The sequence below is a fragment of the Lolium rigidum genome, chromosome 1, assembly GCF_022539505.1.
Source record: "Lolium rigidum isolate FL_2022 chromosome 1, APGP_CSIRO_Lrig_0.1, whole genome shotgun sequence".
Taxonomy (NCBI): Eukaryota; Viridiplantae; Streptophyta; class Magnoliopsida; order Poales; family Poaceae; genus Lolium; species Lolium rigidum.
Window position 1 is genome coordinate 350,635,888 of NC_061508.1, and position 71,249 is coordinate 350,707,136.

At 45.3% G+C, this 71,249-nt stretch overlaps 3 protein-coding genes across 3 annotated transcripts; all 3 read right to left on the reverse strand.

The window, feature by feature from the left end:
• Positions 1 to 32,870: 32,870 nt before the first annotated feature.
• On the reverse strand, positions 32,871 to 37,876 carry LOC124684599 (E3 ubiquitin-protein ligase ORTHRUS 2-like). Its single transcript, XM_047218876.1, has 9 exons — positions 37,403 to 37,876; positions 35,638 to 36,170; positions 35,418 to 35,543; positions 34,848 to 34,950; positions 34,681 to 34,745; positions 34,471 to 34,573; positions 34,205 to 34,343; positions 33,903 to 34,117; positions 32,871 to 33,812 (listed from the first exon to the last, which is right to left on the reverse strand). Exons 1-9 carry the CDS (start codon positions 37,874 to 37,876, stop codon positions 33,126 to 33,128), a joined length of 2,445 nt encoding a protein of 814 aa, XP_047074832.1. The 3' UTR covers positions 32,871 to 33,125.
• Positions 37,877 to 43,119: 5,243 nt separating this feature from the next.
• LOC124701722 (T-complex protein 1 subunit alpha) lies at positions 43,120 to 49,455 on the reverse strand. The gene is made up of 17 exons (XM_047233816.1): positions 49,350 to 49,455; positions 48,899 to 48,963; positions 48,687 to 48,776; positions 48,506 to 48,592; positions 48,361 to 48,420; positions 48,200 to 48,250; positions 47,983 to 48,078; positions 47,616 to 47,681; positions 46,939 to 47,156; positions 46,518 to 46,614; positions 46,089 to 46,175; positions 45,547 to 45,681; positions 45,344 to 45,448; positions 44,330 to 44,458; positions 44,128 to 44,231; positions 43,652 to 43,742; positions 43,120 to 43,553 (listed from the first exon to the last, which is right to left on the reverse strand). Exons 1-17 carry the CDS (start codon positions 49,420 to 49,422, stop codon positions 43,470 to 43,472), a joined length of 1,638 nt encoding a protein of 545 aa, XP_047089772.1. The 5' UTR covers positions 49,423 to 49,455; the 3' UTR covers positions 43,120 to 43,469.
• A 704-nt stretch (positions 49,456 to 50,159) lies between these two features.
• LOC124701733 (protein EARLY-RESPONSIVE TO DEHYDRATION 7, chloroplastic-like) lies at positions 50,160 to 53,478 on the reverse strand. Its single transcript, XM_047233828.1, has 4 exons — positions 52,724 to 53,478; positions 52,023 to 52,189; positions 50,853 to 50,937; positions 50,160 to 50,755 (listed from the first exon to the last, which is right to left on the reverse strand). The coding sequence occupies exons 1-4, from the start codon at positions 53,461 to 53,463 to the stop codon at positions 50,551 to 50,553; spliced, it is 1,197 nt and encodes a 398-aa protein (XP_047089784.1). The 5' UTR covers positions 53,464 to 53,478; the 3' UTR covers positions 50,160 to 50,550.
• Positions 53,479 to 71,249: the final 17,771 nt, after the last annotated feature.

Consider the following 71,249-nt stretch of genomic DNA (forward strand, 5'->3'; position numbering starts at 1 on the left):
CTCTAAAGGCATGAGGACTTTACAAACCCTAACCCTAACCCTAAGTTTTCTCAACTTTCCTCAACATGTGGCAATGGGAGAGGGAAATCAAGAAGGAGAGGGAATAGAAGGGAAATTTACCCGATGACATTGTCCTTGTTGCCCAAGTGAGCAAGAAGAACACGTGGAGAGGGCTTGAGGGCCAAATCCCCAAGATCTTCCAAGCAAACTCGAGAAGGACCAAATCCCTTGGTGAAGAAGCTTGAGAGACCCCGATCTACGGTTGGGTGAAGTTTGGGGAGGAACTAGTGGTGGGAAGAACCTAGGGTGTGGTGGAGATGGTCAGGGCGCCGGCCATGGAGGTTGAAGATTGGGGAACAATGGGGAAGATGACCCCAAGGGGTATCCCTTCCCCAATATATAGGTGGCTGCGCGACCGGTCGTGGGTCCGGTCGGACCGGGCGGTGACCGAGCTGACCCGGCCTGGACTCCGGTTTCCGACCGGTCAACCGGACCATCCGGTCAGGGACCCGGTCCAACCGGGCCAGGGACCGGCCAGCCCAGAATTTCCTAATTTTGCCTCGTTTTTGCCCCTATGCTTTGTGTAAATGTGTGTGAGTGCTCAAATGATGACATGTACATATAGATAGATAGATGATGATGAGATGAGCATAGACATGGGGTTGGAAACACAAAGTTCTCTAGGCATACCCATTGGAGAGAAAATCCAAACAAGATGTGAATAGCAACAATGGGCATGATTCGAAGTGTATATCAAGAATCATAAGTCATTTTGGAATGATTTTTGCAATAAGATCATTTGGCCTTATATAGTCAAATCAATTTGTAATGAAGGCTCAATGAGGGGCGGTGGATTACTCCCCCTATGTGAAAGCGCAAATGTCATGAGACCTCGAAGAGACATGCTTGGGTCCATATAATGACATTGATGCGATGATCCTTGGGTCTCTCAACTAGAGACCATACTTCATTACGAGTGAAACACTCCAATTCTTCTTGCATGGCAATTACCCAATCCGGATCGACCAAGGCTTCATGTACCTTGAGTGGTTCAAAACTAGACACAAAAGCATGATGTTGACAATAAGTGATAAGTAATGCATGGTGTCTACGAGTTACCACTCCTCTTGAGATGCTACCAAGGACTTGATCCACTTTCATGTCACTTGCCCTTGTAGCGGCCTTGATCTTCCGAATGGTTCCTTCATGATCAATGAATTCATCTCTTGCTAGTACTTGATCATGAGGGACCACTTGAGCTCGATCATGAGTTGAGGATGTTTCTTGATCGTCATCATGATCTTGCTCCATGGAATGAGGATCTTCTTCTTGTTCTTCGGATTGAGACTCATCTTGAGTAGAGGATGGTTCTTGAGTTGCACTTGATGGTTCGGCTTGAGTTGAGCTAGGCTCCACTTGTGGCGTGCTTGAAACATCTACTCCATCATCTTGATCATCATTATGAACCTCCATGGGCCGGATGTGTCCAATGCCCATATGCTTGATGGCACTAGATGGATCATCATCATTACCCGCAACACATGGAACAACTTGCTCCACTTGGGAGCCATTATCCTCCAAGAACACCACGTCACAAGATACTTCAATAGTCCCGGAGGACCGGTTGTAGTATCTATAGGCGTGAGAGTTCTCCGCATATCCAACAAATATACCCTCTATGGTTCTAGTTTCAAATTTACCGAGCTTTCCTTTGTTGTTCTTGTTGCGGTCAGAAACCCACCGGCGGGCAGCGACTGGCAACACCGTAGAGCCGGGAACAACTAGGGCTGCGGCTGGCCCCAGTCCCTCAGAGCGACGGCCCGCAAAGCCTTCTGGTCACACGTCCGATGTTGTCGCAAGGGCGTGCCACCTGACCTATACCGGTCGGGAAGGTGTTGGATGATGCCTCGCTTAGTTTCCTGCATGGCATACACGTAAACGTTAAATACGAGCCTCGATCGGCTCTCGGGTTGTCTCGTGAATCGGCTCAAAGAGCCGATCCACCCATGATTCGTACGAGGTGCACGAATATATGGTGGTCCTGCTTGATCAAGATAAAGCTAAAGCGATCTACGACGATTTAGGGTTTTCACCGCATAATCGGATCATCCTACTCACGATTGGGCCTCGCGCTCGCGTACGGTGATCGTAAGCCGATCCTAGACGAGGCCTAAAAACCAACACGAGGTTGATCCCCGGAACATCCTGTCTAGGGCTAGCAAACTACACCCTATACGCCGCCGGATCCTCCAACCCTTTGTAAGGCCTAACTATTGCGGATATTAAACTAATCCTTGAAGAACAAGGAGCAACCGTAACGGATCGGATCTACTAAACAATGATCAAGCGGGGTGCCGCCCCTACACCTAAGATAGGTGTAAGGGCGGCTAGATGTATAAGGGTTGCACTACGACAAAGATATGATACAAAGAACAATGCTAACCCTAACACATCTAAGATAACTACGTTGCTCGCCATCAAAAAGGCTTCGATACGAGCAACGCATGAACAACGCAATAAGCTTGTGCTGCCTAGATCGCAAGATGCGATCTAGGCAGCATGGTGCTTACCAGGAGAAACCCTCGAGACGAAGGAGTTGGCGATGCGCCGAGATTGATTGTGTTGAACGTTGGTTGTTGTCTATTCCATAAACCCTAGATACATATTTATAGTCCAAGGGACTTTCTAATTCAGGCGTGCACCTAACCGTGCACGGGTAAAACTCTAACTCCTAACCGACACGTAATCTAATATGTTACAGATACAAGGGCAAACTAGCCCAAACTTTGCATGTAAGGCCGATTCACGTATTTCTTCTATATATATTCTTCAAGACCATCTTGATCACGGCCCACCTCTGATCCGGTCAAATTCTGGTGATAACACATGCCCCCCTGGTTTTGGAAATGACATTTCCAAAATCATTACGCTTTCTTTCGTCGGGTCATCTCGTGGCAGAGCAGAACCCGCCGCAGAATCCTTCATCATGATGCCTTGCCCTTTCCACTTCTCCACGTGGCCTGCGAAATTTTTCTGTTGGGCACCATCTCCTCGGAAACTGTTGTGGCATTGAATCTCCCTCATATCCATTTTATTTAACCGTTCTAAACAGCTTGCTCCTCCTTCGTCCTCCCCGCATTAGCACCCAAAAACCCTCCTGTGCCACCATGTCTTCTTCCTCCTCCTCCTCCTCCGATCTTTCCTACGGGTCTTCCTCCTGCCGCGAGACGCCGGAGGACATCCGTGCCCCAGAAGAATGGGACCAGGAAGACCACGCCTCCTCCATCTGGTCCGAAGATGACCAGTCCCTGACCAGCGGGGATGAAGATCTTCAGTTCCTCGCCGACGGGGAACTGGAGCCGGAAAGCGAGGACAACCGGTTCCCCTGGGACGGCTGCCCCACCTCTGAAGAAGAGGAAGAGGAAGAGGAAGACGACGACGACGACGACTCCCTCGAGGGCTACCCGCCAGCGAAACGCCTCCGCATGTGGTGGGACGACGACAGCAGCGACGATGAAGACGAGGATGAAGCTCCCGTAGAGGGCTACGGGAGTAGCGACGAGGAGCCCATCGGCAGCAGTGCCGATGAGAGTTCCGAGGATGACGACGAGGGCAGTGATGGCCCATAGATTAGGATCCACTAGTGTAGGCCTAGTAGTAGTAGATTGGTCAATAGACCCTTCTTTTGTTCTTCCTTCTTTGAGCAATCGGCTCTTCCTTTGTAAGAAATCCTGTTCATTAATGAAGAAGTTTCCCCAATTTGATTTTGCCGATTTCTTTTCAACCGATTCTCAATGAGCCGATGTCAGCGCATCAAGCCTTCATGAACTATCCTTCATCCTTTCGAACAATGAATTTGAGTTCCGCCGGATCACCACCCTTGACGAAAATCGCGGCGCAGGACTAGCCGATGGCCACCCAATCGGCTTTCAAAAACAGAGCATCCACCAGGCCAGCTGCCCCCCGAGTCTCAGTCAAGGCGAAACAGAGACGAGGGTACGCCACTCAAACAAATGGACCTGGGCTAGATCATGTCTGAGAGAACTATCATGCAGAGCCAGCCAGAGCCGATCACCCCTCCGATGCTGCAGATGATCACACAACGGCTCAGAAGTAGAACTCCTCTGACACAGAGCTGGAGGTCCTTGTGTTTTGCACATGCGACTGGTAGATTTTTTTTTTTACGGGCCGATTTTTCTATCGGCACCCAATATCTCACTGCACATGTCTCGCACATGCTCATCTGATTATGTGCCCCCCGAGCCGATTCTGCCAGGTAACTGCTGAAATCGGCTTCTGTGATTAGCCAAGGTTTTACTGCACATGTTCATCCGATTAGGTGCCCCCCGAGCCGATTCTTTCAAGGGACTTGATGGTATCGGCTCTTCAGGTATTCCCTGTTGGATTAAATGTTGAACCCAGGCAGAATGGATGGTGAGGATAATTTTGGCCGATTGCTGGAATCGGCCTCCACGTTGCTTGCTCAATGAAGGTTTTGTAATGTTCCTCCATAAATCCTTGGGGCCGATCTCCTGGATCGGCATCGCCACGTTTGTCCATTGATGTTTGCTTTTGTTACACGGTCAGGCCGGTGGATAAAACCAGCCTAACCCCATTCTTTGTCACGTCGATGCGCTCGCAGTCGTCCAAATTGATGCCTGAGAGTGGCTCTTGGCCCGATGTCTCCCAGACGTCCATGCCGGCCGTTGAAATCTCGGCTGAATCATCTGCGTGGACGACTTCTACTTCATCTCCATCCCATTGTATCAGGCACTGGTGCATCGTGGATGGAATGCAACAGGTTGGCGTGGATCCAATCTCTCCCTAGTAGGACAGCATAGGTGCTCTTACTGTCGACAATAAAGAACGTCGTAGGGATGGTTTTCCTTCCTATAGTCAGATCCACATTCAGAACACCTTGTGCGTCAGATGCTTGGCCGTTGAAATCGCTCAGTGTCACATTGGTCTTGATCAGATCCGAGCTAGAGCGTCCCAACCGACGTAGCATGGAGTATGGCATAATGTTAACTGCCGCTCCGGTGTCCACCAACATCTTGTTAACAGGCTGCCCATTGATGTATCCTCGCAAGTACGGGGCCTTCGGATGCCTGTAACTTCTTTCTCGTGGCTTCTCAAGATGACCGGCCGTGGGCCGCGATCCGATTGTGCCACCGGTGCTTCGTATAATCCTGGAGCGCTAAACTCCGTTGGAAGGATGAAGACCATGTTTGTGCCAGCCGATGTCTCATCATCGGCTTTCCTTTGTCTGGGGCGCCACTCTTTTCTTTGTGGCCGACCTTCTTCGTCCAGGGTTCGCTGAATTTTGGCGGCCAGATCAGGCCGTGCCTTCCTCAACGTGTGCAGGTATAACCTTTCGGCTTCTTCCAACCCACGTAGACGCTGAACCCTTCGCTTCTGGGAACGGCTGAGCCCATCAGGGCACCACCTTGGCCGATGATACTTGTCTTCTTCATCATCGTCCTCTAGTTCCTCGAGATCTTCCACCCGAGCGGACTCAGCATGCTTGTTCCGAGGCGGGAGAGGCCCTAGACGTTTGAACACAGACACGTTAGCTGCATCCTTCTTCCTTTGTTTGCATTACGGGCAGTTGCCGATTGTTGGCAATCGGCTCATTCCTGAATCCCAGCAGTGTCTGAAGAAGGGGCGGTCCCAGTGCCTATCCACGTCGTCTTGCTCCCTCGACTTTTCCTTGGCGTGGCGCTCGTATCGCTCCTCGTCGTGATCATGCCGACGACGTCTCCTGTCGTCCCTAGCCAGACGATCTTCTTCATCATCATCGTTGTATCGCCGGCGTTGGTCATACTGACTCACATACTTGTTGAGGAGGTGATCAGAGAGAGGTCGCTGATATCTTATGTTCTTCACTTCTCCCTCTGTGACGTAGCGCTTGCCGTCGTGGCGGAGCCGATCGCGTGGAGCGGCTTCCTCTGTGTCTTTGCTATGAGAGCAGCTGCCCTCATCTCCGTCCTTACCGAGTGGTGCCCAGGTCCCACCATGTTGATATTGCACGAGAAATCTGGCTGGCACCCTCCATGGTAAGTATACTCCACCATGTTAACGGCGGGGAAGGGGTGTGTGTCGACCTTCATGGCGTACTTGGTTGAAAATTAGTCGCCCTTTTTCTATCGCCATTTGGATCTCGCCGACGCCACACCCTGCGGTCGTTAGTGGTGTGGGTGAACGTGTTATGCCACTTGCAGTATGGCTTTCCGTTCAGCTCCTGCACCGTAGGGATCTTGTGGCCTTCGGGTACCTTTATATGCTTCTCCGTGAGTAAGAGATCGAAAATCTGCTCGGTTTTGGTCACGTCGAAGTCGAACCCTTTTGGAGGGCCTTGTGGCTTAACCCATTTGCGGGACACGGGGCTCGCCGCCGAGTCCATTCAGCCACTGCTACCTCTCGATCTCCCGCGAGCACCTTCATCCTCGTCTGCCTCAACCAGGACCACCGCACGCTTGAATTTGTCTCGGTAAACATCCGGGTGGCGCTGTTCATATGCCGACGGCTACGCACCATGTGCGCCAATGAAGGGTAGTATCGCTTGGGAGGCCACGTCCTTGATCGATGATGAGAGACCCACCACCGCCAACTCGATTGCTTCTTTTTCACTTACGTGAACCGAATAGCATCGGTTCCTAATGGTCCTGAAGCGCTGGATGTATTCGACACTCGTTTCCCGCGCTTCGTCGTACTTGTGCTAGATCGGCAATACCAGCCTCGGAAGCCTCTGAGTGATACTGCTCATGGAACTGCTCTTCCAACTGCTTCCAAGTCCGGATTGAGTTCGGTGGCAGCGATGTGTACCATCCGAAAGCCGATCCTGTGAGGGACTGTGCGAAGAACCTCACACGCAGCTCGTCTGATGCTGAGATCGTGCCCAGCTGTGCCAAATATCGGCTCACATGCTCGATGGAGCTGGAACCATCCGATCCACTAAACTTTGTGAAGTCCGGGAGCCGATATTTGGGTGGTAGCGGGATCAATTCGTACTCGTTGGGGTACGGCTTGGTATAGCCGAACGTCTTCCTTTTCGGCATCATGCCGAGCCGATCTTTCGAATTGTACAAATCTGATCCGCGGTGATGGCTGAAGGTGTCGAACCACGAAGATTCGCCGGGGTGGCATACTTAGCCAGCCATGCTTGCTTTTCCGGTTCTGAGCCAACTTCAGGAGCTGGGCTCTGGAGGTTTGTCGGAGTGGCGTACTTAGCTAACCACGTTTGCTTCTCAAGATCCGCTCCCGACGTTCCTCCTGCTGTTCCAGAGGCCCCTGCTGCTGCAGCCTGGTTCGAGAGTGCCCGGTACTGCTGTCTGGCACGTATGCGCACGTGTATCCGTGCGGGATCTCCTTGGGCGCCTCGGGTAGGAATTGGTAGTCACTAGGGTCACCACCAATCTTGTAGACGACGTATGCCGAGTGAGTTCGGCACTTCCGGTGCTGCCAACGCGAACGGCGGCGGTGGATGGGGCTGGAGTGGCATCTCTCCTTTGTAAGTCCCCGAGCTGGTCCCGACGGAGAATACCGATGGCTCATGATTTCTGGATCACGCGCGGAGCGACACGCTCCAAAGTGTTCACCGAGGCTCTCGGAGTGGCGGTGCAGCGAATGAGCCACCATGTAGTTGATCTCCGACGCGGCGACCCGGTGCGTTCTTCCGACGGGGCGGACAGGTCCACTCCATCGAGTGCGCCTTCGGGTGAGAACCCCTTCCACCTGACGCCATGGGAGCGGGTTCCGTGGAAAGAGCCGATGAGGTCGGCTTCGAGGACCGCCTTGATCTCGTCATGCTTCTTCTTGAGCTCGTCGGTCGGATCCTCGTACTTGACCGGAGTGCTTTCCGCCATCTCGGATGTAGATGGCGATGCGGTGGATGTCGAAGATTGTCCCACCGGGCGTGCCGCGGAATGTGTTGCGGTCGGAAACCCACCGGCGGGCAGCGGCCGGCAACACCGTAGAGCCGGGAACAACTAGGGCTGCGGCTGGCCCCGGTCCCTCGGAGCGACGGCCCGCAAAGCCTTCCGGTCACACGTCCGATGCTTGTCGCAAGGGCGTGCCACCTGACCTATACCTGGTCGGGGAAGGTGTTGGATGATGCCTCGCTTAGTTTCCTGCATGGCATACACGTAAACGTTAAATACGAGCCTCGATCGGCTCTCGGGTTATCTCGTGAATCGGCTCAAAGAGCCGATCCACCCATGATTCGTACAAGGTGTCCGAATATATGGTGGTCCTGCTTGATCAAGATAAAGCTAATGCGATCTACGACGATTTAGGGTTTTCACCGCATAATCGGATCATCCTACTCACGATTGGGCCTCGCGCTCGCGTACGGTGATCGTAAGCCGATCCTAGACAGGGCCTAAAAACCAACACGAGGTTGATCCCCGGAACATCCTGTCTAGGGCTAGCAAACTACACCCTACACGCCGCTGGATCCTCCAACCCTTTGTAAGGCCTAACTATTGCGGATGTTAAACTAATCCTTGAAGAACAAGGAGCAACCGTAACGGATCGGATCTACTAAACAATGATCAAGCGGGGTGCCGCCCCTACACCTAAGATAGGTGTAAGGCGGCTAGATGTATAAGGGTTGCACTACGACAGCATATGATACGAAGAACAATGCTAACCCTAACACATCTAAGATAACTACGTTGCTCGCCATCAAAAAGGCTTCAGTACGAGCAACGCATGAACAACGTAGATAAGCTTATGCTGCCTAGATCGCGAGATGCGATCTAGGAAGCATGGTGCTTACCAGGAGAAACCCTCGAGACGAAGGAGTTGGCGATGCGCCGAGATTTGTTTGTGTTGAACGTTGGTTGTTGTTTATTCCATAAACCCTAGATACATATTTATAGTCCAAGGGACTTTCTAATTCAAGCGTGCACCTAACCGTGCACGGGTAAAAATCTAATTCCTAACCGACACGTATCCTACTATGGTACAGATACACGGGCAAACTAGCCCAAACTTTGCATGTAAGGCCGATTCACGTATTTCTTCTATATATATATTCTTCAAGCCCATCTTGATCACGGCCCACCTCTGACTCGGTCAAATTCTGGTGATAACAATGTCTAAGGATGTAGTTATCGATTACATTACGCACCATACTTAATGCAATTGTCTGTTGCTTTGCAACTTAATACTGGAAGGGGTTCGGATGATAACCTGAAGGTGGACTTTTTAGGCATAGATGCAGTTGGATGGCGGTCTATGTACTTTGTCGTAATGCCCAATTAAATCTCACTATACTTATCATGACATGTATGTGCATTGTTATGCCCTCTCTATTTGTCAATTGCCCGACCGTAATTTGTTCACCCAACGAGGCTTTTATCTTATGGGAGAGACACCTCTAGTGAACTGTGGACCCCGGTCCATTCTTTTATACTCGAAATACAAATCTGCTGCAATACTTGTTTTACTCGTTTTCTCCGCAAACAATCATCTTCCACACAATACGGTTAATCCTTTGTTACAGCAAGCCGGTGAGATTGACAACCTCACTGTTTCGTTGGGGCAAAGTACTTTGGATTGTGTTGTGCAGGTTCCACGTTGGCGCCGGAATCCCTGGTGTTGCGCCGCACTACATCCCGCCGTCATCAACCTTCAACGTGCTTCTTGGCTCCTCCTGGTTCGATAAACCTTGGTTTCTTTCTGAGGGAAAACTTGCTGCTGTGCGCATCATACCTTCCTCTTGGGGTTCCCAACGAACGTGTGAGTTACACGCCATCAATCTCTTTTTCTGGCGCCGCTGCAAGGGGAGTCTCCACTTCCTAACCTCTTTACTTTGTTTTTGTCTTGCTTTATTTTATTTACTACTTTGTTTGCTGCATTATATCAAAACACAAAAAAATTAGTTGGTAGCTTTACTTTATTTATTTTCTTGCACTCTATATCAAAAACACAAAAAAAAAATTAGTTACTTGTTTTACTTAATATCATGCATGTTTTTATTTCACTAGTTAAGCATAATGGAAAACAACAAAAATATGAGAGATCTTTATGAACTTTATCTTGAATTAGGACATGATGTGTTTGAAGAGAGAATTAAAAAACCCATGGAACTTTATATGCATGCTAATGGGAATGTTATTAATATGAATGCTTTGAACACTATTGTTGCTAATGCTATGGAAAATTCTAAGCTTGGGGGAGCTGGTTTTGATGAGCATGATCTTTTTAGTCCCCCAAGCATTGAGGAGAAAATTTTCTTTTATGATTACAATATGCCTCCTATATATGATGATAGCCACTTTGTTGAATATGCTAATGGATTTTATTAGGGCACCAGACTTGCTCAAATAAAATTGATTATGCTTATGTGGAGAGTAATAATTTTATGCATGAGACTCATGATAAGAATGCTTTATGTGATAGTTATATTGTTGAGTTTGCTCATGTTGCTACTGAAAGTTATTATGAGAGAGGAAAATATGGTTGTAGAAGTTTTCATGTTACTAAAACACCTCTCTATATGCTGAAATTTTTGAAGCTACACTTGTTTTATCTTCCTATGCTTGTCACTTTGCTCTTCATGAACTTTTTTATTTACAAGATTCCTATGCATAGGAAGCATGTTAGACTTAAATGTGTTTTGAATTTGCCTCTTGATGCTCTCTTTTGCTTCAAACACTATTTCTTGGGAGTGCATCATTAAAACTGCTGAGCCCATCTTAACGGCTATAAAGAAAGAACTTCTTGGGAGATAACCCATGTGTTATTTTGCTACAGTACTTTGTTTTATATTTGTGTCTTGGAAGTTGTTTACTACAGTAGCAACCTCTCCTTATCTTAGTTTTGTTGCATTGTTGTGCCAAGTAAAGTCTTTGATAGTAAAGTAAATACTAGATTTGAATTACTGCACAGAAACAGATTTCTTTGCTGTCACAAATCTGGGTCTAATTCTCTGTAGGTAACTCAGAAAATTATGCCAATTTACGTGAGTGATCCTCAGATATGTACGCAACTTTCATTCAATTTGGGCATTTTCATTTGAGCAAGTCTGGTGCCCTAATAAAATCCATCTTTACGGACTGTTCTGTTTTGACAGATTCTGCCTTTTATTTCGCATTGCTTCTTTTGCTATGTTGGATGAATTTCTTTGATCCATTAATGTCCAGTAGCTTTATGCAATGTCCAGAAGTGTTAAGAATGATTGTGTCACCTCTGAACATGTTAATTTTTATTGTGCACTAACCCTCTAATGAGTTGTTTCGAGTTTGGTGTGGAGGAAGTTTTCAAGGATCAAGAGAGGAGTATGATACAATATGATCAAGGAGAGTGAAAGCTCTAAGCTTGGGGATGCCCCGGTGGTTCACCCCTGCATATTCTAAGAAGACTCAAGCGTCTAATCTTGGGGATGCCCAAGGCATCCCCTTCTTCATCGACAACATTATCGGGTTCCTCCCCTGAAACTATATTTTTATTCCGTCACATCTTATGCACTTTGCTTGGAGCGTCGGTTTGTTTTTGTTTTTGTTTTGTTTGAATAAAATGGATCCTAGCATTCACTTTGTGGGAGAGAGACACGCTCCGCTGTAGCATATGGACAAGTATGTCCTTAGGCTCTACTCATAGTATTCATGGCGAAGTTTCTTCTTCGTTAAATTGTTATATGGTTGGAATTGGAAAATACTACATGTAGTAATTCTAAAATGTTTTGGATAATTTGATACTTGGCAATTGTTGTGCTCATGTTTAAGCTCTTGCATCATATACTTTGCACCCATTAATGAAGAAACACTTAGAGCTTGCTAATTTGGTTTGCATATTTGGTTTCTCTAGAGTCTAGATAATATATCTAGTATTGAGTTTTGAACAACAAGGAAGACGGTGTAGAGTCTTATAATGTTTACAATATGTTTTTTATGTGAGTTTTGCTGTACCGTTCATCCTTGTGTTTGTTTCAAATAACCTTGCTAGCCTAAACCTTGTATCGAGAGGGAATACTTCTCATGCATCCAAAATCCTTGAGCCAACCACTATGCCATTTGTGTCCACCATACCTACCTACTACATGGTATTTATCCGCCATTCCAAAGTAAATTGCTTGAGTGCTACCTTTAAAATTCCATCATTCACCTTTTCAATATATAGCTCATGGGACAAATAGCTTTAAAACTATTGTGGTATTGAATATGTACTTATGCACTTTATCTCTTATTAAGTTGCTTGTTGTGCGATAACCATGTTTCTGGGGACGCCATCAACTATTCTTTGTTGAATATCATGTGAGTTGCTATGCATGTCCGTCTTGTCCGAAGTAAGAGAGATCTACCACTTTAATGGTTGGAGCATGCATATTGTTAGAGAAGAACATTGGGCCGCTAACTAAAGCCATGATTCATGGTGGAAGTTTCAGTTTTGGACATATATCCTCAATCTCATATGAGAATAATAATTGTTGCCACATGCTTATGCATTAAAGAGGAGTCCATTATCTGTTGTCCATGTTGTCCCGGTATGGATGTCTAAGTTGAGAATAATCAAAAGCGAGAAATCCAAAATGCGAGCTTTCTCCTTAGACCTTTGTACAGGTGGCATGGAGGTACCCCATTGTGACACTTGGTTAAAACATGTGTATTGTGATGATCAGGTAGTCCAAGCTAATTAGGACAGGTGCGGGCACTATTAGTATACTATGCATGAGGCTTGCAACTTGTAGGATATAATTTACATAACTCATATGCTTTATTACTACCGTTGACAAAATTGTTTCATGTTTTCAAAATAAAAGCTCTAGCACAAATATAGCAATCGATGCTTTCCTCTTTGAAGGACCATTCTTTTTACTTTTATGTTGAGTCAGTTCACCTATCTCTCTCCACCTCAAGAAGCAAACACTTGTGTGAACTGTGCATTGATTCCTACATACTTGCATATTGCACTTGTTATATTACTCTATGTTGACAATTATCCATGAGATATACATGTTACAAGTTGAAAGCAACCGCTGAAACTTAATCTTCCTTTGTGTTGCTTCAATACCTTTACTTTGATTTATTGCTTTGTGAGTTAACTCTTATGCAAGACTTATTGATGCTTGTCTTGAAGTACTATTCATGAAAAGTCTTTGCTTTATGATTCACTTGTTTACTCATGCCATTACCATTGTTTTGATCGCTGCATTCATTACATATGTTTACAAATAGTATGATCAAGGTTATGATGGCATGTCACTTCAGAAATTATCTTTGTTATCGTTTTACCTGCTCGGGACGAGCGAGAACTAAGCTTGGGGATGCTGATACGTCTCCGACGTATCGATAATTTCTTATGTTCCATGCCATATTATTGATGATACCTACATGTTTTATGCACACTTTATGTCATATTCGTGCATTTTCACGGAACTAACCTATTAACAAGATGCCGAAGAGCCGATTCTTTGTTTTTCGCTGTTTTTGGTTTCGAAATCCTAGTAACGAAATATTCTCGGAATTGGACGAAATCAAAACCCGGGGTCCTATTTTGCCACGAAGCTTCCGGAAGACCGAAGAGGAGTCGAAGTGGGGCCACGAGGGGCCGCCACCATAGGGCGGCGCGGCCCGGGCCTTGGCCGCGCCGACCTGTGGTGTGGGGCCCTCGTGTGGCCCCCACGTTGCCCTTCCGCCTACTTAAAGCCTCCGTCGCGAAACCCCGAGGCGAAAAACCACGATACGGAAAACCTTATCGAGACGCCGCCGCCGCCAATCCCATCTCGGGGGATTACGGAGATCTCCTCCGGCACCTGCCGCAGAGGGGATTCATCTCCCGGAGGACTCTTCACCGCCATGGTCGCCTCCGGAGTGATGAGTGAGTAGTTCACCCCTGGACTATGGGTCCATAGCGGTAGCTAGATGGTTGTCTTCTCCTCATTGTGCTTCATTGTTGGATCTTGTGAGCTGCCTAACATGATCAAGATCATCTATCCGTAATACTATATGTTGTGTTTGTCGGGATCCGATGGATAGAGAATACCATGTTATGTTAATTATCAAGTTATTACCTATGTGTTGTTTATGATCTTGCATGCTCTCCCGTTATTAGTAGAGGCTCTGGCCAAGTCTTTGCTCTTAACTCCAAGAGGGAGTATTTATGCTCGATAGTGGGTTCATGCCGCATTGACACCGGGACAGGTGACGAAAGTTCTAAGGTTGTGTTGTGCTTGTTGCCACTAGAGATAAAACATTGATGCTATGTCTAAGGATGTAGTTATTGATTACATTACGCACCATACTTAATGCAATTGTCCGTTGCTTTGCAACTTAATGCTTGGAAGGGGTTCGGATGATAACCTGAAGGTGGACTTTTTAGGCATAGATGCAGTTGGATGGCGGTCTATGTACTTGTCGTAATGCCCAATTAAATATCACTATACTTATCATGACATGTATGTGCATTGTTATGCCCTCTCTATTTGTCAATTGCCCGACTGTAATTTGTTCACCCAACATGCTTTTATCTTATGGGAGAGACACCTCTAGTGAGCTGTGGACCCCGGTCCATTCTTTTATACTTGAAATACAAATCTGCTTGCAATACTTGTTTTACCGTTTTCTCTGCAAACAATCATCTTCCACACAATACGGTTAATCCTTTGTTACAGCAAGCCGGTGAGATTGACAACCTCACTCGTTTCGTTGGGGCAAAGTACTTTGGATTGTGTTGTGCGGGTTCCACGTTGGCGCCGGAATCCCCGGTGTTGCGCCGCACTACATCCCGCCGCCATCAACCTTCAACGTGCTTCTTGGCTCCTCCTGGTTCGATAAACCTTGGTTTCTTTCTGAGGGAAAACTTGCTGCTGTGCGCATCATACCTTCCTCTTGGGGTTCCCAACGAACGTGTGAGTTACACGCCATCAGTCGTCTTGTATCTCTATATAAGTACCCTGGACGTCCCCTTTACCCCTTAGACTTGTTTTGAACTCAAACCTACCTTTGAGCTTAGTCTCCCTTGGGTATCATCCCTCTGTAATCAAGGCACCTTGGTTGTTGACTTAGATCTTGTTGAAGGAGATTCTAGTACTAGTTACTCTCTCTCTCTCTCACCAAGCTCTTCCTCTCCAACCCCAATCTCTCTCCGGGAATTCTGCCACGTGCCTCTTCCTCGGAGATTCTATTGGCGTGGTCCATCGAGCCACGGAGGTAAGCATCGGGTGTATCGGGTTGGTGTGCGTGCGTGAGTCTCGGAGTTCCTCGTGTTCGTCGTGTTCTTCGTATTTCTCGCATTCTCCCATCTCTCCCCTTGGTTTCGAAGTCAATCCGCGAGATCGGGCCACACACGGGGTCTTAGACCTCATCAGGAGTGGTTCCGAGCAGCTCCGCGATGAGCCTGCTGAGCCACACCCCCTGACATGTTGCAGTAGCTACAGCGATGTACTCTGCCTCGCATGAGGAGAGCGTAACCACCTTCTGCTTCTGTGATGCCCAAGTGACTGCACTTGAACCGAGAAAGTAGATGATCCCGGTAGTGCTCTTGCAGTCGTCGACGTCCCCGGCGAGGTCACTATCACTATACCCCACTAGCGTCGGCACCGCTGTGTCTCCCTTTTGTACCTGCAGCCATAGTTCGCCGTGCCACGAACGTACCTTAGTAGCTACTTCATAGTAGCCCAATGCTGCTCCGCCGGCGACTCCATGAATCGGCTGAGAATGCCAACCGCATAGGATATGTCCGGCCTCGTGTTCACCAAGTAGCGGAGGCTACCGAGGATGCTCCTGTACAGCGTCGCATCCATTGCGGCGCCGCCATTCTTCTTCCCAAGATTGAGTCTACACTCCATGGGTGTGTGGCAGGAGTTGCATCCACTCATCCCAGCTATCTCCAAGATTTTTCCAGCATAGCCGCTCTGCCCGATAGTGATTTCTCCATCACCTTGCTTGACCTCAATCCCGAGGTAGTAGCTGAGGAGACCAAGGTCGCTCATGCAGAACAACCTCTGCATCTCGTCCTTGAACTTGGCGATGTCGGTGACGCTGGAGCCAGTGATGATGAGGTCGTCGACGTACACCCCAACAAGCAGGTAGCCATCACCTGCAGTTCGTTTGTACACTGCATGCTCCATTGGACAACGCTCGAACCCAAGTGACATGAGTGACATGTCCAGCTTGGCGTTCCAAGCTCGTGGCGCTTGCCGAAGTCCGTACAACGCCTTTCAGAGGCGTAGCAGATGGCCCTCCTTATTCTTCTTCTCATAGCCCGCAGGTTCATGCACGTGCACCTCCTCGGCAAGATGACCATTGAGAAATGCCGATTTGACGTCCATATGATGGACTTGCCACCCGTTGTGCGCGGCGAGGGCGAGCAACAGGCGCACCGTCTCCATTTGTGCCACTGGCGCGAACACCTCGTAAAAGTCCACCCCTATTTCTGCGCATAGCCTTTTGCGACCAGATGGGCTTTGTGCTTGACGATGTTGCCGGCAGGGTCACGCTTCACCTTGAAGACCCACTTGAGCCCGATGGCTCGCTCACCAGCTGGGAGTGTTGTGAGCTCCCATGTCTTGTTCTCGAGGATCTCCGCCATCTCAGCGTCCATGGCTTGCTTCCAACAAGCCTCACCAAGTGCCTCCTGCACTGTGGCTGGCTCGTCGACAGTGAACAAGCACAAGCCGCTGTACTCCGCCTCGACTTGTGCAGTGTCATTGTACAGGTCATCGAGTCGGCGATACTGACGCGGTCCAGACTTGGAGTCCATGTTGGCATCCTACTCGAGTGGCATCGCCCACCTGTCATGAGCGGGATTAACCGCAACAGGCGTACGAGGCTCCAGCGATGCTGTTGGCGTAGTCGCTCCTTGCGTCATCTCGGGGTTGCCGCCTGCACCCCCGGTGGTTACCGCCTCGTTTACCTCATATGCCACCGTGAACGACGATGGTGCAGCAAGCGCATTGGTGCGCTCCGTCGATGCGCCCTCCTTGTTCCACTCCCAGGAACGGTGTTCCTCGAACACCACATCCCTGGAGATGTGCAGCTTCTTGGTCACGGGATCATACAACATGTAGCAGTATGAGCCCTTCTCATAGCCAATCATCACCATCGGCGTTGATCAGTCCGAGAGTTTGTTCAACCCCGGCCCGATTTTCTTGACATGCCCAGTGCAACCAAATGTGCGAAAGTGCTACACATGTGGCTTCTTGTCATGACAGGCTTCATATGGGGTTTTCCCATCCACGCTCCTGATCGGTGCTCGATTCAGGATGTACACCGCCGTTCTCACTGCCTCGACCCAAAACATAGCAGGCATGCCCATGCTTTTGAGGAGACACCTCGCCATTTCGACGACAATTTGGTTTTGGTGCTCGACAACACCGTTTTGCTGTGGGGAGTACGGCGCGGTGGTGAACTGCTTGATGTCGTTCTGGTCGCAGAATGCACTAAACTCGTCGGAGTTGAATTCGCCTCCTAGATCAGAATGGAAAGCAAGAAGTTTGCACTTCTTCTCTGCCTCCGCCCGTGCCTTGATCTTGCAGAAACGAACAAAGGCTTCATCCTTGCTCTTGAGCACCTCCAGCCACATGTACATGCTAAAATCATCAACGACAAGCAAAAAATATTTGTTGCCGCTGGGTGTCGCCGGTGTGATCGGCCCGCACAAGTCAGTGTGCACGAGCTCGAACCTCTCCTTGGCTCGATACGAGGACGCTTGTTCGACTTGGTCGATGATGGGTGCGCCTTGCACCATGTGCTTGCACGTCATGTCCCCGAGTGCACGGAAATGGAGGTGGCCATAGCGAGCATGCCACAGCCATGACGTGTCGTCGAGCTTGGACAGCATGCATACCGGCGCGGTCAGGTTCAGGCCGACCGTGTAAAGCCGGTTCTTGCTACGCGACACGCGTGTCAGCAGCTTCCGCGTGCGGTCGTAGATGTGCAGCTCACCGTTCTCGGTCAGAACCTTGCATCCAGCTTCATCCATCTCTCCGAGTGAGATAATATTACTTCTCAATTCGGGGATGTAGTATACCTCGGTGAGAAAGCGGTGCTCGCCGTTCTGGAACTTGAAGAGCATGGAGCCGCGTCCGTGGATGCCGACAAGCGACCCATCTCCAAGCTTCACTGTGTCGTGGACACTCGCGTCCAGCACCGTGAACGCCTCCTTGGTGCCATTCATGTGACTGCTCGCACCTGTGTCGAGGTACCAGATGCCATTGGTCCTTTGCTTGGGGAAGACCTTCTCCTCATTCGGGAACACGGCCTCGTCGACGTGCCCTACGTGCGCCTCGTTCAGGAATACAGCTTCTTCGACGTGTTCCACGAGTGTGTTGTCGATGTCGCGGGCGTGTGCCGACATAAGTGTAGGACCGCCGTCGTCCTCGCTGACCGCCAGGTTGGCGTACTCCCGGCGCTCCTCGTCGCGCTTCTTCTTGCGACACTCCTTAGCCCAATGCCCAGGGATGCCGCAATATCGGCAGTCTCCTTTCTTTTGTTGTTGCCTTCGGCGCTAGCTCTAGGTGTGGGTCTGGCCGATGTTATGGGTTTGGCCGCAACCTTCCCCATATTGTCGCTACCAGTGGATGTGTATCCACCACGCTCTTGGCCGCGCTGTCGCGCCGCCCACTCCTCCTCCGTGAGAAGTAGGCGCCCGGCTGCTGTCGAGTTTGTTGGCTCATCGTCGAGGTTGTAGCGCTCCTCCACAGCTACAAGCCTGCCACAGAGCTCCTCGATGCTCTTGTTCTTTGTGTCACACAAAGACTCAATGGTCATCGCCATTTGCCGGTACCGACGCGGAACAACTCGTAAGAACTTGAGCACCGCCTTGTGATGATGCCGGTGAGCCGCATGGCGAATGCTTCCACGGACTCACCATCGTGGAACTTGAGCGCCTCGAACTCAGCACGCCGGGTTTGCGCCTTGGCCTCGCGGACGCGGTCGACGCCCATCCGCATCGTCTTCACGGCGTCCCAAGCCAGCTTGGCGGAGTCCTTGACCGTGAGCGTGCGCAGCATCTCCGGCGGCACATTCCGCAGGATGACGCCCAGCGCCCGCCGGTCGTCGCGCTCACTCCCAACTCCGGTGTCGAGCACTGTCCACAGGACTTGCGCTGGATGCGCATGATGAACGCCCAGTCGACATAGTTGGTGCGAATGAGCACCAGCGCTACACCAAATGGCTCTGATACCAGCTGTTGTTTCTAGACAGAAAACACACACATACACACAAGCTGAGTGAAGTAGAGTTCACCGGGAGAGAGAAAGAGCGTTGGAGCTGAATGCTCTTATTGCATTGCTTTGAACTGGTACAAGGGGGAGTATTATACTACTACAAAGTGCTACGGTAGGTACTAGCTAATAGTGTGAAAATATGCTGAAGTCAAGCCACCTCTATCCTATCATACTATTCCTCACTAGTGTTGCTATGGTCTGAACTAAGCTGAAATACTTGACCGCCTCATGCTGTGAAGACACACGTTCTTCACACTCCATGCCCGCACGTTCTTCACACTCCATGCTCATGTGCATGCATGTGCTAGCTTGTACTGATTAACCAACAAGATTGTTTAGGCTAACATAGGGCAACCACCATCGGCTGCACCGCCACGCACGCATCGGGGGATGTTTGTTGTTACAGGGCAACACGAACGGCATGGTCTCCCATGCCTTGAGGCCGTCTTCGGTAGCGTAACCGAAGTCCCTCGCAACAATGCCACTCACACAGGCGTTATTTGTGTAGCTGTTGTCGTGGATCTGATCTGCTGAATGGAGAGGAATTCAAACTCCTTGTTCTGTATGTAGTGTCTCCTTTCTGTCATTTTTGTTTCCTCCAATTTCTCACCTCAGCATTGATAATATACTAGTAGAACCGAATATTAATATGGAGGACAATAACTACGCAAAAAAAAAAGTTGGTAGCTAAATCTCCTTGACATACAATCAAGTAGCGAATGGATTCAGTTGGGGATATATATAGAAGCTTTTGTCCTTGAACCAATGAATGGTAATACATACATATAAGCATGAGGGCAAATGAACGTGAGGTGCATAGAGGATGATAAAGTCTAAATTGCATGAGTACATCACAAAACCGCTCTCCACAAATGGTGCCATCATGATAATTCTTGACAAATTATTCATCAGAACTTTGAAGCATGTGTATCACCCTCTAGCTCATACTTCATCTTTGGTTTCATCTAGTTGATGTTTCAACAAAAAAGTAGAGACACAAGATAAGTTTTGCTAGATATATGCACAATGCGTGAGCAAGATCTAATTTTGCATTGTTCTATCATCGCCATGGCTTTGGGAAGCTTGGAGTATTGCTCTTAGCCCCCCGTGTTCGATAACCTCAAGGGTGTTCCCGAGGTACTCGTGTTCCTCTCAAGACACGAAACCCCGACAGAAGATATAGGAGATTCATCAGATTTAGATAGACATCTAAAAGAACATATAGCTTGGGTGAACTCTATGATTCTTTAAAGGAGTGCCAACAAACTGCATTTCAAGGAAACCGAAGACAATGAGCGTGAAACAGTTTTGCTTGACTATGAAGATTTTCGGCAATGCTCTCTCAGCCTTGAGGCTCTGGTGCTGTATGCAAAACTATTGGAACGTACATGAATAAATTAGAGTGGTGCACCCCCTAGTGGCGGACTCAGCCCAAAATTTAAGTGGGGGCACTACTATTGCGCTGACTGGGGCCCAATTAGTGACATACTAGGCTTTATAACTATAAAATCATAAATTGAATGGGGGGCCTAGGCTCCGCTCAGCCCAACGTAGGTCCGCCCCTCCCCCCTCCCCCCATCCACCTCTCCTCTGCTCTCACGAAAAGCACAAGCTCTGCTACGCAAAATGCATGGGGCCCTCCGCAGGAATATCTTGGCTCATCCACTTAATGATGTTGTATGTTAACTAATACCATAAGACGGATGGGTTAGCTTTCGGGGAGGAATAAGCCTTTGGAGTGAAAAAAAAATAGAATCATTTGCTTGTTTCGGATTGCCAAGCCGCTTGGAGTGATGTACATCGCTCTATGAAGAGTGCTTCGGCTGAGTTCTTGGTTTTATATGAGTACAAACGGCAATATCAATTTCCGGGTATGCCTGATTGCTAGCAGATTTCTGTTACTCGCCGGCATGAGAACATGACATTATTTTACAATGGCAAATGATGGTGAGCTATAATTGTCTCATAAACTCATGGATAATCATGCGGAAGCACCAACTATGTGGGAATATCAAATGTACTGTCACCCACCAACAGCTAAATGTGTCTCCTTATTTTTATAGCATGGTCACCCACTACTATTTGTTGATCTAGTACTTATTCTAATATAATAATATTTTAGTTTGACACTACAAGGAAACCTTTATAATATGATGTTTTGATAGTAACTCTGCGGGAAAACGTCATAGATCTACGACGTTTTTGAAGTAGACCATCATGAGCTGTTTGGGAGGCCAAAATCCTAGAAAATAATGACGTTTTGAGCCAAAAACATCATTATTTCACTAGACGAAAACGTCATAATGTGAGAGACAAGCATTATAAGCATACATATCATCACTTTCGCCTACATATCGTCATGTCCATGTGTCAACTTCCGCCTACCTGTCGTGTCTCCGTGTCAATTTTTTTCTACATGTCATGCATATGTGTCATTTTTTGCTTATCTTGCAAAGCTTTTTGTGGATCTACAAAATGTTTTCAAATACCCGCAACATGCACCTGCCTTTGATCTGAGTCGTGCAAAGCGAATTAAATTCTTTTAAACCTCGCTCGCAACAACCAAATTGTTCGCGCCTCCTCAAAATTCCGTCCGAATTTTTCGCGCGTTCGTACCAGTTTCGAAATGGGCACACAACACAAGCTCGTGGGCCCGTCCAAATTTTTCGCGCCTCCTCAAAATTTCGTCCGAATTTTTCGAGGCCACGAGAGCACCACGCGCAAACCCAGCCCGCCAATACCCCACCTGATCCCACCCGTCAGGCCCTCCTCGCATTCCGGCACCCCACCACCTCCTCACAGAAGAAACATACCTCCCCGCCACATCACCGATCCGCGCCACCATTCTCCACCCATCCCGTCCATCCATCCCCATTTGACGGCCCACACCCCGCATCACGCGGATCGCCCCCCGCTCCCCTCCCCTCGCCCTGCAATAAATTAATCCCACCCACCGTCCCCCACCCAAGTGGATCACGCGCATCACGCGGATCATCCACCACCCAACCAACACCACACAAGTCGTCAACCTCGCCGGAGAAGACATCAGGAGATGTCGGGCCGCGGCAAGGGCGACAAGGGGCTAGGCAAGGGCGGCGTGAAGCGGCACCGGAAGGTGCCCCGCGACAACATCCAGGGCATCACCAAGCCGGCCATCCGACGCCTTGCGCGGCGCGGCGGCGTGAAGCGCATCTCGGACCTCATCTATGAGGAGACCCGCGACGTGCTCAAGATCTGGGTGGGAGAGCCACCGGAGCCCGTGGAAGCTACGCCGGCGTCGCGGTTTCAGTGGCCCGAGATCGACATCGTGTTGGGACTGTCTGGCACGGTTCTGCGCTACGCGCCGGTGCCGGAGTGGCGGCCGATGTAGACGGAGATCGAGGAAGAGCCCCTACGGCACGCGCCTGTGTTGGGGTCGCAGGGGCGAACGCCGGTGATCCCGGAGGAGGAGCGACTGTCCGGCCGGTCTCCAACGAAGGCGCCGCCATCGCGATCGCAGTGGCGGCCGATGGTATCGCCAGATTAGAGATTTCTAGCAGATATTGGTTGGGGTTCGTGGTTAGTTGGTCAGTGTAGTCATCGTGTGTCGCTATTGCAGATGCAGATGTTGGTTAGCTTCGTGGTATCGTTGTTGTTGTTGTTTGTCTCGTGATGGTTGGATGTACTCTGGTTCGGTGGAATGGAATCGGAATTTCACTAGTTAAACCTTCAATTTCCCTGCAATCTGTTCCGTTGATGTCTATTTGTGAAAGCAATTAGTCCTGTATTCGCCGATTCTGTTGCTCTGTAGAAATTCAACTAAATATCTCTGCCTGCAATCTAGAAAAAATGTTTTGAAAAGGCTAAGGCCCTGAAAATAAAATGTCAAAATGTTGGGCTTGGTCCATGTAGTCATCCAGAATTGTTAAGGAAAATATATAAATAGACCGAATTATTGGGCTCAGCCCATGTAGAGCATAGAAATGGACTGTGCTGATTTCAAATTAAGACGTTTTGGTTTCGTCATAATTTTGCCACGTAGGACTAGCCACGTAGGATCTGACGTGGTCTGGTTGGATCATCCATGATGTTTTTTAAACTTCATAGAGCCTATGACGTTTTCAGAATATCATAGACGTCTATGACGTTTCTGCAACATATGTCACTTCTGATCATTACTGACGCTCATCTTTTGACGTTCTTAAAAACGTCAAAAAAAAATCATAGACGATCCACTGTGAAATTTCAGTGATGTTTTTGAAGCTTCATGTATTGACGGATTCCTTGTAGTGTGATACAACTTATGTGCACATCTCGATTTGGTTAAATTCAATCCGTATCGATCATTTATACTAAACATTTTTACTTTGTTGTGACTCGTCATGTTACAAACTTATGTTTTCTTATTCATACATTTTTTATTATGTTAGAATTTCATTTTATAATCGATATGATAGTTAACATTGAAATAAACTTATATAGATATTAATATACATAGTATACCAATATTAATGACTAAACTTTAATTTTTAAATGAAGCAATTCTTTTTTATCTAGATTGAGTTGTTTACTAATATATGTTTTAACATTTGTATTCACCACAATGTTAATTATAGAAAAAGGATTCACAGTAGTAAAGAAATAAATGCATGCCGTTTGATGTATTGTAGAAAGTTGATGTTTATGCTCATCCATATTCTCCTTATTTATCTAAGGATCTTGCTCGAGTGTAATAGATTGTATTCATACTTTTTAGATCGAACTAAATACTCGATTCTAGAGTGTGTGAGTTGTCTGCCATTGGTTCTTTTCTTTCAACACTCTCACTCCAACTCCTTGGCTGTCATGGTCTCTTGGTAAACTTTCTCATGCAGTTGTTGGAATCAATGGTTAGCAGAAAAAAAAACTATGTGTGATTTGTACTTAAACTATGTGTGATTTGTACTTGGTATCAAAAGCGTATTGTTCATACCGTGCATAAGTGTTTAGAAGTAAAAGACCATATGCGGACCCCTCAACACCCAGCATCATACTTTCAGGAAAAAAACAGATTATGATCTTGCTAACTTTGTAAAAACAGCAAACTTGGCTGCAGCGACGCCGTCGCCCAGAAGATCTCCGGCGCAAAGACGCACCACGGCACCAGGTCACGATCGATGCTCGTGGATCCTCCAGTCCTCCTCATAGTGGCACCTACGGATCGTTTTTACGGAGTAAAAGGCGAAACCTACGATTACCGTACCACTACCCTCTTGGCCTCTTTGCTTACATGGTTTCTTGCTTGCTTTAATGTAACTGTGTAAGAAAACAAAGCCGGAGCTGAGGATCGTATCTGTGTCAGAGCAAAGTACGAAGTTTTCCGCGAAAACCATCACTAGATGAACAGAACCAGAAAGGACGTGTCAAACTTTTTGATTAATTTAAGGGTTAAGTGTATTTTTTGTCCCGCATGCTTGCAAAAGTCTAACTTTGGTCCCTTAACCCTGTTTTGGTCTAAATCTGTCCTCAAACTTTTAATTAAGTCCAATTTGATTCATCATAGCGGTTTAATAATGGTTGATCGGATTTTCACTCTCTCTTTTCTTGCCACTGCAGACAAATTTGGACAGGTTTAGTTCATGTTTAATCAACTAAAAATTGCTTTACAAGACTCGGTTACACCACCGTTTGATCAACTAAAGCAAAGGCAAAACAAGATAAGATACACGCATAGTGCGTGTCTCCAGCGACCACTTACTCAATTCTGTTAGATGTATATATCTGTCTATTATATTTTCCCCATATGTTAGGGGTTTTTTTTTGCATATGTGCACCTGTACATGTACTATATATTGTGGCATTTGGCCCCCTGGTAATATAACACGCATATTGCCCTAACATGGTATCAGAGCAAATATTGATCCTCTAGTTTCCGCCCGGCGTCGACTCTTGCTCTCCGTCGCGTGGCGCCCGATTCCTTCTCCGTCCTGCTCCCAATTCTCCCCTGCTGGCCGATCTCTCCCCTGCTGGCCGATCTCCCTGCTCACGATTCCACCAAGCTCCTGCTCGTGGCCCTGCTCCCTGGCCCGATTCCGCTCGTGGCCCTGCTCCCTGGCCGGATCTCTCCCTCCGATCCCTCGCGTGTGGCCGATTTGATTCCCTGGCCCGATTTCTCCCCACTCGTTGCTCCGTCCGCAGCCGAACTCTCCAGCGCCAGGACTCCTCCAGCGCTGAGTAGGAGCCAGATCGATGTCCCCGCTTGGCCCGCTCGATCCGGAGATCCCCTCCGCCCGCTCGCCAGGAATTGGCCCTCGATCCGGAGATCCCCTCAGGTTGTTTCCCGTTTTGCCTAAAAAAAAAGCAAAAAAAAAGAGCAAAAAAAAAAGTGCTGATAGGTTATGTCTTCTTCCGTTGATCCCGCCTTCTTTTTGGGCCTCCCTTCGGTACTTGATATTTGCCCGCTGCCTCCGTGTCTGACGACTAGCCATTCTTCGTCGCCGTTGGCAGTCTCTTCATGCGGCTCTGCCCGCGCTTCACCGACTCCGTCTACGTCGGCTTGCCGCTCTACATCGACTTTTGCGGCCTCTTCATGCGGCTCTGCCCGCGCTTCGCCGACTTCGTCTACGTCGGCCCGTCGCTCTACATCGACTTTTGCGGCCTCTTCCCGCGGTTATGGCCGCGCTTCGTCGACTCCGTCTGTGTCAGCCTGCCACTCTACATCGACTTTCGCGGCCTCTTCACGTGGTTATGACCGCGTTTTGCCGACTCTGTCTTCATCGGCGTGTTGCTCTCCGTCGCCCCCTTTGGTGGCCTCTGTGCGTGTGGATGATAGCTCCTCGTCGGCACCTGATTATACGTCGACCTCTCCAATCGCGCCCTCTCTCGCGCATGAGATACCGCAGCTTCACCGCCCGCTTGATGCTTGGGATTCCAGCTTACGTCGGCAGCCTCGCGGTCCGAGTCTCCGCCCTCGTCCTCATTGCACCTACCGTGGCAAGGTTGGCCACACTTCCTCCACCTGCCGGACGCGGGATCGCAGCTTACGTCGGCCAGCTCCGGGATCGTCGCCAGGCCGGCTCTTCGAGATCTTCTCGCAGCTTGCACTCTCTCGATCGGGACATTCTCGTGGGTCTTCGTGGTCCGCTCGCTACCCGCACTCTTCCTCGCCGGCGCTACCGGTTCGTGACCGGCTCTTCCGGCACCGCGCGACCACCTCTTTCTACACGTCAGTGTACGTCCCCGTGGTATCCGGATTCCGGAGCTTCCTTTCATATGACCTCTCGAGTCTTCTATTCCGTCCGCTCTTCGGTCTCTTATTTCTCCCGTCCGTGTTGTCACGGCCGATGGTACCTCTATTCCTGTTTCTAGTACAGGCACCCTTTCTACTCCCTCTTTCTCTCGTCCCCGATGTTTCTCATGTTCCTCGCCTTCGATGAACCTTTTCCTCGCTAGCCAGCTCACCGATTTCGGTTGTCGCGTCATTCTTGACGCCGAGTCTTGTGCGGTTCGGGATCGTCGCACACAGGCCCCGGTTGGAGCCGGCCCTCGTAGCCGTCGGCCTCCGGGGCTTTGGGAGTTAGACTGGCTTCGTGTTCCTTCCGTTGCCACTTCATCTGCCAGTTCTCCTCCGGTTGTTGCCTCTGTCACCGGCTCTTTTTAGCAATGGCATCATCGGCTTGGTCACCTTTGTGACTCTCGTCTGTCGTCTTTGGTTCATCGTGGTCTTCTGGGGTCTGTCTCTGGAGATGGGTCGTTACACTGTCAGGGTTGTAGGTTAGGCAACAGATTCAGCTTCCCTATCCTACTAGTGTGTCTGTCTCTCAGCGACCGTTCGATTTAGTCCATTCAGATGTTTGGGGTCCGGCTCCCTTCGCTTCGAAAGGGGGCCATCGATACTATATCTTATTCATTGATGATTTTTCACGGTACACCCGGGTGTTTTTCATGCACTCTCGCAGTGGAGGTGCTCTCTATTTATCAGCGTTTTGCGGCCATGGTCCGCACTCGCATTCCTCACCCATTCGCGTGTTTCGTGCTGATTCTCGCTCGGTGAGTATATCTCGCAAAGCACCTTCGTGGTGTCCTTGCCGAGGAGGGCACCCTCGCTCGCTTTTCTTGTCCCGGCGCGCATGCTCAAAATGGCGTCGCCGAGCGTAAGCATTGTCATCTTCTTGAAACCACCCGTGCTATGATGATTGCTTCTTCTCTTCCGCCACATTTCGGGCCGAGGCCGTTGCTACGTCGGCCCACCTCATTAACATTCAGCCTTCCGCTGCTCTACAGGGTGGCATTCCTCTCGAGCGTCTCTCCGGTGTTTCTCCAGACTACTCGACTCTCCGTTCATTTGGTTGCGTCTGCTATGTCCTTCTGCCTCCTCGCGAACGCACCAAACTGATCGCTCAGTCTGTTGAGTGTGTTTTTCTCGGATATAGTGATGAGCATAAGGGCTATCGCTGTTGGGACCCCGTTGGTCGTCGGATGCGCATCTCTCGTGACGTCACGTTTGATGAGACGCGTCCCTTCTATCCTCGCCCCACCTCGGTTACTTACCCGGTGGATGATATCTCTTTTCTTCTTTTTCCGGATGCACCCCCGCTGTCCCTCCTCCCCTCCCTCCTACTTCCGATGCGCCCCCTTCGGCGCCATCCTCTCGTTCGTCTAGTCCACCTAGTACTCCTCGTTCTCCGGCTTCGGCTCCTTCCGATGCTGTCCCTTCTTCCTCTTCTTCTGATGACTTGTCTTCTGCAGATGAGCTTCCCCCTTCACGGCATGTTCATCAGCGTCGTGCTCCAGCTCGTTACTCTCCTAGTCAGTATGGTCTCTCTGTCGTTTCCGAGCCGACTTCTTATCGGGATGCCGAGCGTCATCCTGAATGGCAGCTTGCCATGGCTGAGGAGATCGCTGCGCTTGAGCGCACCGGCACTTGGGATCTTGTTTCTCCCCCTTCCGGTGTTCGTCCCATCACGTGTAAGTGGGTCTATAAAATTAAGACTCGCTCTCGATGGATCTCTTGAGCGCTATAAAGCGCGTCTTGTGGCTCGTGGTTTTCAGCGGGAGCACGGCCGTGACTATGATGAGACTTTTGCCCCCGTGGCTCATATGACTACTATGCGTACCCTTCTTGCTGTTGCTTCGTTCGCCGCCGGTCCGTCTCCCGGCTTGATGTTCGTAATGCTTTTCTTAATGGCGAGTTGAGTGAGGAGGTTTACATGCAGCCTCCTCCTCGGGTATTCTCGTTCCCGATGGGATGGTTTGTCGTCTTCGACGTTCTCTCTATGGTCTCAAACAGGCCCCTCGTGCCCGGTTTGAGCGCTTCGCATCCGTCGTGACCGCTGCTGGTTTCTCTCCTAGTCTTCATGATCCAGCACTTTTCGTTCACACTTCTCCTCGTGGACGTACTCTTCTTCTTCTCTATGTTGATGATATGATCATTACCGGTGATGATCCCGAGTATATTGCCTTCGTCAAGGCTCGTCTTCGTGATCAATTTCTTATGACTGATCTTGGTCCTCTTCGCTATTTTCTTGGCATTGAGGTTTCCTCCACTTCGATGGCTTTTCTATCTCTCAGGAAAAGTACATTCAGGATCTTCTTGCTCGTGCTGCTCTTGGGGATGAGCGCACAGTCGATACTCCTATGGAGCTTAATGTTAAGCTTCGTCCTACTGATGGTGATCCTCTTCCTGATCCCACCCGTTATCGTCATCTTGTTGGGAGTCTTGTTTATCTTGCTGTCACTCGTCCTGATATTTCTTATCCTGTTCATATTCCGAGTCGGCTTGTCTCAGCTCCTACCACCGTTCACTATAGTCATCTCCTCCGTGTTCTTCGTTATCTTCGTGGCACGATCACTCGTCGCCTTTTCTTTCCCCGTTCCAGCTCTCTCCAGCTCCGAGTGCTATTCGGATGCTACATGGGCGAGTGATCCTACGGATCGTCGTTCGCTTTACGCTTACTCGTGTGTTTCTTGGTGGTTCGCTTGTTGCTTGGAAGACGAAGAAACAAGTCGCAGTTTCTCGTTCGAGTGTTGAGGCTGAGTTGCGGGCTATGGCTTTGTTGATTGCTGAGGTGACTTGGTTACGGTGGTTGCTTGCAGATTTTGGGGTCTCTGTTACGACACCCACTCCACTTTTGTCTGACAGTACATGTGCTATCAGTATTGCACGTGATCCGGTCAAGCATGAGCTGACCAAGCATATCGGTGTTGATGCTTTTTACACACGTGCACAGGTACAGGATGATGTTGTTGCGGTTCATTATGTGCCTTCAGATTTGCATTTGGCGGATTTATTTACGAAGGCACAGACTAGAGTGCGGCATGATTTCTTACTCTCCAAACTCAGTGTTGTGGATCCACCATGAGTTTGCGGGGGGGTGTTAGATGTATATATTTGTCTATTGTAGTTTCCCCATATGTTAGGGGGTTTTCTGCATATGTGTACATGTACATGTACTATATATTGTGGCCTTTGGCCCCCTGGTAATATAACACGCATATTGCCCTAACAAGTTCAACTGCTGGTCGATCAAATAACTCTTAATGACATCCCAAAACTTCTTATAAAACTCTGCAGGAAACTCGCCTGGTCCTGGAGCTTTATTAAGTTCCATATGAGATATAGCTTCTAACACTTCCTCTTTCGTAAAAGGTGATGTTAGAATACCACTCTCCTTCTCTGTCAGCTGAGAAATATCATGAGAGAAGACTTCTTCTCTCATACTAACGAAATTTGGTGCCGGAGCCCCAAATAACCTCTTATAATATTCAGTGATGAAGACTTGTAGGTTCTCTTGACCAACAATAGTCCCCTCATGTTGTTCAAGTTGAAAGATCCTCTTCTTTCGATGCTTACCATTAGTGACTAGATGAAAATATTTAGTATTATTTTCACCTTCTTGTATATGCTTCACTTTGGCGTGCTGAGCCCACTTGGTCTCCTCATCATGCGTTAGTTTGGCCAAAGTAATATCTGCCTCTTTTTTTGTTGCCCTCTCGGGTCTCGGATGCACTTAGAGGCGAAACTTCGGCCTTTAAATCAAGCTCATCTATTAATACGAGAAGCTTCTCTTTCTCTATTTTATAGGTTCCTCTTAAATTTTTTGCCCACCCTCTTAAGAATTGTCTTAGATGCTTATACTATTTTTGCCATCTCTCGACAGGTGAGTTTCCAAGTTGGATACAGTTCCATTCATTTTTTACCAAATCATAGAAACCATCCTGGTGCATCCAAGATAGCTCGAAAGAAAATTTAATTTTATTGGCAAGGTGAGCGGGATCACCTAAATTAATAAGCAACGGTGTATGATCAGACCCCGCACGAGTCAAAGCACGTACCGATACAAGAGGGTATTTTTGTTCCCATTTTACATTAGCTAGAACACGGTCTAACTTCTCATAAGTAGGAACCTCTCTCCGACTAACCCAAGTGAACTGCCTACCAGAAAGGATGATCTCTCTTAGACCGAGACTCTCAATGGTAGCATTAAACAAAAAGGACCATCTAGCATTAAAGTTATCATCTTTTTTCCTTGTCTTCGAATAATGTTGAAGTCCCCACCTACCAACATAGGTAAAGTCTCCGACTCACAATTTCTAACAGCTCGGCAAGAAAATCTGTTTTGAGTGTATTCTGGGCTGCCCATAAACACCAACTAAAATCCACTCGAAACCATCTACCTTTGATTTGACAGAAAGTTTAACACCAAAATCTCTCGTATCCACTGTTTGGATAGAGATTGGTACAACTCATGTGCACGCCTCGATTTGGTTAAATTCAATCGTTTTCTATCATTTATAGTAAACTTTTTTACATTGTTGTGATTTGTCATGTTACAAACCATATGTTTTCTTATTCATACAATTTTGATTTATTAAGTTATAATTTCAGTTTAAACAATAAATATCATATTTAACATTGAAATAAACTTACATATCTATTAATATACATATTATACCAATATTAAAGACTAAAGTTTTTATTTTTTAAACAAAGCAATGTTTTTTTGTCTACATTGTGTTCTTTACTAATATATGTTTTTACATTTATATTCACCTGTCAGACTAGTCAAAAAATTAATGCATGTCTTTTGATGTACTGTAGCAAGTTTATGTGTATTCAAATCCATATTGTCCTCATTTACCTAAGGATCTTGCCCGAGTGTAATAGATTGTATTCATACTTTTTATATGGAGCTAAATACATGATTCTAGAGTGTGTGTGTGTGTGTGTGCGCGCGCGTGCGTGCGTGCGTGCGTGTGTGTGTGTGTGAGTTGTCAACCATTAGTTCTTTTTTTTCAACACTCCACTCCAGCTCCTTGGCTGTCATGGTCTCTTGGTAAACTTTCTCATGTAGTTATTGGAATCAATGGTTACCATAACAAAACTATGTGTTATTTGTACTTGGTTTAGTGTAAACAAACAAATCAGGAGCTGAGGAGCGTGTCAGTGTCAGAGTAAAGCACAATGTCTTCCGAGAAAACGATCACTACGGATGAACAGAAACAGAAAGGACGCATCGAACTTTTTGATGAGTTTAACCAGACAAGACTCGGTTACACCATCGTTTGATCAATTAAAGCAAAGGGAAAACAATATAAGACACACGCATCGTGCGTGCAAACTTGACAGAAAAAAAAAGTGAAAATACCCGCACGGCGCAACGTGCGTGTCTCCAGTGAGCACTTACTCAGTTAAACTACTGGTCGATCATATTTACTACTTTGAATTTTTAAGATGAATATACCGGAGATTTCATTAGGTGGACATCCACGAGAATACACAGTTTGGGCGAACACTATGATCCTTTCAAGTAGGCAAGTAGCGCGAACAAACTGCATTTTCAAGGACAATTAACACGAAACTGTTTCGCTTCACTAGGGAGGGCTTCGGCAAAGCCCCAATCTGCCCGGAGGCTTTGCTGCTGTAGGCAAAATTTGCTTCAGTTCAGGTAAAAAAAAAGTGGTTCAGTTCACGAGTAGTTCTACTACCCACATACAGTGAAACTCCCTCAGATACACACCTTCACGCATCCATCTTCCGTACAAGATTCTACCAGAACGTCCACTAATAACATAGGAAAAAAGGAAGAAAACAAAAACCACACCGATCCAATTTACGAGTCTATGTATTGCAGGAACCAGACCCATAAATTGTGGATTTGGTAAGAAACCACGCCTAAATTTTCCAATACAATATCTGTTATATAGTAGTCTATGCAAACTTTCAAGAAACAACAATGCTAAGAGCCATAGAACTTCAACATGCAGTCTTCTTATACGATTTTTTTCGAAAACAATAAACTTGATGAAAGGTACCAAGATTGTTTTGAGAACCACAATACTTGGGCGTGGAGATATAGTTGTCATGTGGGGTTTCCATCAGTCAGTTGGGAGATCAACTGTCTGTCCGTCTGATACAATGCTAAACTTGGGAGGAAACCCGAAAGAGATGACAATGAATACATCTTGCGATGCTTAGCTTTTCTTGGCTAGATGCTAAGATTTCTGAGAAAACATAAAAATAAAACAAGCTTGCTACGATGTACACCATCTTCACTGAATTTTCACAATTCCATGATAAAACTAACCAGATGCAACAGCAAGAAACACACTATAGGAGGATCACGAGCAACCAACCAGATGCAACAGCATAGATCAACTACTACAACCAGCAGCCGTAAATAGTTTTAACCAATACCAACAGTGCCAACATCCAGAACCCATCTGCAGGGGTACTAAATTTAACTACAAGGTTCTCTTTCACCCAAAAGGATTGACAGCAATCTAGCTCCAGTTCCATCTGCCTATCTCCCATACAAAGAGACACACAGCAAGCAGTCTAAATACTACAAATATATATAGGTTATATATCATACGCGACCAACCAGCCAAAAATCGGAGCCTGACCTCGAAGAACTGAGGTGTGTGGCTTCTGCCTTCTTCATCATCAATGGTGACAGTAGCCTCAGGACTCCTCATCCGCCTCAGGCGGGCTTCAGTTGCCACTGCTGACCGCCTTGGCGCTGCTCCTGGTCCTGGAAGCAGGGCTACCGTCAGCCTCAATAGTACCCTTGACACCACCCCTCCCCGACCTGCGAGGGCTGCTGACAGCGGCAGGACCGCGGCCTCCAGTGGCAGCCCTGACGGTCTTCTTCTCTTCAGCTGCAGCTACAGCGTGGCTGGTCTTCTTCCTTTTCCCGCCGCCAGCTACGGCAGTGGTGGCTGTCTCGGCGCCACGCCCCTTGCGCTTCTTCTGAACCTGCTGCTGGGCACCTTCTCCCTCCTTGTTTTCAGCAGCCTCAATACCCTTCTCCGCCTCCTGTTTCTTCACAGCATCCTCTTCAGCTGCATTGTCCACAGCGGCATCAGCAGCGGCGATCTCGGTCTTCATCTCATCCTTGCCTTCCTCGTCATCTCCTTTGCGCTTCCGACCCTTCTTGACAATTTCTTCCTTGCTAGTGACCACAATCTTGACCAACTTCTTAACATCAGCATCCTGTTCTCCAAGATCTTCAGTCTTCTTCTCGGGACCGTCATTCTCCTCCTCATTCAAGCTGCTGTCGTCACCATCCTCCTTCTCCAGAGCATCCTCATTCTCCTCATCAGATTCCTCCGCGACTTTGGCATCCTCGGCGGCCTGGCTTTGAAGAGACTCAATAAATTCCATCATCTCCCTGTTGATCTACAGGACAAATATAATAAAAATAACATCAGCAAACATACTTTAGAAGTAGCATCACGCTTTAACAAACTTGGGTTTAATTAATTGTACCTGTGGGTTCTCCATGAAGTCACAGATGTCAGTGGGGCACAAAGGGCACTTCTTCACAATCTTCTGCGCCCGTAGAGTGCGGCCACCCCTGCTTCTCTCCCTCATAGAAGCCTTGTCTTCAAATGATCCAAGCAGACACATCTTGCAGAAGTTGTGGGCACAGGGAGTGGTCATTGGTTCTTTTATCACGTTGCGGCAAATGGAACACCCAAACTCTGCGTATATAACAAGGTAATTAGAGAACCACTTGGAGTAGATTCCAATTTTTCTAAGCCAAAACAAGACGTCGCAACAAAAACTACCTTTCAGCAGCCTTTCAGACACGGACATACGGGCTTGCCTTTGGTACTTCCTGATCTCCTTGTCAGATACAGGGTTCCCTGATTGGACAGGCTTCTTGCTGATTGGTGGATCCTTCACCCACTTCCAGCCTGCTTTCTCCTGTTACAAACAGACATGCATCAGTTGTGACATATTAGTACAGTGATAATGAAAGGTTACAGTTGAATATAGATCAGTTGTGACAAAGTATGGTGGTAATGAAAGAAGAAAAGACATGTTCACATACATCATAGTCCCATGAAGGGGATTCTTTCCTCTCAGTGATGTCAGTTGCACGTTGCAGCTCCTTAATCTTGGGCAGTGGTCTCGGCCGGTCACCATGAAGATCACTTTAAACCAAATAGCACAGCATATCAGTGTAAGCGATGCACACTATTTTTTAACACAATAGTATACCCTGGTCCAAATACAAAAAAAGATAATCAATTTGTCAAACCTGGTCCAAGGAGCTGGCTCGTTGTCACAGCGCACAAAGAGGTACCTGCAGACCTTGTAAGTACCCTAAAACCAAAAACAGAAGAATATATCTTAATCTTCCACTAAAAGTACAGTTACACAAAGTAGAGAGCAACAGTGCTGCATGTGTACAAGATCTAAAATTACCTGAACACCGATCTTCCTCCAACATTTCTCAATTCTGTAAATTCCATCATACCGCACACCTTTTTCCTCAGGAGCATATGAAGAACGCTTCTCTTTGTGGGACCTTTTTCAAATAATGTAGTCAAGCATAAGTTCACTAGTAAGAGGATACGATGGACAAAATGTCAGCCGAATAGTAGATGAGCTCCATAACTGTAACAATATGTACTCTCCATCCATTTTAAAATGTAGTGCATATTAGATTTTCTCCTAGGTCAATTTTGCACAGTTTGACCAAGTTTATAGGAAAAATATGAAAATATAATCCATGATGAATCTAATGGTTCTGATTTGGTATTGCAGATGTTGATAATTTTTTCTATAAATTGGTCAAAGTTCAACATAGGACAAAATTAGTTTACACTATATTTTCATAAAGAGGGAGTAACAAACAATGAAAGACAAATCAAGGTAAAAAAATTAACAATGCGCATCATTAACACTGTAGAGCTAATGGCATTTATACAACAATGCATCTACTTATCAAATACTGATATTTGAGCCAATGAGCATGGCCAAAAAGAAGCATACCGTACAACCCTAACAGGGTAACCCTTCAAGCAACTAAGACGCAAAGCAGCATTAGAACTTTCAAACTTCTGATCTGAAGATTGCTGCTTGTTTGTTCTCTTGTTCCCACTAAGATCTCTTCCGCCACTGTTGGTACAAATTATTTTACAGAAATGATAAGTGCTCATATCTTGGATCAGACACGAAAGTACAAGGATAGAGAGTGGTTAAACTAGCAAACCTTCCGGTATACAGAAACCATTCGCCATGGTCCTCGTCATCTATGTAACCTCCTGAGAGTGCTACTGACTGAGCACCATGTGTGGACTGGCCAGCAATACCAGCTACGTGAGGTAAATGAGCACCCCATTGCCTGCACTCAAGGCGATCTTCCCAGGTTTCCCCAACTAGAACACCAGTATTCCTTCTTGGGTCGTTTTTTGCAAGAATGGGGCCAAAATGATCAGGTGGAGTAGTCACAAATATCTGACCACTGGCAGCATTCGCTTTGCCAGCCCTCTTTGCCCTGTCAGTTGTAAAAGCTGCATCGGGTCTATCTTCATTTCTAATGTAATGATAATCATTTGCCGAGCCAGCTGACTTAGCATTCTTCTTAGTCCTAGCCATACGGATAGCTGTAACTAATGCTGCATTAATCCTTGGCTGTTCTGCCATCTTGGATGGGATCGGTCCCCGACATTTCCCACACGTCCTTTTTCCACTATGAATCCACTTTTCAAAGCATTTCAGGCAGAAGTTATGGCCACATGGTGTCTGCACGAATGTAAAATGTCGTTATGACAAACAGCACCAAAAAACTGTTCAATAAATGAGTCACAAAATAGTAGCAGGGTATGCTATTCTGGCTAGAGTATTTATTTACTAGAATAAGAATCAATAAGGAATGCTGGAAGTATTCAAACATAACATACCATCAAACAAGAAGAAAAAAAAAGCGTGAGAAATGTTGCCATGCATGAGCTAGTTTTGAAGAATATACTAGCCAGGAAAGAAAACAAAGTATAGCAAGCACTGAAGAAAATAGAAGGTTTATGTTTGTACAGGAAACTGGATTCTTTGCACAACAAAATGCAATGATGTCAATGCAGAAATGGCTGTACTGACTTGAACCATCCATTTCTCTTGCAAAAGGAAACCCATCCATGCTTGTACCCTTTTATTGTCTATAGTTGCAGGGTGCAGTGTGGTAATGCACTGTCACAAAAAATTATATTCATGAAACCATTCCATAGGGAAGAATAGGAAAGCATGATTATGATCCAAAGGAAAGCCACGTTCCTGCTTCAAGCAAAGCACTCATCAGAAAAAAAAAAAAAAAAACAGACTACACATTACATATCTTCAGGCTACAGCAGGACAGGTTAACACTGTCTAAATAGAAATGCAACAGAGGAAATACATCAAAACAAAGAACGAAGCACCACTCAGAAAGACTGGACTAGCATATCCTGAACCATGATTCAGAAGAACAAGGCTGGACCAAGTGTAAACCCTAGATGATTCAGTTGGCCATACAGATAGATTGATTGGTATTTTAGGCTTTCTCTGAAACAGGCACGAATGTGGTCATGCGTTACTATCTTACTACAGACAAGCATGCCCAGATAAATGGATGAGCCATGACAAGTAAAATAAGAACAAGCGGATGGGGCGCACAGCTGATAACTTCTGAAGCACATAGCAATCAGTTGAAATAAATAAAAACATTTTTTATGGAGATAAAGTAAATAAATCATGGAGCAGAAACAAAGCGACGCAGCTCATTACTGCAAAACCCTGGCGCATCTGACGATCAGATCTAACCATTATGACAAGCACACAGTGGCAGATCATGACGGAGCCACAGAAACAGGGCGTGAGCGAATAGATCCGTAACCCAGATATATATTGCAGAATAGCATAGCGGCGGATTAATAATATGAACTGTCGATCCTCGAAAAATAATAAGACTGAGGCGGGGGTGTGGGGGGATCTGAAGGGCTTACGGTGACGGGGCGGTCGGGGAGCTTCATGCAGAAGGTGCAGGAGAACCTCTTGACGAGCGGGTCGTCGTCGTCATCCCCATCCCCATCCTCGTCCTCCTGCTCAGCCGCCTTCCGCTGCGCGGCGCCGCCGAGGATCTCCTGGCGCGCGCGCGCCTTGTCGAGGTCGGAGAGCGCGGGGTCGGCCTCGATCCTGCGGATGGCGGCCAGCATCTCCCCCGCGGCGCCGGCGCCGCCTCCGGCGGCGCCGGCGCCGGCGAGGGAGGGCGCGGGGGCGAGGGAGGGGGAGGATGCGGCGTCGCCGGAGCAGTCGGGGCAGACCCAGGCGGCGGCGTCGGCGAGCGCGGGCGGGCGGGAGAGGCAGGGGGAGTGCCAGGGCGTGGCGCAGGTGGTGCAGTGGAGCAGGTCGACCTCGGCGGGCGCCGCCGCGCGGCACGCCATGCACACCCCGTCCCCGTCGCACGGCAGGTCCGGCATCTCGTCGTCCGGCGGCGGCGGCGGCGGCGGGTGGGATTGGGGAATGGGCGGAGGTTTTTGAAATTTGGATTTCGGAACGGACTGTGGGCGGGCGGGTCCTCCTCCTTCTCTCCGCTCCCTATTTATTAGCCTGGGTGGGGGGAGTGGTGGGGCCCACGTGCAGTGGGTGGTGGGACCCCATCGGCGCGTGGAACTCGCTTGGTTTCCGACGAGCGGAGGTGTACGCTCGACCCGTGACACTGACAGTGGGACCGGACGACGAGGGGCCCGCATGTAGGAGACGGTGGGTGAGGAAGCTGTGGGTGGGTATGGGGATCTGGGGAGGAGCGATGATGGATGGGTCATTCACTTGTTTGGTTTTCCTCCAGATGTGAATCTTTTTGCTCTCAAAAAAAAGGTGTGAATCTTTTTTCTCCTCTGCTTGACCGGCTGATTGGATATGTGACCTGACTCGACGTGCTTTATGGCAGGGGCTTAGCTAATCTTTTGTGATATGTAATAAAGTGTAGAGATGGTCAAAGTCAAGAAAATATCATCGAGATATTTTGTGTGTGTTTGGTTTCGGCTTATATCTTCGCCGCATAAATCTTGGCAGGTCAGAAAGGCAATATAATTAATGTGTTTGATTAACTATAAATTGGTAAGTTTTGGCCGAATAAATTAACTCGACAAAAAAAACATTCTAAAATATATGGCTAGTAAATAAAGAAACAAAAATGGGAAAAACAAACAATAAGGTAATGAGGGAGAGAAAAAAAAACTAAGTAATCGTACTTCGTCTTCCTCAATTTGATCTGACTTGGCGTCCATGGAGTTCTTCGTCACTGCCCGTTTGGATCTTGCTTGGCTTCTACGAAGTTGTGTAACCTCCCTCGATCGGATCTGGATGAGCTTTTAAGGAGTTGTTCGTGCTTCCCAGATCGGATCGGACTTGACTTCTCCAAAATTTCTCATACTTCCTCAAGTGGATCTGGATCGACTACAAAGAGCGTCGACCTACGGTGGTGCGACGCACCATGTCATCTTTGTCGAAGCCATACAGGTGGTTTGGCATGTCGGGCGATGGTGGCGGCAAGAGAGGGGCAAAGTTAAGCATCTCCAAAGAAAATAGGTGCAAAATATTAGCATGCTAAAAATAGGAACATCGTCGGAATGAAAAGGAAAAGTAAACTCACCATATAGAATGAGAGAAACACCATCATATCGATTTGTAACGATGAAATTTCCCATTTGATTTACATGTAATTGCTCGTCCTTCCTCGACCGAGATCTGACCCAACTTCTACAAAGATGTTCACCTTCCCTCAACGGGGAGGTTGACCTACGGCGGTGCCATAGAGGGAAAGTAAACATCTATGAGAGGTCGAGACATACCTCGTTAGGGTTCTGCTGATTTGTCTATACTTCCTCATCTAGATCTCGCTCGCCCTGACATGTGCTTCAACCGGATCTGGCTCGGCTACTAGCGTACACCATGCACACACTGTCCATGTCGCATGACATGTATGATATCTCGTTCGACGACGGTGGCGAAAGAGGGAGACATATGGAGAGGGTGGATGGGCGAATGGGTGGGTTTGAAACTTCAATTTGAGACCGACGGGTGGGTTGGTCTCCTTCTCTCCTTCCTATTTCTAGCCCGGATTTAGCGTGACGGAGGAGGGAGGAGAGTGGTGGAGCCCGCATGCAGTGGGAGGGGTTGAGGGACATGTGACACTAGTAACAGAAGTGGGAGTGGAACTCGTTTGGTTTCCAACCCACGGACGTGTACATGCGACATGTGACACTGCTTAGGGGACCATACACTCTAGGGCTTATGTGTAGGAGACTGTGAGTGGGGAAACTATGTGTAGATATGGTGGGCGCCTGGGTGGGGTGGTCTAGGATCTTGGGTTTTGGGGAGGAAGGATGATGGGACATTCACTAGTTTGGTTTTGCTCCTGTTGCAACCTTTTTTTTCTCATATGCTTGATTGGTTGATTGGATATGTGACCTGAAAAGATATGCTTTGTGGAAGGGGCTTGGCTAATCTTTTGTGACATGAAACACGTAGAGTTGGTCAAAATTACTCGTGGTAAAATCATCCAGATATCTTTCGGTATATTTGGTCATGGCCTAGATATCACCCGCAAAAGGCACGATTGGTCAAAAAGCTTATAAAATATGTATTTTATTACAAATTGGTAAGTTTTGGTGAAATAAACTAAACTAGGCAAGGGAGGCATGCTAAAATATACGGCCATTAAAGAAATAAAAAAGGTGAAAACAAACAATAAGGTAAGGTTATGAAAGAGAAAGATATCTTCGGGAACAAGAGAAGCAACCTCAACTTAGAATGGCGGGAGTTCTTGGGAGTGGTGTTTTGGAACATGGGAGCATATGCTCCCTATATTTTAAAATGCATCTTGCACATATTTTAAATTTCAAAAAAATTTAAACAAAAAATTCGCACGTACATCTTCACGTGCTACGCGCTCACAAAGTCGTTTCATAAAAAATGAACTTATCATGTGACATGTGTAAAAAAGACAAAATTCAGTGTTGAAAATAATGCTTTTCACTGGATAAGTTTTCTCTTTTTTACATAGGCCACAAAAAATATTGTTTTTTCGTGAAACTTCACGCATACACATATATTATGGAGATGTACACGTAGAATTTTTTATCTAAATTTTTCCACACTTCAAAATATGTTTTGTTGGTAGAGAGAGCATACGCACCCGGGAGCCGAATTGAATTTCCGGGGAGTTCTTGTTGTTGTCAATAGGCATTTCCTTGCCATCACACTATTTCTACGGAGTTTTTCGTCGATCTGGCTCGGTTTCTACGAAGTTTCTCATCCTTCCCCAACCAGATCCTGGCTCAGCTAATAAGGAGTTGCTGATCCTTCTCAAATCGGATTTAACCCAGCTTCTAAGGAGTTATTCATCCTTCCTTGCACGGATATTGCTTGTCTTCTAAAAAGTTGGTCATCCTTCCTCGACTGAATATGGCTCGATCACGAGGAGCTTTTACCTATGGCAGTGCGACACAACAGGATGTCATCGTTAATGTCATACGGGTGCTTTCGCATCTTTGACGCCGAAAGAGGGACAACGTTAATCATGGCAAAATAATAATGGTCGCAAAACATTGACATGCTAAAAATAGGATTTTCATTGAAATGAAAGAAAAGGTAAATTTACCAATGAAATGAAACATTGTAAGTTATGGATGCATCACCATATAGAATGAGAGAACATCGGTTTGAAACGATGAAAGCTCCCACAGTATTTCTATGCAATTGAACTGCCTTTCTCTACCAGGACCTGGATTGACTTCTACATAATTGTTCATGCTTCCTCAACTGGATTTGACTTGATCTCTATAGAGTTGCCAATCCTTCCTTTCTAGATCTAGCTCAGACTCTATAGAGTTGTTCATCCCGCATCAACCTCTATAGAGTTTGTTATCCTCCCGCGCTTAGATCTGGAGTCGGCGAAGGGGGAGCCTAACCTATGACAGTACAATAAAAGTGCTTGACCTCTTGCAGCACGACACATCACAGAAACACCATTTTCGTGGAAAAAGGGGTTGGTTGGCATCTTAGATGGCGGTGGCAGCGGAAGTTAGAAGAAATCTAGTCTATGGTTTATGGGTGGGGTGGGGGAGGGAGGCCAGTTTCCGGAATTGATATGTTCTGCAGAGGCCGGACATATCTTTGTTCGTTGTATTGTCCTGATGCCAACTATTGAATTAGAAATCAAGAAGTTTCTATGAACTTGCTAACCTAATCATACACTACAAACCACTATTAATATATACACTATATGCTTTAGAGACCAATATATTTAAGGAATTATCAATATATATACATGTCATATGATTTTATTATTGCTTCTTATTTCTTGCATTAAACATGTTTTTGTTTAAATAATTCTTTAAGGGGCGATACCTGCAAAAGGATAACATAACTTTTTTTTACCTAATATAATTTAAATTTATCACAACATGAATGTGTTTTACAATTATATATATTACGGATGTATATAAACACATTATGATTAATATTTATAAATGTAGTTAAGTGGTTAATATTATTAACCGAACAATAGAAAATATAATCTTTAAGATTGTAATATGATAACATTAAGTTATATAAGTACAAAATTTAAGTATAATTTATATTAATATTACTCGATCGGGGTCCAAAATTTTCATGGTCCTACTTTGGCCCCATGTCACCCACCCGCAAATGCTCATTAAAACTTGCATGTATGGGTGACACATATAAAGATTGTTGTTTCAAAATTCCTTGAAACTTGTGTTCACAACTATAGCAACCATGGTGTCCATAGCGGTGTATGCAGATATTAGTTAATTTATTAACCGTATTGATAGTAGCTCTAAAAATTAATATTTCTATTTTTGCAACTTTGTGTGCACATTTACATGAATATATTGACCAAGAGCATATGCATTGTATGTTTTGTTTTCTTCTATCAGAAAGAAAGTTCAATTTAGGTATTCACATATGCTAATAATCGTTTTCTGGCGAAATTAAAATTTCTGGTTTCTGTTTAGGAGAGGTTTGGCAGGTGAATTCCAGGTGTTTTGCTGAGTATTACCCGTATTACCCCAGAGATTAGGTGAAAACACATCATTTCATTCACCCAATACTCTTCTCTACCCCAGTCCCCTTCTCCATCTATTAAGTTTGGGCTAACATCAGCCATAAGTCTAAATTAATTGCAAACAATAATATCATACTTCGTAGAACTGAAAGCTTTAAGCACATAAGCATGACACACAAATACGCAATTAAAGGCATTACTCGGCTCCTTCTGCCAAGGATGAACCGGAGCATGGCAGTAACAAGAACACTCAAATATTTGAGCAAGAAACACCAGGAGAACAAGCAACTCAGTATTTGCTGCAATCCGCTAGGAAAACTCGTCATACGGCAGCAGGCAAGACACTGCTGGTGGATCGCTGGAGGAGCAGCAGCCGAAATCATCCTTGTACACGAGAGTAGCGGAGCTCAGCCTCAGCAAGCAGCAAGACAAGATGGCCGAGTGAACAGATGAGGGAAACCGCCACTCTGACCCACGAGTATTAAGGGTTTGCTGGTGTTCAGCCGTCCAAAGCCCATACCACCAGACCGCTAGTGGAGAGTTTTTCAGTGTATTGGGTTGTCCTAAGAAAATAAACTGCAAACACAGAAAAACCTCCCATGCCAAACAAGGCGGTAAGGAAATAAAAAATGAACTTCCAAAATCATCCGCGATACCATTCACTTTAACTTTTTAAGATAACTTTGAAGAACACACAATTCAGGTACACTATGATCCTTTAGAGCTTAGTAGGTCGAGTGTTGCTGGCAAAATTTGGTTCCATTCAAGAGTCGTTTCTACTACCAACATACAGCGAAACGTGCAGCAATACACTACCTTCCCGCATCCATCTTCCATACAACATTCCATTCTAACGTCCACTAACACAGCGAAAGGAAGGACAACAAAAAAAATCCACACTGGACCAATCTAAGAGTCTATAGCAGCATCCAGGCAGTCACACAATAAACGGTAACCATACATCGTAAAATGGCATATGGTTACTCCTCTTGCCCAGACTCCTCCTTGTCGAGCTTGATCATGTCGTCGATCCTCACGATGGTGATGGCTGCTTCCGTGGCGAACTGAATAAAGAAGGAAATGTATGAGACGAGCAATGGACCACAAGCACATCGGTCAGTGGGTGATGAGAAAAGGTAACAGGTCAAGCATGGGTGCTGACCTGGATAATCTTTATTTTGCTCATGGCTGGCTCGATCACGCCGTATTCGAGGTTGTTGCGGATTATACCTTTCTGTAGGTCAAGACCCATGCTGCAGCAAAATTTGGAACCAAATTGAACACGTGCAATGGCAGAACAAAATACACAAACTGGACATGTGCAGTAGCAGAACAAAACAGCAAACAGGAAACCCCATTGGAGTACAAAATATAAACATCTGGAAGCAGTTATCCATTACCAAATTATGCATCTACATGCATTTAACAACTAAGTCCAAAGTGGCACTGTACAAAAGAAAGTTGAAAGTGGACACTGCGATAGAGCTTGCAGTGTGCTGGGTGAAAAAAATTGAGGAGATATTGTCTGTATATAGCATTCCTTAATAAGCACGACCCAGAGTGCATAATTAGTTTACATGAGCGGGTGGTTGAACCATGTTTCAGATATGTAACAGAGCTTGTAAATTCAGTAATTACCTTGAATAGTGTTGCTTATCAGCCTTTGTTTGGGCAGTATGGTGATACGCCCTAAGCTTTGCAACAAGCTCAGTTGCATCTTTGGCAGCATTAACAGAGAGGACCTGTCATCACACAGTCATACTCCCATTAATACATTATTGTGTGGTTCAGTATGCAGGTATGCTATATGTACCAAATATAACTGATCAAAGTATCAAACCTTCGGTATGATCAACAAAGATTCTGCGAATTCAGCAATTGCCAGCTGTTCCCTGGATCCAAGAGTTGTAGCAAGATTCTCCAAGTACACAGACAATGCAGCTTCGACGGCACCACCACCCGCAACTACCTGCATTAACCCCATACATGTTAAATGCACTACTTGGACAATTAGTTTTAAGGATAAGAAAGCAACCTTAGACTAGTCACAATGGAAAGTATCATATGGTAGTATCATGCATATGATACTAGTGTATGATATTATCTCCACAATGCATAGTATCATGTACTAGTATCATAAGCTTACAATATTTATTGATTTGTAGAATCTCAATACAAACATGTGTACAAGATTTGTTTGAAATTAATTTTTCTAGTTCTACGTGCTATGATATAGTATCTAAATATGATACTACTATCATCTCTTTCATCATTAATTGATGCGACACGTCAGCATTTTGCATGCATGCAGTGCATGATACTAGCTATGATACTCCCATTGTGGGTAGTCTTACACTTACAGATCTACATTCACTGACCACGAAAGAGATTTAATGATAGCACTATTACTGTTTCACTGACCACGAAAGAGATTTAATGCTAGCACTATTAATGTCCAATGGCTGATGAAAAATGCAGATACTAAAGCATTAAGTGGCTCGTTCAAACGATAACATTTAACTCTTCATATTCTTCTTGCAAGCATGAAAACAGTTCACAGGAAATGGAGATGGCAGCTATGGAAAACAAGGTCTGAAATAAAAATTTCTGGAAAGCCACAAGTATGGGCCAGCAACGAGCATGATACATACACAAGAATCTTAATATATATTAAATATGAGAACCATGTAGGGACAGCTAAAATTATAACTGCAAGCCACACTTACTAGCAACAAAATGCGGGAAGAAGAAAAAACATTAATTCTGCATAAATGATGACAGCGGAAATATGTTTATGTACTCAACAGGGAACAAACAACGCAACAAATAAAGGTACAGCAGGAGAAAGTTCTACCATATTGGATTCCAAAGTTCTCTTCACAATGCACAGGGCATCGTGCAAAGACCGTTCAATCTCATCTAGCATGAAGTCATTTGCTCCTCGAAGTATAAGGGAGACCTGCACAAAAAATATGAAACTGTGATGCCTCTAGCTTTGAAAATATGTTGCCATTAATAGTAAAGCTAGCTCAACATTGGCATGAAACAAAAACTAACCGCGCTTGTGTTCTTTGTGCCTTTCACCAGAATTATTTCATCATCAGAAATCCTTTCCTCAACAACCTCGTCGGCTTGTCCAAGGAATGAAGGATCAAAAGTTTCTTCACCCTCCATGTCAGCAAAGGTAGTCACCTGCAGGTTCTTGTTACTTCAGCATATTGACGAACAGTTCACTTGGGCTAGAAGAAGTATTATTTTCCTTATTACTTGTGCACGTCAAGGTAGACGTTGTTTTGCTAATAATGTTTAACTGTAATCGATTTATAGCAAATTCAAAGCTGACATGCTAGAATGGCATATTCACAAGAACGAGATGATCAAATAGATGTATTCCAATATTACAAGGGCACAGCGTAATGTGTTGCATATTCATTAGAATCTTAGCACAGGATTCAAGCAACTTTAGTAGGGTTTCAACCAAAAGCAAGTTCATGGGAGCACCAAGTAAATAAGTCATGACTGAGATTAAAGCGTATAAACTATGAAAAGACTGCTTGAACATAACCATGCAATCAACAATATGAAGAAATAAGCCATACCATTGTCGCACCTGTTGCCTTGGCAACATGGCGCAAATCCTCCTTACGCACACGCCTAACAGCAATTGCCCCAGCCTCAACAAAGTACTGAAATAATATTTCAGTCACACAATGAGAAAGCACATTTAGTTACAGTCATCAGGAAGTGATATCCATATTCACAACAACCCAATTAATCTTTTCAATCAAAAAAATCAAACCAATTATGAAACAGAAAATTCCCACGACATACATTTCAGGGCGAGTATCATTGCAAGAGAAAGATGGCAGTATGACAGGTTCTACCAAAAAGGTACCAGCAACTAAGCAGAATATGGCATTCGGTACTAACATGGACTAGTTTGACAAAATAGTTTGTGCAGCAGCTCTGGATAACCATATACAAAACAGTAGCAGCAACCAGTTCTGCCTGAGTTGATGAAAAGGTACCTTCAGTGACATATCATCGATTCCCTTGGTGGTAAATACAACATTAGCACCAGCCTTGAGAACTTTCTCAATTCGCTCCTTTGTTATGTCAGATTCTCTATGAAAAAAGTACAGTATTAAGTATGCTACTAGAGACCATTAATAGAAAATAAAATTAACTGCAAAGAGCAAAGGCAAGAAGATACATCACAAGAAATGAGAAATAAACAGGATAATGGAGCACACTCGTTGCAGATACATTCAGGAGATAACAGATACTCCCTCCATCCCAAAATAACTTGCTCAACTTTGTCTAGATGCGGAAGTATAGACACGTTTTAGTTATAGGTATATCCGTATCTAGAAAAAGCCTAGCAAATTATTTTGGGACGGAGGGAGTATAAGCATAATGCCAAATCATGGAAGAGAAAAAAGAACAAACCTCTGACGGATCTTCTCAAGTTCCCTTGGATCAGATACAAGGACTTGAACACCCATTTGCATTTTTGTCTTCTGAAGGTTAAAATCAAGACAAGCAATTCTAGCAGGGGTTACTCTAGTAGGCATTCCTTGAGCTGCACGGCCTGAGTTCAGTGCATAACCATTCAGCAGGTAGCTTTCCTTAGAGCTTTTACCATGAGCTTTCAAAATATTAATACTCTGCGGAACAAAGAAGGAAATCATTTATAAGAAAAATATTAAGTTGCAGAAATAACAATTTCACCACCATGTATTAAATAAATCAACCATCATGTTAAATACATAAAAGCACATCATAACATTATTACAGGAGAAAAGTTCTAAGTGGCAGTAAGATTATTCATATGAATATCAAATAAAAGGATAGCAAAATACTAAGACAGACATTGGATTACTATACACTAGCACATGTAATAACCAAAAGGAGAAACAACGGTGCAACATCACAAACTGGTAAAATACAAGTGTCTAAAATGTCCACAAATGGTCATACAACTTAGAATATACATTCAGAAAGAAGGGGCCCAGTTACAGAGAAAAGAGTGCAATAATACAATTCCATAACTTGATATATAGCAATTACGAATAGAAAACTTCGACGTATTGAAGTAATGCTGTAACAAAATGCACTTTACTTACCTTGATTGGATACTTCACTTCTCCCCTGGAATTTGTAGTCTTCACAGCTTGAACAGCTTCTACAACCTAAGAAACCAGTGCCATGCCAATTAAATATATATCACAGTTTTTAATCTAGGCTAAAGAAACGACAACGAAATAACAAATGTTTGGTTCCAGAGGTAAGCAACTTGTCAGATAAACACCACAACATGGCAGCATTATCAAGACAATAGATCGGCTACATCAAACTACATACATGGATGGACTAAATAATTAAAGTAAGTTTAAAAACTGCCACCAAAATCAAGAGCAAGTATACAACTATATGTAAAAAACAATGCATGGTTAAAAAACCCAATTTACACATATGGCCACAGGAAATTACCAGATTTGCGAAGAAATCGCCGTCGGTGTGAATCAGTTTCGAAGACATGCTAGTTTTTGCACAGTTTATAAGGGAATCTTTTCCAAGCTTATCAACCTACAAAAGTGCGGATGGATATTCATGTCAGCATGGCAATAAGCGCGGAATGGAGCAGAATGGAGCAATAAGTGCGGATGGATATTCATGCCATTTAGTTCTGGACAGAATATTCTTTCACCTTGACAGACAGCTTTTCTTCAACATACTTGCAAGCTTCACGCATCGCAAGCTGGCAAAATAAGGTGAAAAGCAATTAATGCTAGACATTACGTGTTCTGCTGAAACTGTTCATTCAGAACGGAAGAGCAACCGCAACAAACATATAAACTATAAGCTCACCCTGTAGCCACTGATAATAGAGGTTGGATGGATTTTATTCCTCACAAGATCATTGGCTCTCTGGTACAAAAAAGAAAACTCATCACGTTTATGAGCAACAGCAGAAACCCTGTAGGCCAGATAAGCATAGCGGACCATTCGTTACCTTGAGCAACTCCGCTGCTATGATGACGACGGAAGTTGTTCCATCCCCAACCTCCCGGTCCTGGAGCTCAGCCAGTTCCACAAGAACCTACAGAAAAATGAAACCACAAGCGAAAATGTAAAAACAGCGCAGAGATTGAATCGAAAAAGGTCAGCTCTGCCTGCCTGGCAGGCATGATCACCTTGGCTGCCGGATGCTCGACTTCCAGCATCCTCAAAATGGTCGCCCCGTCGTTCGTGATGGTAACATCACCGATATCGTCGACCAGCATCTGTACGTCGCGTATGCATTAGGTTAGTAAATTCTGACGAGGTTTCTCTTTTTTTCTTCGAAGTTGCTGGGGATCTGGAAGCTATCTCTGCTTCACCGAAAAGGGGAGTGGGAGGCGCATACCTTGTCGAGCCCGACAGGCCCCAGCGACGACTTGACGATGTTGGCCACCGCCTGGCAGGCCACCACTGCAATCAATCAGAGGAGAATGAACACGAGTTAATCCGGGAGGGCTGCACGGGCTGCAACTGGGGTACGGTTGGAGCTCAAAGCTAGAGGAAAAGATCCTAGTGTAGAAACTTCTGGTATTGCTAGAAACCGCAACAAAACCCTAGCTACCGGAGGAGCAAGCGCGCGCGCGCGTCGCTGTGTCAGATTAACTGCACGCAGATGCAGGTCGTGCTTCATGGAGCCAGGTAACGAAATGGCTGGCTGGTGCTGCGTTCCCGGGCGATCTGTGCTGCTAACAGCAGCAAGCCATGGTAGGCGACGCGGTTCCAAGCGCAGCCCTAGATTTCAGAGGACGCCACGGGGAATCTGGCGTGGGAAAGCGGTAGGAGGAGAGGGGCGTTACCGTTCTGGGTGCGAACGTCCTGGCCGGACTGCCGCTCGCCCATGATGTCCGGCATCTGGGCGGTGATCGGCATGGCGACGGCGGCGGCGGCTAGGACTGGAGTGAGAGTTCGGGGGAGGAGCTGCACGCGGGCGGCGCACGAGAATGAATGGGGGCGGTCGGCGGCGCTAGGTTTCGGTGTGTGGGTGGTCGCTATATTGTTTCGCGGGCCGTCGTTGGCCCACAGCCCGTCCGTCCGGGTTGGGCCGAATTGGCCCGTTCCTTCAGTTATTTGCCGTGGGATCTGCTTTCTCTTTTTTTTTTCTTGCCACGGTCTTCTTTTCTCCCTCTTTGCACATGTTTTTTTCTTTCTGCATTCTACTACTCCTCTGATCCATAACAACTGTCGAGATTTTAATTTATTTTAATCTAGATTTTATACTAAAATCTATGTACTTATTATGAATCCAATTGAGTAGCTAGAGAATATGCGCTGGGAAAAAACATTTTGATAGACCATAACGAAAACTTCACTCTCTTAGCTTGAGCTGAGCCGAGAGGAAATGAACAAGTTCAATTTGGCATTTGTTTCAGGACTGAAATGCCTGAAATAGTAACTGGGATTGGGCATTTATTAAGGGAAGATGAAGGTAGTAGTAATACATCAGTTTCACTGTAAGATGGAGCATTTAACCCAATTTCAACTTCCTGTAAACTCAGCTTAGTATTTTATTTAGTCAAACAATTTTTTACATTTCTATATAAGAGCTCGTAAAAGACATATGCTCGTGCTTACGCCTTTTACATTACAGAAAATTAATGATTATCATAGGCAGGCCAACACCATACTCCTTCCGTTCACAATTACTCTGCGTTCTAGGTTTAAGTCAACGGCGAATTTTACAGAGTTTGACCAACTAAATAAAAACGAAGGGAGAGAAATACCCGCACCCATGCGTGTAAGTAATAAAGAAGTATTTCGAGAGTAACAGCAGTACAAAACACTAGCCCTACTTCATCAGCTAGCACGGCATCACATGAATACTCATGACTAAACCAGACAAGAACACTGACTCAGAACACAGAAACGTTCACACCAGCAGAGCAAAGGACATGGCACTCAGGTTGCTGCTCTTTCTTCCCAGCACACAAATATCTACAAGGAAGCACATCAACTGGGAGATTAGCTGATGCCGGCTTATGCTGGCCACAAGTTCGAACTCTACTTGCTCTTGCTGCTCTTCGAGCTCTTCGACCGGAGGTCAGCGGCCTGGGCCTTGATGGTGGACTTGGCGAGCGACGTGGGCTTCAGGAGGCTCTTCGGGTTGATGGCCTGCCGGATCTTGAACACCGCCCACGCCGTCCCGATGGCGTGGCCTGCCGCGTCCATCCCTTCGTTCGTCGCAGCTGCTGCTTTCTCCCCGTACCTGAAGGAGAATAAGGAGCATGGTGTGAGGGAAAATTTGACAGAGTTGTGGCCCAAGGAGGAGTACAAACAGAGATGTGCGGTAGAATAACACGTACTTGTGATTCACGAGACCGGTTGTGACAGTCGATGATGTTGACAACACATCCTTCCCAGCCACTTCCACGGCGTCGCAAATCTTGCCTGTTGACACCAGTAAAAAAGATACATAAGCAAGATGGCTTAATAAGGTACCAGCTGAAAGTAAGTTCCCCTATTACTTTTAAGAATGATGTTCAGGCACACTGAACTTGCATACGCCTAGCAGTGAGAGACAATAGAGCACATGAAATTCATGATAACAGACGACCCTTTTTTGTGAACAACCGGATGGTAACAGACTATCTGGCAACAGCAAGCGCAGAACACAATGTGCTGCCAGGACATCATGTTGTTACTTGCAATAGATTCATGGCACGAAATATTTCATGAGAGCCAGCATCCCTGAACATTCAGACTGCAGGAGGTATGGTGGCAGTTGGCAAACTGAAGCAGGGTTTAGGTTCACTCAACCATATTGAGGTAAGGTTAACCGGCATGGAGAGTAAACTATAATCATTTGCAGTCTACGAAGCTTGATGGCATTACCAGTCAGTGACTATCTGTAACTAGCACTATTGGTACTATAACTAACTCTGCCGCAGTGACTTCACTATGAATATGATGGCAGTAGCAGATAGCTCGACTAACATGACAACCTTATACGAGGAGAAGCAGCAGTAATTAACCATTTATAATGTAGGAGTTAAGAATGACATATTGTGCGTAACATGGAGAATATAGGGGACAAGGAAAACGAAAATTGCAAGCCAATTTACTTGTAAACTAAAGTACCAGAGGTGCTTTTCTCCAAGAAAAGCAAGTTCACAGCATATGAAAACAAAAAAGGCCACTAAAGGGCACCAAGAGCCTGTGTGCTTTCAACTAGAAAATTTTAAGTGATGTTTTTGGCAAGATGTAAGGGACAAACTTGCCCCCCATACTTCCATGGGCATGTTCAAATATATCATGTGCCAGTTTGGTATATTCATCTTGTTACACGGTTTACTACATGTTGGCATCTTTTTCATGATTCACATGGCACATGGCTTATACAATCAAATCTATTATCATTATTCTGAACTACCCCTAAATAACATTGTTTAACGAGTTTGTCTACATGTATTACTATCATGCCAACAACACTGGATGAACTGCCAATATTAACATAGTAAAAAAGGATCACATACCAAATCCATCAAGCGAAGCAAGAACAATCTCTCCAGGCAGTAGGCTGAAAAACTTCTTTCCAGCTTTTGAGTTAGCTATTGAGCTTGTAAAATGGCCAGTAACCTTCACGACTCCGGACAGTATTCCGGTTGCCACTTTCTCAGACATTTTCGTGACCTTCTTAGCCCTGCCAGCAAATATAAGAAATACCAAAATGAGACAACACAATCAGTTTAAGCAAGGAGCACAAGTTACCTAAAACATTCGGTGAGATCACTAATCAACAAGTGTGACTGTACTCACAAAGTACAGGTTCAAACTCCTTATGCTAGCTAGAGTGAATATTACCTGCCTACGATTATGTTAAGCATAATGTACTTTGTAATAAACTAATAAAATTCTAAAAAACAACCAATTTCGTGGTTACAAAAAAATATCCCTCAGTTTAAGTTAGTCCAGTCGAAAAATTCATAAAATGCAAACTATCTACAATCCCAGAGCATTTCTACACGAATGCTTGGAGTTCTTCCTATATGACATAAATATGAAACCGAGGAACAGGGAAGCGCCAGACAACAAAACTAGTAAAATACATGTAACTGCCAGCATGATTACATGGATAATTTGCAGATATTGCCACTAATCAGCATAAGGTTTACTAACTCAAATTACAGTGATGTGCCCAAAACCTGAAGCAGTTATGGGTAAAAGTCAGCGCTACCTTTTGATCCGCTTGAGCATCTCGGGGGAGACCTCGGCGTCGGTCTCCCCAGGCTGGATCCTCTTCCTGAGCACCTCGTTGCCCCAGTGCAGCCGCTCGACGGTCATGACCCCGCACCAGACGATCCCCTTGGCGAGGCCCTGGGCGCCGGAGGCGATGGCCCTGGCGACCGCGCCGCCGTACTCCTCCACATTCGGCGCGACGGCGGTCCAGTACGCGGCGGCCTGGGCCTCGCCGCCGGCGGCGGCGAGGGGCTCGGCGCCGGCCACGGAGTGGGCGGAGAAGCTGGTGCAGGCCGCGAGCACGCCGTCCAGGCGCGGGTCGGGCCGCGCGAGCGTGAGGCCGTAGTGGAGCGGGTCGGGGGCCGGGTCGGAGGAGGTGGAGGGGACGGGGAGGGAGAAGGAGTAGTGGCGGGCGTCGAGCTTCACGGCGGCCACGTCGCGGGTGAGCGGGAACTGGATGGGGGTGAGCACCGCGATGGCGGCGAGCGAGGTGGCGCCGGCGCGGATGCGGAGGAGCGTGAGGTCGCCGGTGGCGAGCGGGTGGCTGCGGTGTCGGTCGATGAGGTGGAGCTGCGTGGATGGGATGCGGAGGAGGATGTCCGACGAGGGTGGTGGGGTGGTGGTGGTGGAGGGGGAGGAGGGGATCTCGACGGGCGCGAGGTCCGCCATGGCGAGCGTCGGGTAGAGCGGCGGGGCTGAGGGGGCTGGGTAGCTGGGGCTGGGGGTGTAGGACGCCATGGGGGGAGGTTTATGGCCGGGAGCGGGAGGGGAGAGCCGTGCGGAGGACGACGGCGGCGGCGGCGGGGACGTCGGCGGGCGGCGACGTGGGTGTTGTATAGGGCGCCGCGGCCGCGTGCGTGGCGACGGAGGGTCCACGCGGTTGGGGAAGGTGGGAACGGGTTCGCGGTTGCGGTAGTTAATCTGTTGGGTTTTCCATTTGTAAGGACCAAGTACTCTGGTCAATGACCTGTGGGACTAAGAAACTGTTGCTTAACTTCGTTGAAGGTGTGGCCCCCACTGTCGGTGAGGTATTCAGACGTGAAGTTGATGGTGCGCGGAGTAGACTCGTCGACCAATAGCAGTGTGCTGTGCATGTCTGGCTGACGAGTGGGGCACACTGGCAGCCTCACAGACCGGATCTCTAGGCATGAAGTTTTCCTCCATGAGTAAGCAACTTCAAGAGCAAGGAGCCAAGAATATGAACTTCAAGGGCAAGGATAATGCACGCATGCAGCAGATCTCCCAAACACGTTATGATGTTGTAAAACAATAGGAATTTGCATAAACGATTGTTTGTCACCACAATAAAAACAAGTACATAAATGTAACAAGAGATTTGGGTGGAGATACTTTTCCTCCAACAGAGTGCAAAGAAATCCTTAGCAAAAATTCCAAAATGCTAACCATGTTCATAAAATCACCTCCAAGGTGGAAACTTTCAAGGATCCTAGCAAATCCTATGAGAAAGAGGAAAAACTCTGTTTTTTGGAAGGTTCAAAACTAATATCCAACTCCGTAAATGATCCTACATAGAACCCTTATGAAACATGTGACCAGTACCACTCCATAAACTCTCATTAAGAGATAGTATAATGGATCGAACTACGGCTGCTCACATCGTTTTGACATCTCTGGGCCTCATCTGGTGTCTCTTGGGATGCTACTCCGAAGACTGACTTGGACGGCCTGTCGTGAATCGGGCCGAGATGTTTGCACCACACGGCCCATACAACACTTGATGTGACCCAGGTACAGATCTTCTCCCCTTCCGTTTCTATCGCTCTACTATATCGTCGAAACGGAAACTGCCGGCGGCGCCATAAATGACGGGGATCAAAGTCGACCATCTTCCTCTTGTAACCGTCCTCATATGTGATTGCCTATGAGTTATGTCTGATTAGCTTCTCTTATTAACCGGGTCCTCATATATGACGCGGACGTACTAGATTCAGGGTTGTCCTGCTCTGCGCTGGGGTTTCTGTATTGGATCTGCAACAATGGCTTCCGGACAGGTAGACTTGTTTGTTTTTTCATTCACACGTTTGATGTCTGGATTAGAAAAGACGCTGATGTTGGTGAGCTCACAGCTGATGAGAGTGTATTATTTTTTTGAAATTTACCTCAAATTTTCACAGCCAAGCTATTTTGTTAGTATGTCTTAAGGTGAGGGAAATGTACACAATTGTTTACACCGTCGAGTTGATATTTCCCCCAAAAATAGATGATGAAGTAGAACGACAATCTATTGCCCACTTAACTTTATTAATAAAAAAACTTAATTTTCTTTTCATTGTTTAATCATCAGTGAGTGATTTCGGAATCATCAAAATAGAGGTTAATTTTCTCATACTGATTTCCTACAGGTTACACCTTTTACTTGGATTAAACAAAGCACTGATGAGGAAAATCCTGAGACATGAAGGATTGTTTAAATAAAAAAAAAATGAATTAGTGCTAGGAGGAACTAGACACTAAATGATATAGTAGAAGCGGGACCTCGGCGTGAGAATTCCAGAAATTCGCTCCTGATAGGATTCGAACTCTGGTCGTTGGGGTGCACCACTACGACCCCAACCACTGGGCTATGCCCACGTCCTCAAGGATTGCTTAAATGGTGCATAAGTGCACAAGCACATGTCATGGTGCTGCTTAATCTCTTCTTTTTAAGGAAATAGATGTAAGTGACTGTACATCGGAGGGGGTGACTGCTGCAGCTGAAATCGGGCGCTCTTCTGCACAAATCCGACATCGGTATGTCTAATGTTTTGTCCTTGATATTGTTATGAATGTGATATTATTCAGGCAGTTGAAACAATGGTCTGAAAATAATTGGTCTATTAATATGACATTTAGTATTTTTGTTGGCAGATTGACTTTGGATGCCAGGGTTTTGCCTTCTTTAGTTGGTCATTGTTGTGTGTGTTGTCATCAAATTCTTAGAGGAAAAATGGAGAGGTAAATTTGGTAACTCGGGGGCATATATATATTTGTTGTTAACTATACAGATTTCTAAAATAGCTTGCCCTTTAATCCTTGTGTTTTGCTTGTTTAGGATAATAAATTGGTTCTTTAAAGTAGTAGCCACAATAGATTAATTAGCAGTGCTGAAAGAGGAGATCTAAGGGCATATCCAATGTTGGACTCTTACGCGGGCGCTTGTGCTGCTTAAACAAATCAATTAGCCTAAAACTTACAGATAGGAGTCTCTACCTCCAGCGGAAAGCGCTAAACTCAGGCGCTAAAAGGGGTTGCAACAATGGCCGATTGAATCGTTTTGTGTGGAAAAGAATCAAAGCGACGGCGAAACTTTTAGCGTCGACGCATCGCCAAATCCTGGGATCAACGGGGATTCAACGCTAACTGCCAGGAACCTAATCCTAGCACCCACTCTTAGTGCCTGCATTGTAGATGCCCTAATGGAGTTCAACCTGACTAAACATTCATATGTCCTACAAAAATATACGTTGGCAACCCACACGATTAAGGCCAAATCTGCACTATAGATGTACTTTATCATAAAATCCAATGGAGTTCAACCAGCCTAGAACATTCATACGTCCTGTAAAAAAATGTTCACAAGGGATTAAGGCCAGGTCTGAGATGTACCTCATTATTCAGAAATAGAAATAATTTACTCTTAATTTTTTTCACAAAAGACTTAATTTTTCATATATTTGTACACCATATTATCATTTACGTAAGTATGGACGGGCGCAGCAACGCGCGCTTTATGGTCTAGTTTGCTAGTGTGTCTACATCAACTCAAACAAACTGGAAGCTCGCTTGCACATGAATGTCGTTTCTCCTTTGGAGAAACAAACTAATCGTTTTTGTTCCTACGGAAATGAAATTGATCCATAGACATGTTGACAAGCTTTGATTGCTCGATCAAACAAAAAAAAATGACGGTAAAAAAGACATAGAAACCCTGCTCACATTATGAGTTCTTTGTTTGAAACTTTTAATCCCACTTTTCATGAATGAAAACAATCTATTGCAAATGAGTGATATCGTTTCCCAAAGTTGTTTTTTCGCACAGATGAAATTAATCACACGCACACATACACACACGCATGCATACACACACGCACACATACATTACACATACATTAAAATGGAGGAAGCAAATCTCAAATTGGTCGTCGCTATATCGCATGAAAAGTGCACATGGGTAACTTGATATTGTTTGATGTATGTGTTTGACAGCATGTTAAAATAGTGAGTACATAGTAGGTAGACCATGGATAGGTCTATCCTAATTTGGATGAGGATCTAAGCGGGAAAATAAGCTACGGAACATGTCACTACTAAGCTTTTCTTAGATCAACACTTAAGATACTAATATTACTACTCCTCTGTTTCATATTAATTGTTGTTAATCCGTGACAATTAATATGAAACAGAGATACTGCTTGTAACCGGACAACATAAACTTACCAGAACACCATCCATCACTCTTTTGCCTTACCACCAGAGAGAAGGGCCCCAACCCATAGGCTAGGAAACATATGGTGACAGCCCTCGACTAGATAAGATTCTAGATAACACGATTATGTGTTACGTCAACTTATATTATTTCATATGTGAACAAACTTCGATTGGTGGGAGCATGCTACTTCACACCATAAAGGGATTGTGTCTACCACATTGAATATATTGATCTAATCGACCACTGTGACTTCAGTTAGGTTGTTGGTCTTGAGGAATGATTATTTTGACGATTCCAACTCAATCTCACTCCAAGGATCGGTAATAAGTGTGTTTGTTTAGCAAGGGGCTTGGGTCAACAAGTTTGGATCAAAGGTATATACGGATAATGAAAAACTTCTCTCAAAATTTAATATCGGTATAATCCACACGATTGCACAAGACCCAAGATGAACTCAGAGCATCTCTAGTGGCTCCACTGAAAAACTTAGGACATCTAAAAGGGAATCTTTATAGATGATCATCTATATGGAGATATAGAGGTCCTCATTTAGCTCTCAACGAGCTTATAGATGCACCCGGTGAGGCTTAAAGGCCGATCTAGGCAGGGGCGGAGCAGGCCCCAGGCCACCCTGGCCATGGCCCGGGGCGTGGTTGGTTTTTTCCTCATTGATTGTAGCAATAGTGCCCGTACTGTAGCATAATGTAGCTACACTGCACTGAAGGTGGCATGGGGCGTCTTGAGATCCTGGCTACGCTGATGGATCTAGGGTATATGACTATGGAGGCCACATCAGCGAATTGGTGTAGGTGTTGATCCTGTCCCTAGTAGGCTTCGACGACTTCCACCCACAAATTGCAAGTTATCTTTGATGGCATATGCTGTGACTTTCTCACGACACCCAACTTGCAAGAGGCATTGTGAACAATTGAATTAACAAGCTACATGGTGGCTCCCAAATCCGGAGGAGGAGGAGAACGGCGCGGGGAAGGAGGATGCGACTGGGGAAAGAGGTGTGCATGGGAGCCGGAGTTGGGCGAGGCGGTGGCCGGAATCCCTAGCACGTGGAACGCTTGGGAGAGCTTTGACCGTAAGGGTGGGGTGTGGCTGGGTTCGGTCTTTCCGTGTGCTCTCCGACGTGGCGCAAGCTCACCACCTAGCGGCAAAACCAGGCGTAGGGCCAGCAGCCAAGGACGGTGCGCTAGCGAGGCCCAAAAGGCAACCGACACCGTCCAGGCACCGACGGTCACCCCAGACCCACACATCTCCACTACTATTAAAAGAGAGAGAGCAGCAGATCCAAACGATCTGAGCTGTCTGATTATCTAATTCAATGGGTCAGATTACTGCTAAAACAGTGTTAGACGCCCCACGTGCACGATTAATCAGAACCATCAAACTGACAGAGAAGAAAAGCAACCGCTACGAAAGAATTTCCCCAAACACCACCACTGCCCCGCGGACGCCGCACACACCGCCATCCGCATCGTCGTTGTGCACACCGTCGTCCACTTCGCCGTTGCTCAGGCCGCCGCATCTACGTTGCACACTGCAGGCCACCTCGCTGCAGGCCACCGACCGCATCCAAGGTCGCCAGCCGCACGCCGCCGGCGCCCTGCCCTATCCGATCTCGCCGTCGCACTGCACGCCCTACCCGACCCCGTCACCGCCCTGTGCCCCTCTGCCCGACGCCCTTTGGGATGTCTCCAAGTTATACTGTCAGTTGTAGTACATGCGTGACATGCTACTGGTTTCTTATTATCTTATTAAAGCATCCGCTTAACCTGAGTGTTACTGGAGTTCATTTTATTGTGTGTTCTTTGAAATGAGATGGTTCAACAATATTCATGTAATCTAATTATATGGATACGGAACTCTACTGCATTCCTCTAATCTTTTTTCAACCTTTTTAAACTGATTTCAGATCTGAGGAGCAGATCCGTTATCCGCAAAGTTATGTCCAGTTGTCTTAGAACCATAGGTAATGTTGTCTTTGCCAATCAAGTTTGAAAAGGTTTGTTGAATATGCAGTGTGAAAAAGTAATGCTTGCGTGTGTCTAGGCATGCATCTCGCCACACACAACCTGTTTGACACAATGTCCGCATGGATTTGTAATCGTGCACCAAGTGATGTTTTACTTTAGTTTTCAGTAAGTATAAACATTGAAGGGTGCTTGTATCAGTTCAATTTTTAACCAAGCTGTCCCATCAGTTGCAGATATTGTACCAGAGTTTATCTATGGATTGATATCGAGGAAGCTTTTTGAGTTAGATTTGTAGACCATGGTACTACAAGGTGGAATCTTCTCTCTTTTATTCTTCAATTTTTTAGCATTGGTGACTGGTAGTAGTTATTATTATTTATCATCTTATCACGCAAAGTATGTGTAAACTTATAAATTTGGGTCACGTTCTGTTGAAATATATACCGATCCTAATTAATTTGGATTTTTTTTTGGCTTAATCATGTGCTTTTCTAAACTTTGGTTGCAGGTTTATTGGCAGTACTAACTTGAAGTAGAAAGCCCCGCCCAAGTGAGTAGCATTCTGAACTTTGGTTACTGAATTTGAGCATTCCTGGAAAAGATCAATTGCTCTGTTTTGCATTTTGCACCTTTGTTCCGATTATTGATAGTTCCATGCTTTCATGTCATTCTGGCCATGTGTTTGACGTAATCAATCTATAGTCATGATGGAGGGGTGCATGCATGTGGGGCTGGACAAGGTGAACAACATGGTGGTGTAGTCAAGGACATAAGGTCTACCTTGTCCTCTGCTATGGCGAATAATATCTTGTATGCACATAAGAATGCTGATAGATTTTCCTTTCTTGATGTTGCAATCGTAACCAATGGAATTTAATGTATTTACTTGAGAGCTTTATTTGCACCAATTTAGTGAACACCTGAATTTTGTGAACTACACCTCAACACGGTTGGGGCGGATGTTTTGGTTGTGCAGGGCCACTCTCTTTAACTCTGCTCACGCAACATTTTTTGTGGGCTAGGTTGGTTTGATGATCAGGGTTTCAAGTTGAGACATGTAGATGGCTGCAAAAACAAGAATGAAGAACTTTCTTATTTTTTTGTATGGCTACAGAAATAGTTAGGTATATTAAATTAAATATATGGATAATTCCTTTGAAAAGAAGTTTCTGCATATGGTTCTTCATTGATTCGAGAAAGGCATCTGCAGCTTACATGACCCATAATTTATCACGTTCAGAGATGAAATTCCCCCCACTTTGCATGCAGTTTTTGTAGATGGTTTTCCATTGATTCTGAGTAAGACGCAAAGTCTGCAGCTTATAGTATTCATCGGTTATCACGTTCTGATGGTGGAAGGAATTAGTGACATGTATGTATGGAAGTTTAATTCACTGAAGTTGTACTCTAAAATTGTACTCTGACTGACATGGTTCCTACACAGGGCGAAACCACTTTTCATATTAGATGCATTGTCTCTACTATAAATCTCAGCTGGTAACTGTATGCCAAATCAAATGATTTTTCTCTATGGGATTTTTGTTGTATTGTTATCTTCCTTGCGAAAAGCATCAAAATCGGTTCCGATGCCATTTTACAAGCTGTCTATGAACCTGCATGTAACATGGACATGACTTCCATACTTTTCGTGCAGATAACATGCGGTGAAGGCTTTCACCAGAGAAGAGAGGACGGCTGGTCTCAATCTTGAATATTGGTTGCACGATTGCTCACAGGTTGGGGCTCTACTTTTTGATTTGTCTGATTACGAAATTGAATATTGTAAGAGTTGGTTTCTACAGCAATCATGTGGCATACATGTGGATTTTCCCTATTCTTGGCTTATGCTAACCTCCGCATACTTTTCAGCAAATATTAGTATTACAGTAATGTTGAAAAGTTTGAATGCCTTTCAGAAACCGTAAGATATTTTTTTGTTGGATCAACATGGTATGCATGTAAAACTGATCACATAAAGATACAATGTCGTGCATACAAATAATCTCATCCTCATATAATCATATCTGATTTTATTTTTAATTATACAGGGGAGGGCAACACTAATCTACCATGTATCATCTCTGATTTTTTTGAACAACTACTGATGCTTATATGATGTCTGGTAGCTCATGCATGGTGGTCTAATGACTACCATGCACCGGAGATTGAGGTCGACAGACAACCGGGAGGTGATCATGGATAAGAAAGGACCTCCATATCCGATGACAGGTGCATAGAGGACCCAAGTTGTAAAGCCAGCCTCTATGTGATTACCAAGCGTGTTGTTGCATGACTTCTATCTCTCATGACAATGATGTTCTTGCATTTTACAAAAAAAACATAGAACGATTCGCTTGGGTTCTATGAAATCAGAGGACCTAAGATGAAAAAGAGTCCAATTTCAAAAAAAAATTGCAATTTACATTTGGCGCTTCATTTATTGTTTATACCTAAAATGAATGCATCCCGCAGGGGTTCCCTATTGATCTGAAAAATAATTCGTTTGCTGCTTTGGTTACTCTGAAACAAACATAGTAGATGTAAATTTTAAGAGGCCAGCTTATATTATCCGATAACGTGCATGTGCACGTGCTCGATTACTAGTCAGAGACAAAAGCAGCAAACACTATTCATCCGAACACATCACTGTTCATCTGAACCGGCAAAGCACCTGAAACGATATCCCTCACCACCACGCTTACAGATTTAAGGAATACTCCAGAGTTTTTAAAAATATTTTTACCTAATTATACACTAGAAACAACCATTGACATGTTTATTAGACTATGTGCTTTGAAAATTTCGACCGTGATATTTAACAATATTAAAAAATACATGGTCACCACAGGTATATGCACAAATACATATGGATACAACACTATATAGTTTATACAATCAGAAAACATTAACTAGGGGAGTATTTTTGTTACCACATCTAGTTAAAATGTAGCGCAAAGAGAATAATAATGGTATACATTAGAATTGTATAACAAAGAATACTATAGTTAATATTTAAAAATGACATTTCATTAAATAAGCTTGCTAAGTAATAAATAATTATACTCATTAATGTTTCCCTATGCTAAAAATTAAGTAACAAAAAATTAAAAGAGTTCAATATAAACATATTTGTATCAAATCACCACGGGTTGAAGGTCCTAGTAATGCTTAGCGTGGATTCGTGAAGATATATCTTAGATCCACACCTAATACTTTTTATTGAATCTTAATTATTATTTCACTTGATGACATATAGAGAATGATTTGGTTTACTTTTGGCACAATGTGGAAAGGATGGCCCAATAGTTAGAATCGTACTCTCCCTATGTTCATGTCCACATCCCATCACAGAAAAGTGTTAAATTAGAGGTGTAGGCGCATGATGAACAAGCCACATTCGATGCATCTAGAATATTCAATTCATGCCTCAGTTCAATGAATTTTCGTTCGTCAAGTGGTTTGGTGAATAAGTCGGTGAGTTGATCCTTGGTGTCAGTGAAGGAGGGTTCAATATCGTGGTTGCTATTTTCAACGTGCTTCGTTTTCCCGTGAAGAACTGGATTATATGTAATTTTCACGGCGCTCTCATTGTCACATAAAAGAGAAACCTTGCTATACTCAAGTCCAAAATCCTACAAGGTTTGCCTCATTCACAATACTTGAGCGCAACAACTTGCCGCGGTGATGTACGCAGCTTCGACGGTACAAAGGGAGACACAATTTTGTTTCTTTTAAGACCAAAACACCAAAGGGCGGCCAAGGAAATGACATGCTCTGGAGGTTGAATTCATATCCATTTTGTGTCCCGTCCAAATGAAATCCGTGAACCCGCACAAGGAGAAATACGTGTCCTTGAGGTACCATAAGCCAAAATTTGGGGTATCAATCAAATACCAAAAGATTCTTTTGACGGCCACGAGATAGCTCTCTTTAGGAGTGGCTTGGTATCGTGTGCAAACACCAACACTCAATATTGATACGTCTCAAACGTATCTATAATTTTTTATGTTCCATGCTAGTTTTATGATAATACTCACATGTTTTATATACACTTTACATCATTTTGATGCATTTTCCGGCACTAACCTATTAACAAGATGCCGAAGCGCCAGTTCCTGTTTTCTGCTGTTTTTGGTTTCAGAAATGCTACACAGGAAATATTGTCGGAATTGGACGAAACAAAATCCCACAGTCTTATTTTGCACGGAGCCTTTCAGAAGTCCGAAGAGGAGCCGAAGAGGGGCGACGAGGTGGCCACACCCTAGGGGGGCGCGGCCCCACCCTTGGGCGCGCCGCCCTATGGGGTGGGCCCCTCGGGCGCCTCCCGACTCTGCCCCTTCGCCTATATATTCTCTCCGTCGCGAATACCCTAGTACCGAGAGCCACGATACGAGAAAAGTTCCAGAGACGCCGCCGCCGCCAATCCCATCTCGGGGGATTCAGGAGATCGCCTCCCGGCACCTGCCGGGAGAGGGAATCATCACCGGAGGGCTCTACATCACCATGCCCGCCTCCGGACTGATGCGTGAGTAGTTCATCCTTGGACTATGGGTCCATAGCAGTAGCTAGATGGTTGTCTTCTCCTCTTGTGCTATCATGTTTAGATCTTGTGAGCTGCCTATCATGATCAAGATCGTCTATTTGTAATGCTACATGTTGCGTTTGTTGGGATCCGATGAATATGGAATACTATGTCAAGTTGATTATTGATCTATCATATATGTGTTGTTTATGTTCTTGCATGCTCTCCGTTGCTAGTAGAGGCTCTGGCCAAGTTGATACTTGTAACTCCAAGAGGGAGTATTTATGCTCGATAGTGGGTTCATGCCTCCATTGAATCTGGGACAGTGACAGAAAGTTCTAAGGTTGTGGATGTGCTGTTGCCACTAGGGATAAAACATCAATGCTTTGTCTAAAGATATTTGTGTTGATTACATTACGCACAGTACTTAATGCAATTGTCTGTTGTTTGCAACTTAATACTGGAAGGGGTGCGGATGCTAACCGGAAGGTGGACTTTTTATGCATAGATGCATGCTGGATAGCGGTCTATGTTATTTGTCGTAATGCCCTAATTAAATCTCATAGTAGTTGATACGTCTCCGACGTATCGATAATTTCTTATGTTCTATGCCATATTATTGATGATACCTACATGTTTTATGCACACTTTATGTCATATTCGTGCATTTTCTGGAACTAACCTATTAACAAGATGCCGAAGTGCCGGTTCTCGTTTTCTGCTGTTTTTGGTTTCGAAATCCTAGTAACGAAATATTCTCGGAATTGGACGAAACGAAGACCCGGGGCCCTATTTTTCCACGGAGCTTCCGGAAGACCGAAGAACACACGAAGTGGGGCCACGAGGTGGCCGGGCTATAGGGCGGCGCGGCCCAAGCCCCGGCCGCGCCGACCTATAGCGTGGGCCCCTCGTGACGCCCCTTGACCCGCCCTTCCGCCTACTTAAAGCCTCCGTCGCGAAACCCCGATGCGAAAAACCACGATACGGAAAACCTTACCGAGACGCCGTCGCCGCCGATCCCATCTCGGGGGATTCTGGAGATCTCCTCCGGCACCCTGCCGGAGAGGGGATTCATCTCCCGGAGGACTCTACACCGCCATGGTCGCCTCCGGAGTGATGAGTGAGTAGTTCACCCCTGGACTATGGGTCCATAGCAGTAGCTAGATGGTTGTCTTCTCCTCATTGTGCTTCATTGTTGGATCTTGTGAGCTGCCTAACATGATCAAGATCATCTATCTGTAATTCTATATGTTGTGTTTGTCGGGATCCGATGGATAGAGAATACCATGTCATGTTAATTATCAAGTTATTATACATGTGTTGTTTATGATCTTGCATGCTCTCCGTTTCTAGTAGAGGCTCTGGCCAAGTTTTTACTTTTAACTCCAAGAGGGAGTACTTATGCTCGATAGTGGGTTCATGCCCGCATTGACACCGGGACGAGTGACGTAAAGTTCTAAGGTTGTGTTGTCGTCGTTGCCACTAGGGATAAAACATTGGCGCTATGTCCGAGGATGTAGTTGTTGATTACATTACGCACCATACTTAATGCAATTGTCCGTTGTTAGCAACTTAATACCTGGAGGGGGTTCGGATGATAACTCGAAGGTGGACTTTTTAGGCATAGATGCAGTTGGATGGCGGTCTATGTACTTTGTCGTAATGCCCAATTAAATCTCACTATACTTATCATGTCATGTATGTGCATTGTTATGCCCTCTCTATTTGTCAATTGCCCGACTGTAATTTGTTCACCCAACATGCTTTTATCTTATGGGAGAGACACCTCTAGTGAACTGTGGACCCCGGTCCATTCTTTAATACTGAAATACAAATCTGCTCGCAATACTTGTTTTTACTATTTTCTCTGCAAACAATCATCTTCCACACAATACGGTTAATCCTTTGTTACAGCAAGCCGGTGAGATTGACAACCTCACCTGTTTCGTTGGGGCAAAGTACTTTGGTTGTGTTGTGCAGGTTCCACGTTGGCGCCGGAATCTACGGTGTTGCGCCGCACTACATCCCGCCGCCATCAACCTTCAACGTGCTTCTTGGCTCCTCCTGGTTCGATAAACCTTGGTTTCTTTCTGAGGGAAAACTTGCTGCTGTGCACATCATACCTTCCTCTTGGGGTTGCCCAACGAACGTGTGAAATACACGCCATCAAGCTCTTTTTCTGGCGCTGTTGCCGGGGAGATCAAGACACGCTGCAAGGGGAGTCTCCACTTCTCAATCTCTTTACTTTGTTTTTGTCTTGCTTTATTTTATTTACTACTTTGTTTGCTGCATTATATCAAAACACAAAAAAATTAGTTGCTAGCTTTACTTTATTTACTGTCTTGTTTACTATATCAAAAACACAAAAAAAAAATATTTAGTTACTTTTGTTACCATGTCTAGCTCTGAACCTGTTACTTCTTCGCCTGAAGAATTAGTTTTCACTTTTAAACAAGGGGATGAGGAGAGTTTTAAGGATGCTTGGTCTAGAATTTTTACTTCTTATCGTGAACCGAACCTCAAATGACTCTAAGTTTGCTCCTTAGTAATTTTTATTTTGGTCTTATGGTTCGCTATAGATATGCTTTGGATACTTTAGTGGGAGGAGATTTCCTCCATTGCAATGGGGATCAAGCTTTTAATGCCATAAAGAAGTTGGTTGCATCACATGACTCGGCTAATAATTTTGATTCAGCCCTTATCGGCATTCATAATAGATTAAATACTCTTGAGACAAGTGCATCTCGCTTAAATGAAAATTATGGATACATTCGTAACCGTCTTGATCAAGTTTTAGTGAACTCTGAACTTTCATTATGGGATCCTGCTTGTTAAAATTGTTATCGGTGATCGAACTCTTCATGCCTACTTGTGATATTATGTATGAATTTTGCCTTATGCCCGAAAGCATTTATAAATCTTTGAAACTTTGGGGAGTCGATGAAGGAGGAGAAGAGATAACTCTCATTGATAACTCTATTATAATCCCTAAGGGAGTAGCTGCAGGTGTGCATACAACCATACTTGGAAGAACAATATCCATTGATTATCTTGTTATTGAAACAGGAAAAATCATACTCGGGAGATCCTCGTTGAAACTATTGGGAGCAGTCATTGATGTGGGAAAAGGCACTCTGAAATTCACCTCTATGCCAGGGGGAAATCATATATTCCCTAAACCGAAGGGAAGGAAAAACAATAAGAAATGTAAGGGTAAAGCCCAAGGTAAGGTTGACGCACCACCCTTCGATAACACTTGAGATACACTTTCTGCGCCTAGCTGAAAGGCGTTAAAGAAAAGCACTTATGGGAGACAACCCATGTTTTTACTCCAGTATTTTTGTTTTATATTTGTGTCTTGGAAGTTGTCTACTACTGTAGCAACCTCTCCTTATCTTAGTTTTGAGTTTTGTTGTGCCAAGTAAAGTCTTTGATAGAAAAGTAAGTACTAGATTTGGATTACTGCACAGTTCCAGATTTCTTTGCTTGTCACGAATCCAGGTCTATCTCCCTGTAGGTAGCTCAGAAAATTACGCCAATTTACGAGCATGATCCTCAGATATGTACGCAACTTTCATTCAATTTGAGCATTTTCGTTTGAGCAAGTCTGGTGGCCTAATAAAATCCATCTTTACGGACTGTTCTGTTTTGACAGATTCTGTCTTTTATTTCGCATTGCCTCTTTTGCTATGTTGGATGAATTTCTTTGATCCACTAATGTCCAGTAGCTTTATGCAATGTCCGAAGTGTTAAGAATGATTGTGTCACCTCTGAACATGTGAATTTTTATTATGCACTAACCCTCTAATGAGTTGTTTCGAGTTTGGTGTGGAGGAAGTTTTCAAGGATCAAGAGAGGAGTATGATGCAATATGATCAAGGAGAGTGAAAGCTCTAAGCTTGGGGATGCCCCGGTGGTTCACCCCTGCATATATTAAGAAGACTCAAGCGTCTAAGCTTGGGGATGCCCAAGGCATCCCCTTCTTCATCGACAACATTATCGGGTTCCTCCCCGAAACTATATTTTTATTCGGCCACATCTTATGTACTTTGCTTGGAGCGTCGGTTTGTTTTTGTTTTTTTTTGTTTTGTTTGAATAAAATGGATCCTAGCATTCACTTTATGGGAGAGAGACACGCTCCGTTGTTGCATATGGACAAATATGTCCTTAGGCTCTACTCATAGTATTCATGGCGAAGTTCTTCTTCGTTAAATTGTTATATGGTTGGAATTGGAAAATGATACATGTAGTAACTCTAAAATGTCTTGGATAATTTGATACTTGGCAATTGTTGTGCTCATGTTTAAGCTCTTGCATCATATACTTTGCACCCATTAATGAAGAAATACTTAGAGCTTGCTAATTTGGTTTGCATATTTGGTTTCTCTAAAGTCTAGATAACATCTAGTATTGAGTTTTGAACAACAAGGAAGATGGTATGGAGTCTTATAATGTTTACCATATGTCTTTTATGTGAGTTTTGCTGTACCGTTCATCCTTGTGTTTGTTTCAAATAACCTTGCTAGCCTAAACCTTGTATCGAGAGGGAATACTTCTCATGCATCCAAAATACTTGAGCCAACCACTATGCCATTTGTGTCCACCATACCTACCTACTACATGGTATTTATCCGCCATTCCAAAGTAAATTGCTTGAGTGCTACCTTTAAAATTCCATCATTCACCTTTGCAATATATAGCTCATGGGACAAATAGCTTAAAAAATATTGTGGTATTGAATATGTACTTATGCACTTTATCTCTTATTAAGTTGCTTGTTGAGCGATAACCATGTTTCTGGGGATGCCATCAACTATTCTTTGTTGGATATCATGTGAGTTGCTATGCATGTCCGTCTTGTCCGAAGAAAGAGGGATCTAACACCTTCATGGTTGGAGCATGCATGTTGTTAGAGAAGAACTTTGGGCCGCTAACTAAAGCCATGATTCATGGTGGAAGTTTCGGTTTGGACATATATCCTCAATCTCATATGAGAATAATAATTGTTGCCACATGCTTATGCATTAAAGAGGAGTCCATTATCTCGTTGTCCATGTTGTCCCGGTATGGATGTCTAAGTTGAGAATAATCAAAAGCGAGAAATCCAAAATGCGAGCTTTCTCCTTAGACCTTTGTACAGGCGGCATGGAGGTACCCCATTGTGACACTTGGTCAAAACATGTGCATTGCAAAGATCCGGTAGTCCAAGTTAATTAGGACAAGGTGCGGGCACTATTAGTATACTATGCATGAGACTTGCAACTTGTAAGATATAACTTTCATAACTCATATGCTTTATTACTACCGTTGACAAAATTGTTTCATGTTTTCAAAATAAAAGCTCTAGCACAATTATAGCAATCGATGCTTTCCTCTTTGAAGGACCATTCTCTTTACTTTTATGTTGAGTCAGTTCACCTATTTCTCTCCACCTCAAGAAGCAAACACTTGTGTGAACCGTGCATTGATTCCTACATACTTGCATATTGTACTTGTTATATTACTCTATGTTGACTATTATCCATGAGATATACATGTTACAAGTTGAAAGCAACCGCTGAAACTTAATCTTCCTTTGTGTTGCTTCAATACCTTTACTTTGATTTATTGCTTTATGAGTTAACTCTTATGCAAGACTTATTAATACTTGTCTTGAAGTACTATTCATGAAAAGTCTTTGCTATATGATTCACCTGTTTACCCATGTCATCACCATCGTTTTGATCGCTGCATCCACTACATATGTTTACAAATAGTATGATCAAGGTTATGATGGCATATCACTTCAGAAATTATCTTTGTTATCGTTTTACCTGCTCGGGACGAGCAGAACTAAGCTTGGGGATGCTTGATACGTCTCAGACGTATCGATAATTTCTTATGTTCTATGCCATATTATTGATGATACCTACATGTTTTATGCACACTTTATGTCATATTCGTGCATTTTCCGGAACTAACCTATTAACAAGATGCCGAAGTGCCGGTTCCTGTTTTACTGCTTGTTTTTGGTTTCAAAAATCCTAGTAACGAAATATTCTCGGAATTGGACGAAACGAAGACCCGGGGCCCTATTTTTCCACGGAGCTTCCGGAAGACCGAAGAACACACGAAGTGGGGCCACGAGGTGGCCGAGCTATAGGGCGGCGCGGCCCAAGCCACGGCCGCGCCGACCTATAGCGTGGGCCCCTCGTGACGCCCCTTGACTCTGCCCTTCCGCCTACTTAAAGCCTCCGTCGCGAAACCCACGATGCGAAAAACCACGATACGGAAAACCTTGCGAGACGCCGTCGCCGCCGATCCCATCTCGGGGGATTACTGGAGATCTCCTCCGGCACCCTGCCGGAGAGGGGATTCATCTCCCGGAGGACTCTACACCGCCATGGTCGCCTCCGGAGTGATGAGTGAGTAGTTCACCCCTGGACTATGGGTCCATAGCGGTAGCTAGATGGTTGTCTTCTCCTCATTGTGCTTCATTGTTGGATCTTGTGAGCTGCCTAACATGATCAAGATCATCTATCTGTAATTCTATATGTTGTGTTTGTCGGGATCCGATGGATAGAGAATACCATGTCATGTTAATTATCAAGTTATTATACATGTGTTGTTTATGATCTTGCATGCTCTCCGTTTCTAGTAGAGGCTCGGCCAAGTTTTTACTTTTAACTCCAAGAGGGAGTACTTATGCTCGATAGTGGGTTCATGCACGCATTGACACCGGGACCAGTGACAGAAAGTTCTAAGGTTGTGTTGTGCTGTTGCCACTAGGGATAAAACATTGGCGCTATGTCCGAGGATGTAGTTGTTGATTACATTACGCACCATACTTAATGTAATTGTCTGTTGTTAGCAACTTAATACTGGAGGGGGTTCGGATGATAACCTGAAGGTGGACTTTTTAGGCATAGATGCAGTTGGATGGCGGTCTATGTACTTTGTCGTAATGCCCAATTAAATCTCACTATACTTATCATGTCATGTATGTGCATTGTTATGCCCTCTCTATTTGTCAATTGTCCGACTGTAATTTGTTCACCCAACATGCTTTTATCTTATGGGAGAGACACCTCTAGTGAACTGTGGACCCCGGTCCATTCTTTAATACTGAAATACAAATCTGCTGCAATACTTGTTTTTACTATTTTCTCTGCAAACACTCATCTTCCACACAATACGGTTAATCCTTTGTTACAGCAAGCCGGTGAGATTGACAACCTCACTGTTTCGTTGGGGCAAAGTACTTTGGTTGTGTTGTGCAGGTTCCACGTTGGCGCCGGAATCTCTGGTGTTGCGCCGCACTACATCCCGCCGCCATCAACCTTCAACGTGCTTCTTGGCTCCTCCTGGTTCGATAAACCTTGGTTTCTTTCTGAGGGAAAACTTGCTGCTGTGCGCATCATACCTTCCTCTTGGGGTTGCCCAACGAACGTGTGAAATACACGCCATCAGTAGTCATCATGATATGTGTATGAATCTCTATTTGTCAATTGCCCAACTGTAATTTGTTCACCCAATATGCTATTTATCTTATTGGAGAGACACCACTAGTGAACTGTGGACCCCGGTCCATTCTTTTACATCTGAAATA

What these genes read in the sequence shown, in the direction of transcription:
- LOC124684599 (XM_047218876.1), bottom strand. Translation starts at nt 37,876, where the DNA reads ATGCCGGACCTGCCGTGCGACGGGGACGGGGTGTGCATGGCGTGCCGC. An exon ending in TCCCCGACCGCCCCGTCACC is followed by an intron (nt 36,171 to 37,402) that starts GTAAGCCCTTCA and finishes ACATTCGTGCAG; the next exon opens with ACACCATGTGGCCATAACTT. An exon ending in CCCCTTCATGGGACTATGAT is followed by an intron (nt 34,344 to 34,470) that starts GTATGTGAACAT and finishes TGTTTGTAACAG; the next exon opens with GAGAAAGCAGGCTGGAAGTG.
- LOC124701722 (XM_047233816.1), bottom strand. Translation starts at nt 49,422, where the DNA reads ATGCCGATCACCGCCCAGATGCCGGACATCATGGGCGAGCGGCAGTCC. An exon ending in GCACAAAGAACACAAGCGCG is followed by an intron (nt 45,449 to 45,546) that starts GTTAGTTTTTGT and finishes TTTTTTGTGCAG; the next exon opens with GTCTCCCTTATACTTCGAGG. An exon ending in GCAAAATAAAGATTATCCAG is followed by an intron (nt 43,554 to 43,651) that starts GTCAGCACCCAT and finishes TTCTTTATTCAG; the next exon opens with TTCGCCACGGAAGCAGCCAT.
- LOC124701733 (XM_047233828.1), bottom strand. Translation starts at nt 53,463, where the DNA reads ATGGCGTCCTACACCCCCAGCCCCAGCTACCCAGCCCCCTCAGCCCCG. An exon ending in TGCTTCGCTTGATGGATTTG is followed by an intron (nt 50,938 to 52,022) that starts GTATGTGATCCT and finishes TGGTGTCAACAG; the next exon opens with GCAAGATTTGCGACGCCGTG. An exon ending in ACCGGTCTCGTGAATCACAA is followed by an intron (nt 50,756 to 50,852) that starts GTACGTGTTATT and finishes ATTCTCCTTCAG; the next exon opens with GTACGGGGAGAAAGCAGCAG.